The 72,089-nt window shown below is 39.9% G+C and overlaps 1 protein-coding gene and 1 long non-coding RNA gene across 4 annotated transcripts; one reads left to right on the forward strand and one right to left on the reverse strand.

Annotated features, from left to right (window-relative positions):
- Positions 1–25,650: 25,650 nt before the first annotated feature.
- On the forward strand, positions 25,651–28,229 carry LOC110869299. 3 transcript variants are annotated; one of them, XR_002553014.2, is made up of 7 exons: positions 25,651–25,968; positions 26,226–26,291; positions 26,392–26,521; positions 26,622–26,701; positions 26,961–27,181; positions 27,484–27,686; positions 27,821–28,229. It is a non-coding gene; the product is annotated as an uncharacterized LOC110869299 (long non-coding RNA). The 3 variants fall into 3 exon arrangements; XR_002553015.2 differs by having other exon boundaries at positions 26,392–26,510; positions 27,504–27,686; XR_002553013.2 differs by having other exon boundaries at positions 25,654–25,968; positions 27,504–27,686.
- Positions 28,230–29,679: 1,450 nt separating this feature from the next.
- LOC110869298 (beta-fructofuranosidase, insoluble isoenzyme CWINV3) lies at positions 29,680–33,910 on the reverse strand. The gene is made up of 7 exons (XM_022118599.2): positions 33,697–33,910; positions 33,545–33,553; positions 32,589–33,445; positions 32,239–32,397; positions 31,929–32,167; positions 31,754–31,844; positions 29,680–30,003 (listed from the first exon to the last, which is right to left on the reverse strand). The coding sequence occupies exons 1-7, from the start codon at positions 33,863–33,865 to the stop codon at positions 29,824–29,826; spliced, it is 1,704 nt and encodes a 567-aa protein (XP_021974291.1). The 5' UTR covers positions 33,866–33,910; the 3' UTR covers positions 29,680–29,823.
- Positions 33,911–72,089: the final 38,179 nt, after the last annotated feature.

Raw genomic sequence — 72,089 nt, forward strand, 5'->3', positions numbered from 1 at the left:
TCGTTGTGGATCGTTGAGCACTGTACAGGTTATAGTCTGGTTTTACCAAAAAGCTTTTCCCCTTTTTAAAACCAAGTTCACTAAAACCAATGGCTCTGATACCAATCTGTCACACCCCCAAAATCCACATGCGGAGTACCACCGCTAGGAGGCGTGACTGGCCAGGATCAAGCCACCAATCATATTGAACATAGCGTATAAATAAATGTAAAACCCAAACACAATATAATTGGTGTCCAAACAAAACATAGTTTAAGTAATCAGCGGAAGCACAATGTTTAAAACCAAAGTATAAGTTCAAAAGTATGATAATTGTTTAACATGGCATAAGACTATCTATGTCCCACAACGTCCACGCCTCCTCATGCAAGCTCCAAAAGTACCTAACGACCTGCAAGGCATGTAACAACGAGTCAACAACAAAGTTGAGCGAGTTCACAGTTGGTTGTTTAGTTTTACCAGTTTGTTTTGAATTCACAAGTTGTTTCGTAAACTACGAGTTAACCAGTCCTTTTGTTTCCCAAACCATAACCATAATCAGTGGGGGGCTTCCCCTGTGAACCACTAGGCTATACCATATTGACTACTAACGAAATATAAGTTGTGCCCTGCATCAGTGTCTATCATCACTGACAGTTTGCCATAGTCCATTAGTACACGCCTCTTCGAACGACACGGTGTGAGGTTTGTTAAACCTAATAGCGCTATTAACTAATGACCCGCTCGCCATCGGCCTCCGCGATTAAGTCGATATAAAGAGGAGGGACTTCATGATAGAGTTTTGTCTAGTAAGTTTAAGGTTGTTGTCCTACCCAAGGAGGACGAACGTACGTAGTTCTACCCATGGAGAATACGCAGGATTTATAGTGGCATCCTACCCAAGGAGGATGGTCGTACATATCCTACCCAAGGAGGATATGTAGTTTTCGTTTTAGTTTATTAACCCATTCCCAACCCTTGGGAATCCCATACCTTGTAGAAAGTGTGAACTCACCTCGGTTTGCTCGGTTGTTTAATTACTTGATTCCAATTAATCAGTCAAAGCCTACGGTATGCACGTATTCCCAGTTAGTTTATATTCACCAAGTTCGACTAGCAGTCAAGATCATCACGTACATGCAAGTAAACAACTAACACATAACATTTATCACTTATACAAGCTCATGCAACCATGCTTTGCAATTACCAGTTACTTGTACTATTCTTATCACTTAACATAGTTTTCACTAACCTAGTTAATTACTAACAGACTTAACCAAGTTACTGTGCTTGATTTATAGTTGACGAAACATACTTGTTACGTCGTGAACTCCTTCGACGAAACACACTTGTTTCGTCGTGATTACCCTCGGCGAAACTCCCTTGTTTCGTCATAATTATCCTCCGGCGAAACGCACCCGTTTCATCATCATCGGCGTTTCGTCAATTAGGTCAGTTACGTCGTGACAGCTGATACGCGCAAAATGCAACATATAAATTATATCAATTGTGGCATAAAACTAACCTTTTTTTAGTACTAATGTTTGGAAAAGTGTGCTTTTGTCTTCCTTTTGTATTTTCAGGATTAAATGAGCTCAAATTAACAAAAGAAGCAAAAAGACAACAAAATCTAACATAAATACAAGAAAAGGGACAAAAGTGGATTGCCCGACCCCTTGACAGCATCCTCCCAAGCATAACAAAGAAGACAGAAGACTGAACACGCCCCGTGCTCAGCGAGCACGGGCCGTGCCCAAGAAGCAGTAGAAAAGACAAACTAATAGAAGCTTCTATTGCCCACCATGGGGCCGTGCCAAGCGGACACGGAGGCGTGGTCAGAGTACTGCAGGCGCATTTATTGTAATTGCGAAATACAATTAATGAAGAGAGAGAGTGTTAGACGGACACGGGGCTGTGCCCAGCGGGCACGGGGCCGTGCTCAGGCTTCTGTTCAGCCTATAAATAGGAGTGCTTGGAGCCATTTCAACTCATCCCTTGGCACACCACCTCTCTCACACTTCACCCACCGCCCACCACCATCACAATACCATCATCCACAACCATCATCCATTGTCCATCATAGAGTGTGTGAGTCGTCTTGGGATCCAAGATTGATCGTAAGAGTTCTTGACAATCAAAGGCCATGTTTGCCTAAGTCTCTTACATCACTTGGTGAAGACAAGTGTCTAGTGTAATAGTTTTTATTTTTAATCTTTTGCACTTTTTATTTGGTTTTGTATTAATGACTTTAATAACTAGTTTCTTATGTTGAAGGTGATTCTTCCTTATCGTTTGTCCGTGGTGTCTTGACATTATTTTACTATCTATATAAAATAAAAGATTTTCACCATTCATATCTCCACGGTCTATATGGAGGTATGTTGGCTACCTGGTCGGGGATTAAGTGAACGGTTTGGTAAGAGTCTTGCCCTTGTTCAGCGTTTAGAGGTCCTGCAAGGGACCTGGGTCAAATTTAGTAGGATCTCCTTCAATACCCAAAGGTATTGGATGGCGGGGATCCAAAATCTTTGAACCCCTCATAAGTTAAACTACTATTAATACTATAACCCGGCTACTTAGGACTGTATCCCTGCTGACTCAGACTACTTAGTCGAGGGTAACGTCACCTTCAAAATAGGGGCCTACCATAATTTGCATTAATAACTTAATTAATTATCTTTCAATAATCCGACCCTTTAGGATTGTATCCTTGCTGACTCAAACTACTGGGTTGAGGGTAACGTCACCTTCAAAAGAGGGTCCTACTATAATAACGAAGATAGTCTCTTAAACAAGTGCAAAAGTGCAAAAATAATCAAAGGTTACACTATACACGAGTCCGATCCAAGTGATTCATCTTGTCTATCTGTTTTATTTTTATTTTTATTTTTATTTTTCAGCATTTAGTTAGTTTTATTTTCTTAGTTTTAAATCTTTTCTAACATTTTGATTTGATTAGACGTTGAGGATAAACAGGTACTAAAAGCTCTTGTGTCCTTGGACGGCCTCGGTATCTTACCAACACTATACTACGTCCAAGATGGGTGCACTTGCCCATATGTGTGTGTAGTGTTAGTAAATATCGTGTTTTATAAATTTAAAACTTGGCTAAAAAGTGTAAAAAGGGCTTAAAATATATACCTAAAACATATACACACTAACACGCATCAAGTTTTTGGCACCGTTGCCGGGGACACAAGGATTTTAAGAAAGTTAGGAATCAACGGCCTAATCATTCTTTTTATTTTCTTTTTATTTTTTTAGGATTTTTCTAGTTTTTCAGCTTCTGCAGAGCTCAGCACGGGTCGTGCCCGCTGAACACGCCCCGTGCCCAATCATTGGAACTGACAATCTTGTTTTAAGTCAGACAGTAAGCTGAACACGGGGCCGTGCTCACTCAACACGCCCCCGTGCCCAAGATTCAGTTACTGAAAACAGAACCGTTAGATCCTGGCGGTTGGTAATTTCTGACACAAACATGAATGATGGTAATTCTTTTTACTTTCGGCACTCTTATGGTACGTGGTGTCGATTATGTGGTGGCAACCATAAAGAATTAGAATGTTATTTTCTAAATTATAAGCCCCACTATTTAGACCCATCGTCTCCCTATAACCTTAAGTGGGGCGAAAGTAAAAATAATCACTATCTCTCTCTCGAATGCGCCCAACTGGATATTATAGGAGAAATGCTCCTTGACGAGTTAATTCAATTCGAAAATCTAATTCTTAATTGGTTAAAAGAGCTTAGGAAGGATTTCACTGATTCATCCCAAGATGATAACCAAGAAGAAGTGTTGGGATCGCATGAAAACAACCTCGTTGTTTCCAATCTTACCTTCATATCTAGCAAAGACGTGGACGATAGTCGTCCCTGTGCCGATTATGCCCTGAAGGACTCTCCATCGACTTCGTTCGGTGCATACATAGACCTGAGTGATTCGGCATATACCTTCTTTAACGAGAGCCCAGAAAAGGATTGGACTTGTCCACCTAACATAAACATAGGAATTACCCTCACCGACAACCTCTTGCATTCTCGTCTTAATCTAGAACAATTAAGGTATCTTATGCACTTTGGGGTTGTTCCAACCAGTAAGGAACCACCCGATACAAATAAGTTCCTTAAGAAGTAGACAAACTTCATAATCAACCCCTCGACACGGGGCCGTGTCCAGCCAACACACCCCCGTGTCCACCAAAAGATTCCCTTCTGACTCTTATGTCAGAATACGGACAAACTGCGTCAGAATTCTATCTGCACACGGGGCCGTGTTCAGCCGACACGGGGCCGTGTCCAGCACGCTGTCGTTTTCTATTGTTAGTGCACTATTTGTGTGGCCATAGATAGAAATCTAAATGTACATGTAAAGTCTAGTGTCTTGAGTCTGTAAAATACCGGACAGAGGTTTCGCTAGGTGTCGTTAGGTAATGTTAGGTTAGTATACGGTATGACACGATACGAAGGGAGCGGATCTGAACAAGAATGATGTCATCATTCTTGATGATGACATCATTCATCATCAAAAAAGGAAATGGCATGCAAAGTTCAATTCATACGTAACAGCATGCGTGCATGGGACTGATTTCGCCTCAAATGCATGCTCACACGGTTTTGATTCTGCTCGAAATGCATGAGTTTGATTTCGCTTTTATGGCAGGCATTGACCAACTATAAATATATTCAAACGGTCATATAAGCAAAATTAGAAGACAAGCAATCAGAGAACTGTTGCTCACAAGCTCTTTATCATCAACATCAAGAACACCTCCGTTTACGTCACGTTGATCAGATTTTGAGTGTATAGTGTGTAGATCGAGTCAAAACTCTGTCCGGTTGTCATCGTTTCGTAATAAACGTTGTTTAATTACGTCTTCGCGCACGATTACGGTTCGATTTAACGGATTCCGCACGTTAAATCGAATCCACCGCAGATCTAGTGATCGTATACGATCCGATCCTGAACTCACAAGTGGTATCAGAGCTACGGATGCTCTGCGCGTAATCGTTGTTCAAGTCGGACAAGTTTCGGTGAAAACGAATCGAATTTCTGTTGATTTCGCACTAAATCGATTGATTTTCGATGAATTTCGATTCGTCTCTGTGTGTTGTTTGAACTTTCTAAATTGTTTATAGTAAAAACGTAACTGATTTGATCAAAGTTTTGAATGTGATCATACGAGAATATTGAAAGTTTGTAAACAAAATTCATCAGATTCCGATAGCTGATTGCTGATTGTTTCAGATCTGTTGTTATTGCCTGCTTGTTGCTGTCAATCAAAATTTTCAATCTGCCGTAGTTCAGATCTGAATTAGATTAGCGTGTTTCGATTTGGATAAGTTTCGGACTAATTCGATCGATTACGGACTGAGTTTTGATTGCTTTCCGTGAAAATAGTTTTAAATTCAGTTGTTTTTCGATGAATATCGGACCATTACTGTTGATTTTTGATAAAGTTTTAGTGTGATTTTAACAAGTTTACACATACTTCATTGAACGTCAAAGTGTTTCGAACCGTTTCGATGTGTCGATTAAAAGTTTTGGACTAATTCGATTTGTTGAATCATAAACTGTTCAATCATTTCTGTTAAATCTGTTGACAAGTTTGTGGTTGTGATCATTTTCGAACTGATTTTGGTTGTTTTCGATCAAGTTTCGGTGAATTTTGGACTGAATTCATGTGTGATTTAAGTCCGTAGTGTTGTTGGTTTTAGAACAGTATACTGAATTGATTGTGTTGTCTGTCTAATTCGGTAACTTTCGGTTCTTTTCGATCTGAATATAAGTTCAATCGAAGCTGAATTGTTGCAGGTTTTTGCGTTTAGTTATTGTTGATCATTGTTAAAAACCAAATTAGAATTGAAAGGTCGACTGGTATTGATAAACAAAGAAGAAGATGTTGTTTGGGTGATAATTTGAGAAGAAAGATTATTAGTGACACTTTGTTTTGTTGTTAAAAGAAAGAAGTGAATTGTTTTTGGTGAAACTGATTGTTTGTTGGTGTGTTTTTTAAACAAGACTTGATCGAATTATTGTTGGTGGTTGATTTGTGTGTTGTGACTAAATTTGAGTTTGACAATAAAGAAGTTGTTGAGATCTGAATTGGTTTTAGAAATCTGTTGCTAAAGGTCTTTAAAAATTGTCGATTTGTTGTTAGAAAGGAAGACATAAGCAACAATATATGTGTTAAATTGAGAATTGCATGTGAATTGATTTTGAGGTCCAATCACATTCATTGAATCATCGGACCAATCAGTTTTGAGATTTGCTTTTATACTGTTTGTCAATTAAAAGAGGCCCGATACAAAGCAAATTGTGTGTTGAAGATACTCGGCCCAATCACAAAAATCAGATTTAAGTTGTCGAAATTTTTTTAATGTCAGATTGCATGTGTCGTTGTCAGCTTTAGTGGGTTTTCGGTCAAATCGTGTTTCCTGATTCCATTTAGTTCTCGGCCCAATCACTTTGTCCACTATTCGGCCCAATTATATTGAAAAGTTTTAGAAAGTCAAACTAAAAACAGTTGTATGAAGTCCAATCACAAAATTGTGCACGTGAACAATTACAAATGCACTAGATTAAGTGAATCGATTAAGTATGACTATTGTGCACGTGAACATCTTGACCCACTACAATCAATATTACATTTTATAATTCATTGGTCCAATCACAAAAATTGTTGATTTGAATTGTTGACAGCCAGATTTAGTTGTTGATTGAAGGTGATCAAGTCATTTTTGTCGTGTTAGTATTATTAATCAAGTGGTGGTTCCTATTCATTGAAAGTTGACCTTGTTGACTCACCTGATCGGGTCAAAATTCGAGTTATAGAATCTTGTTTTGTTTTGTTCAAGTTTAAAGTGCAACGAATCGAGTGGCAATTCGAACAAGTTACCAGCCGATCCTAATCAGTTCTATTTGTCTGTGTTTCAGGTGTTTGTCAAGCATCGGATACCTGTCCGAGAGAATTCTCACCTGATCCGTTATAGCCCGATTTTTTTCACTAAATCGGATATTCATCTGATTCAGTTGTTTGATCAAGTGATTGAACTGATCTTAGATTGTGTGAAAATTTTGTATTGTTTGAAAATCTGTTGTTGTGAATCTTTTCATTACCATAACATGGGTTCTGAGATTTATATTGCAACGAACAAATTTGATAATTTTACAGGTATCAAGGGAGAGTCTACAAAAGAATTGATTGACAGATATTGCCTTCTAGTTGTGGAGATGGGGAGATTGAAGATAACCAAGACCAATGAGGAATTGAAAGACAAATTGGCAAACGCATTGCCATATGATGAGTGGAGTACTTACTTGATGATGTTGAAGAACAATTCAAACTATGAATTTCTCAACCTTAGTGGATTCATCGAAAAGATTGAAGCTCAAGAACTTGAGTTCCAAAAGATTAGAAAATTGAAGTCTGATTCAAGAGAGAAGAGTAAAGCAGCAACTCATGAAGCAAAATTCAAATCTAAGGAAATTGTTCAAGAAGTAGAAGAGCAGGTTAAAGATATTTCAGCAATCAATGTTGAGAAGAAAGCTGAAGCTGTAAAGATGACTGAGAAGTGCTCAAAATGTGATAAATTTGAATCAGACAATGTCAAACTCTTGAAGGATGTGGAGAGTTTGACATTGGAAAACAAATTTTTAAAAGTAAAAGAAAAAGATTTTCAAAATCAAATAAAGATTTTAGAAGATGAGAAAGATATTTTTGATAAAAATAATCTTGAAAAACAAATTGCAATAAATTCTCATCTTGCTAAAATCATTCAGCTTGAAAAAGAAGCTGAAAGTGATCGGAATAAAATTGCTGAGTTAGAAAATAAGTTGAAAGGTTTTGTGACTTCTGCATCATATGTGTGTCTAGAACCGATCAATGTTGTTCCAATAAGTGACTATGTCACAAATTTTGACAAAGTCAAAATTGAAGATTGCGATGAGAAATCTGATGATGAAAATGAAAAAATTGAAAAACAAAAATTGTTTTTGAAATTAAAAGATAAATTTCAGAAAACTGTTCTACAATCGACTGAAAAGGGAGAATGCTCTAAGCAAAAACCTTTGAAGAAGAAAGTGGAACAGAAACAAAAAGATAAAAATTTGAAAAATGTACAAAAAGAAAATAACAGCTCATCAGATCGATCATCCAATCAAAATCAAAAATTACAAAAAGTAAAAAATGATAATTCAAAAATTGTTAGTAATAAGTGGTGCAGGTCGGACCACAATGCTCAAAAGTCAAATCCAGCAATCAACAGGAAAAAGGATTATCACCAAGCCAAACAGTGCTTTGATTTGAGCATTTGGACTGAAAGTGGTGATTGGTATGATAACAGAGTGTGTTACCGGTGCGGTTATCAAGGACACATTGCTGTTAACTGCCAGAGTTGGAATTTTGAGACGAGAAGATGCTTTAACTGTAACATCATAGGTCACATTGCTAGAGATTGCTCAATGAGATCAATGAGAAGATTGAGAGCTGAATCTCAGAAGCAGATGAAAAAGAAACCAGTCAATGTCAAGCCCAAAGAACAGAAGGTTCAAGAACCTAAAGTTCTAGAAAAGAAAGTGAAGCTTTCTCAGGGGCAGAAAGACAGACTGAGGAAGAAGAGGAAGAAGGCGAGAGAGTATCTCGAGAAGATCTTGTCCTCGGGTTCATCTGTTGGTAAAAATAAGAGTTCTGATGAATCACTTTCCTCGACTGCAAAGTCAAGCAAGATGAATTCAACAGATACAAATCTGAGGACAGAAGAGAGAAAGAAGAAGAAGAAAGTTACTGGCGATGAATCTGTTTCTTTGGAAACAAAGGAGCCACATGTCGGCGATGAATCTGGCTCATCAAAGTCAGACAAGCCACGTTCAGGCAATGATTCTGGTTCATCAAAACCAGAGGAGCCATGTGTTGAGGTAAATGTCGAGAATTCTGGTTTAACAATGGATGATGCAAACTTTCCACCATTGTTGAACAAGAATTCGAAATCACCCAAGGACCGTCAGGCTTGGGTGAATCTGTTTAAATGAAAAACCTGACTTACCAAAGTTCCCAGGTTGGTAAGCGTGGAACATGAATCGGCACATTTCTTGAGAAATTTCACTCTGGTGATTTTTCGCCTTACATGTGGTAAATCAGGGACATTAAGTTGTACTTGATTTTCTACAAGTGATGTTCGAGATTTAAAACTGAAATTGTAAAATCTATCATGTGTATAAAGAAAACAAGGTGATGAAGTGACCCCGAACCTACAAATGATTGGTAAACAAACTAATTTTTCCGGAAAAACCATTTTGATTAAAACAAACTTAAGTGTTTTGAAATCTTAATGGGAAAATAGTTTGTTGTGAGGGGGAGTTCTGATTGTTTTTGCCAGGTGGATGGAGAATTGAAGTGATTCTCATCATGTTGTCAAGTTTGTACAGTTTGTTTCAAATTTTTCCAGAAAATCAAAATTGAAACATATTTTGATTTTAGGGGGAGAAAAATTTTAAAAAAAATTAGAAAATTTGAAAATTCAAAAACATTAAAAATCAAAAAATGAGTTATGTTGAGACAAGAGGAAATGATAGTACATCAGTTAGACTATCACAACACGCTAAAGAATTGGAAAGTAAAATGTGATAAACGGTCTAACTAAAGATGTGACGATAGGCTCAGCTAGACTAGTAGATTTGCGATAACGATACAAACTTAAATGAAAAAGCCTAGTTCTAGTGGGAAACATGGTTGAAAGCATAGTACTTAGTTTTGTCCTTCGTGATTGTATACCTACTCAGTAATCGCTGATTGTCAAAAGACATAAAACTGGTTAAGTTTGTGAACTTTCACTACTTTGCTGAAAAATCGCTGTGATTGTGCATTTTATTTTGCAAAGATTTAAACTTTGTCTTATTTCTTTATTTTGTTTAAGCATTGGACATCCTCTGCGTATACGTGAGTATCGACCTGGATGTTATTGCCTAAACGTTCTGCTTTATTTTCTTTGGTGTTTCGTTTAAGCTTTGGATCACCTCTGCGTATACGGGAGTATCGACCTGGTGGTTAAAGCCTAAACAATTTCAACTTGTTTTTATTTCTTATTTTGTTTAAACATTGGACTTTCTCTGCGTATACGGAAGTATCGACCTGATAGTTAATGTTTAAACATTCTGCTTTGTTTTCGCACATATCACAGTTGATGAAAGTTTAAAGGCATTACTTGAGTTAGTGTATTGCATGATGAGGGGATATGCTGAGATCGTGGGGTCCATAAGAATTTAGTGCAAAATTAATATACCTAAACGTATCAGTAAGCATTTCGAAAGTTTTTAGATTGAGTTTAAGAGGACAACTATATCGTCAATCTATGTGAATCGTTTAGAACTTAATATGTTTAAAGCTTAACGGTGCTAGTGATTTGTCTCAAAAACTGATATGATCCTCTTACACAAACTGATGCGAGCCCAAGTGTGGAAGAGCGGGCCATTCTGTATTTGGAGGCCCAAGATCGGGTCACAAAAGGGGCTTCACTGAAATGGCTCTAACTTGGGCTACGGGGGTCCGTTTGGGGCGTGTGACCAGTCAAAACGAACGGGAGAACGAGCTCTATCTTGCTGCAAACAGCCTACGGCGGTTTGGGTCATCGTCCGGGCCGAAAAAACGCTTATTTCTATTAGTTTTTTTCATTTTTATGTTTTTTCAAGTATTTTGGGCATTTTGTTTTTGGGCTTGTGTTTGGCCCGTTATCTTTTTTAGGCCCATTTCGAATTTCTGTCATTATTTATATGTCCCTTGAGTGAATGAAACAATCAGACTTGAATTTTGAGAAAACTTATTTTTCACTTCAAATTCCGTGGCCTTTGGGTTGCAATTTGGGGGTTGGGGAAGAGACACACACGGGTATTCGTAGAATCAACGTGTTGATCTTCGTTTATCGTATCACGCGCTACATCACAAACTCACAAAAATATGTCTGTATATAGTTTATTTCCTAATATCCAAAAAGATTTAGTGTGTTTTAGCATAAAATTTTGAAAAATTCAAAAAGATTTTCGACAACTGATGTTGGAGAGCTGATATTTAAAATCTCAAGTGCTAAACATGATGAACAACAGGGTTGGGAGAGTGTGTTTGTAATGAAAAGTGAAGATAAAATTTGAGTATGTTTCAATTAATTTCTACCCAAAACGTAAAGATCTCGAATTTAATTTCTTGGTAGAGATGTGCAGGAAGCTAAATGAAAGGGGGAGTAAGATTAAACGTCAAATCTTAGAAGTTCGGGGCATCATTCAAGGAGGAGACTGCGATTTCACTTGAAGATGTTATCCAAGGCAGTTCAAGACTAAACATCACAGATTTCTAGCTATGTCCAAGGGGGAGATTGTTAGTGCACTATTTGTGTGGCCATAGATAGAAATCTAAATGTACATGTAAAGTCTAGTGTCTTGAGTCTGTAAAATACCGGACAGAGGTTTCGCAAGGTGTCGTTAGGTAATGTTAGGTCAGTATACGGTATGACACGATACGAAGGGAGCGGATCTGAACAAGAATGATGTCATCATTCTTGATGATGACATCATTCATATGACATCATCAAAAAAAGGAAATGGCATGCAAAGTTCAATTCATACGTAACAGCATGCGTGCATGGGACTGATTTCGCTTCAAATGCATGCTCACACGGTTTTGATTCCGCTCGAAATGCATGAGTTTGATTTCGCTTTTATGGCAGGAATTGACCAACTATAAATATATTCAAACGGTCATATAAGCGAAATCAGAAAACAAGCAATCAAAGAACTGTTCTTCACAAGCTCTTTATCATCAACATCAAGAACACCTCCGTTTACGTCATGTTGATCAGATTTTGAGTGTATAGTGTGTAGATCGAGTCGAAACTCTGTCCGGTTGTCGTCGTTTCGTAATAAACATTGTTTAATTACGTCTTCGCGCACGATTGCGGTTCGATTTAACAGATTCCGCACATTAAATCGAATCCACCGCAGATCTAGTGATCGTATACGATCCGATCCTGAACTCACATCTATAAATGCGGCCAAGAATTCTGCACATTTGGACCATCTAGGGACAAAGATTTGAAGGAATCTTCTCTCAACTATCCTAGGTATGTTCTAAAAGAAGGTTCCAACAAACCATCTTGTCCTTTCCTCTTTTATCCATTTCCTTCTTCTTCATCTTTATCCAAAAACCTCCATTAAAGTTTGAAATTTCAAGCTTTGTGGCAAGGATTATTGAGTTTTGTTCAAAGAATCTTGTTAAAAATAAGTTGTATAACATTGTTTTAAGTTACTAATGTTCAAAAAGGCCTCACAAGTTCACAAAATAACTTAGAACTTCAAGATTCCTTGTTTCAAAACTCTGCAGAAAGATGAACACGGGGTCATGCTCATTGAGCACGGGGCCGTGTCCAGACCACTGTTTCAGCAAAATAAGCTATTTTCAGTTTGTTTTCGTAGAATGTCGAGTGAAAACAGCGAGACATCTTCCGTGCATTCATCAAACAGTCGAAGAGGGAGAAGGCCTTCCATTGAGGCTACACTTGTACACTATGTCATAGCATTAAGGGAGGCTCTCGATGAAATGACTTCAGTGGAGGAGGTCCTAATTGACCATATCAACTATCTTACGGTAGGGCTGGAGAATAGCTTTCAAGAAATTAACCTCTTGCACCAGAGGTTAAATATTCTTGTAACACCTCCGATGGAACCCGTCCTCCCTCAAGAGGATTGGAACCTAGCGCTTGAAGTTAACAACCCTACCGGGTGGGACGACATTCCGGCGGAACCTCCCCTTGAGCATCTACAAGAAATCCCGGTGGAAGTCGTAACTCCTCAAACTAACGCTAACGAGCCCTCTTTTCTCCTCCCAAGGGAGATAGAGGAGTGGCTCGCCGACATATGAGGAGACCATGCCCGGAAGAAGGAGTTCTATAAAGCCACAACCAACCAAGACTATTAGCTTCTTGGAAATTTTGCTAATTAAAATAACTTGTAGGCTAGAACTCCATGGTTTATGCTTCTTGTGTTTTCTTATCTAACTTAATAGCATCTTAGGACTATGTATCTCTCTATGGTTTTTAATGAAATGATGGTTTTAAGGTTTGGATGGTGTTGTAATAAATAAAACACACTCGGGATGGTCAAGGATAACAAGGGAAACGAGAAACATGGCCCCATGCACGAAAACAGGGCCATCCGACAACAATTTCTTCATTACAGTAAGCTCAGTACGGGCCGTGTCCAGCCAACACGGCCCCGTGCTGAACATCCTGCATAAAATTGCCCAGTTCAGGTAACTGGACACGGGTCGTGTTCACTGAACATGCCCCCGTGTCCAGGCTTCTGTTTCTTTTCTTTAATTTTTGTTACTGGCACCTGAACACAGGGCCGTGCCCGGTCACCATGGGGCCGTGTCCAGACTGCCAGTAACATAAAATTTTGCTTTTAACACCATTTTACACATTCAATCAACCTAAAAACTTATTTTTGGACACATTGAGGACAATGTGTAATTTAAGTGTAGGGGGGATGCTAAAACCTTGAATTTTGCAAATCCTAATAACAAGCCTTACACAAAACTCTATTGGAGCCGCTAATCACCCCAAAAATTTTTCAAAAATTTTCATTTTTTTTACTTGTCTAAGTTTAAGTTGGGAATTCTAATTCTAACAAGGTTATATTTTTACAAATTTACAACCGATAGCGTCGTGATAAAAAGAACCAACATATGAAAATTATGAAACGGCATGACATGCTTAGTTAAAATTTGATTATATATACTTGATCACGTAAAAACCCATTCCCACAAAAGTGAGTTTTGAGCCTTTATAGAGCATACAAATACACATCTTTACACTAAATGCTCATTTTTCGTTTCTTGTGTGAATAGCCGCTTGGTTCTTACGACTCTAGAACTTGCCACGATAATTCATTCCCGGTCCTTACCAACTTAAACCCAAGTAAGTAAATGATGGAGACATTAGGACAAACCCTTTTTCTTTCAACACCATTATTTTCATTTTTCTTTTCACCTACCCAAAAATTCCCCCTAGTTAACCCCTTTGAGCCTAAACCTTTTCATTTCTTAACCCAAAACCCTTTTACCCACCAAAACCCCTTTTTCATTTTTTACCCCTTATTTTAGTAACAAAGCTTGGTTTTCGTGTGACTCTTGAAAAAAAAATGAATGATGATGAAGTTGGAAATAAACAAACAAAGCTCCTCAAACAAAAGTTTTTATGAATAAATACTTTATTAAAAATAAAAAGTCACAAAAACAAAATGTTTTACGAAAACCAATGTTTTTTACGCCTTTCGCCCTTTTCAACTAACCACTAACCCAACCACCCACCTTTAGCCCAAGCCTAACCCTTCACCCAAAAAGTCCTCTTGATATTTACAAAGGTATAAAGTTAAAAAGGAGGAGGATTGATTTCTTGGCAAGCTTATGGTAGAAATAAGTTCCATGCCGCTCTCGAGTGATTCACTAAAAATACACCTTCGGCCGAGTGTGAGTGATTTCCCCCGTGAGTTATGTGAACTTGTATATAAATGAAATTTTAAAAAGGTATGTTATACCTTAATAAATAATTTATCTTATGAAATGTTTTTAATAAATCATGACGAATAGGATTGTAAATAAATAAAAATAAAACCTAAACGATCTTGGAAAATCCCAACACTCTATGACAAGCCCAAAAACCTTCTCTTCTACCCATTCCATTTGGAAGTGAATAAAGCCACATTATAAAGAATTTTGCTTGAGGACAAGTAAAGATTCAAGTGTGGGGGTATTTGATACGCGCAAAATGCAACATATAAATTATATCAATTGTGGCATAAAACTAACCTTTTTTTTAGTACTAGTGTTGGAAAAAGTGTGTTTTTGTCTTCCTTTTGTATTTTCAGGATTAAATGAGCTCAAATTAATAAAAGAAGCAAAAAGACAACAAAATCTAACATAAATACAAGAAAAGGGACAAAAGTGGATTGCCCGACCCCTTGACAGCATCCTCCCAAGCAAAACAAAGAAGACAGAAGACTGAACACGCCCCGTACTCAGCGAGCACGGGGCCGTGCCCAAGAAGCAGCAGAAAAGACAAACTAATAGAAGCTTCTATTGCCCACCATGGGGCCGTGCCCAGCGGACACGGGGGCGTGGTCAGAGTACTGCACGCGCATTTATTGTAATTGCGAATTACAATTAATGAAGAGAGAGAGTGTCAAACCGACATGGGGCCGTGCCCAGGCTTCTGTTCAGCCTATAAATAGGAGTGCTTGGAGCCATTTCAACTCATCCCTTGGCACACCACCTCTCTCACACTTCACCCACCAGCCACCACCATCACAACACCATCATCCACCACCATCATCCATGGTCCATCATAGAGTGTGTGAGTCGTCTCGGGATCCAAGATTGATCGTAAGAGTTCTTGACAATCAAAGGCCATGTTTGCCTAAGTCTCTTACATCACTTGGTGAAGAAGTGTCTAGTGTAATACTTTTTATTTTTAATCTTTTGCACTTTTTATTTGGTTTTGTATTAATGACTTTAATAACTAGTTTCTTATGTTGAAGGTGATTCTTCCTTATCGTTTGTCCGTGGTGTCTTGACATTATTTTACTGTCTATATAAAATAAAAGATTTTCACCATTCATATCTCCACGGTCTATATGGAGGTATGTTGGCTACCTGTTCGGGGGTTAAGGGAACGGTTTGGTAAGAGTCTTGCCCTTGTTCAGCGTTTAGAGGTCCTGCAAGGGACCTGGGTCAAATTTAGTAGGATCTCCTTCAATACCCAAAGGTATTGGATGGCGGGGATCCAAGCTCTTTGACCCCCTCATAAGTTAAATTACTATTAATACTATAACCCGGCTACTTAGGACTATATCCCTGCTGACTCAGACTACTTAGTCAAGGGTAAAGAGGGGCCTACCATAATTTGCATTAATAACTTAATTAATTATCTTTCAGTAATCTAACCCTTTAGGATTGTATCCTTGCTGACTCAAACTACTGGGTTGAGGGTAACGTCACCTTCAAAAGAGGGGCCTACTATAATAACTAAGATAATCTCTTAAACAAGTGCAAAAGTGCAAAAATAATCAAAGTTTACACTATACACGAGTCGGATCCAAGTGATTCATCTTGTCTATCTGTTTTATTTTTATTTTTCAGCATTTAGTTAGTTTTATTTTCTTAGTTTTAAATCTTTTCTAACATTTTGATTTGATTAGACGTTGAGGATAAACCGGTACTAAAAGCTCTTGTGTCCTTGGACGACCTCGGTATCTTACCAACACTATACTACGTCCACGATGGGTGCACTTGCCCATATGTGTGTGTAGTGTTAGTAAATATCGTGTTATATAAATTTAAAACTTGGCTAAAAAGTGTAAAAACGGCTTAAAATATATACCTAAAACATATACACACTAACACGCATCACAGTAGTTACACACAGAAACCCTAATCATCTTGAACAGCCGTTTTACACTAATCATCAACTTTAGAACTTATCCATGAATCGCATATTACCAGATTATTAACATAACGTAACTGTAATGCCTATTCCTTTAACCACCCTAAACAAATGACATCATGATACAACATCAACAGAATATGAATTGTGGGCATAACGAATGCAATCTCAACATCAGATTTAGTCTTGTGGATTAGCAGCAGGATATCCAACCCTAACTATTTACCATACCATCATCTAATCATCTCATAACGGTAATCAGATCCACCATTACAAATATCATTAACAATTAAATCTCTATCTATATAATCATCGTAACAATCATCATTAATCAGTCAGTGAAATCGAATTATGAGAACAAGCATTCACACAAAACAACCTAACACTTGGACCGAGTCGGGTTATCACGAAACTAACCGGATATAAGACGGGTTAAGCAAGAACTTCTAGGAAGGGAGGAGATGGTTGCCGTCTGTTAACAAAGATGAAGAGATAGCTAGGGTTTCCCAATACCAATTCACGAAACCTATACCCTTATATACGTAAGTTATAAAGTCTTGGGCCCTTATTGGGCTTCGGATAATTTGGGCCGGCGAAACACCTGTTTCGTCGAAGTGTGGATGGCAAAACACTCCTGTTTCGTCGATCCCTGTTTCGTCGAAGTGGGTTATGGCGAAACACCCTGTTTCGTCGAACTCATTCAGGTTTAAACAGTTTAAGTTTTTCAAACCGGTTACATGTTATATCAACAAACATGTAGATGCAACAATCACAAAACGTCTCAACATATATCAAACACGTGTACAATTACAAGGCAAACAAGTCGTGTAAGCAAACAACTAAACAATTAACGTGCAATTAATGCGAAGATAGGATCTTGGAAACTCGAGTTGTCACAGGGGCCTACTACAATAACTAAGATAATCTCTTAAACAAGTGCAAAAGTGCGAAAATAATCAAAGGTTACACTGCACACGAGTCGGATCCAAGTGATTCATCTTGTCTATCTGTTTTTACTTTTATTTTTATTTTCAGCATTTTAGTTAGTTTTATTTTTCTAGTTTAAAACATTTTGATTTGATTAGACGTTGACGATAAACCGATACTAAAAGCTCTTGTGTCCTTGAACGACCTCGGTATCTTACCAACACTATACTACGTCCACGATGAGTGCACTTGCCCACATGTGTGTTTAGTGTTAGTGAATATCGTGTTTATAAATTTAAAACTTAGCTAAAAAGTGTAAAAAGGGCTTAAAATATATACCTAAAATATATACACACTGACACGCATCAAGTTTTTGGCACCGTTGCCGGGGACACAAGGATTTTAAGAAAGTTAGGAATCAGCGGCCTAATCATTTTTTTATTTTATTTTTATTTTTTTAGGATTTTCTTAATTTTTCAGCTTCTACAGAACTCAGCACGGGCCGTGCCCGCTGAACACGCCCTGTGCCCAATCATTGGAACTGGCAATCCTATTTTAAGTCAGACAGTAAGCTGAACACGGGGCCGTGCCCACTCAACACGCCCCCGTGCCCAAGATTCAGTTACTGAAAACAGAACCGTAAGATCCCGACGGTTGGTAATTTCTGACACCAAAATGAGTGATAATGATATTTTTTACTTTCGGCACTCTTATGGTACGTGGTGTCAATTATGTGGTGGCCGTCATAAAGAATTAGAAAGCTATTTTCTAAACTATAAGCCCCACTATATAGACCCATCGTTTTCCTATAGCCTTAAGAGGGGCGAAAGTAAAAATAATCCCTATCTCTCCCTCGAATGCGCCCAACTGGACATTTTAGGAGAAATGCTTCTTGATGAACTATTTCAACTAGAAGATCTAGTTCATAATTGGTTAAAAGAACTTAAGATGGATTTCCTTAATTCATCTCAAGACGATGACCAAGAAGAATTGTTGGGGTCGCATTCAGATAAAAACAACTTCGTTGTTCATGACATTACCTTCAACTCTAGCGAAGACTTGGACGATAGTCGTCCCTGTGCCGATTGTGTCGTGAAGGACTCTCCATCGACTTCGTTCGATGCATACATAGACCTGAGCGATTCGGCATACACCTTCTTTAACGAGAGCCCGGGAAAGGGTTGGACTTGTCCACCTACATTTAGCATAGGAATCACCCTCACCGACAACCTCTTGCGTTCTCGTCTTAATCTAGAGCAATTAAGGTATCTTAGGCACTTTGGGGTTGTTCCATCCAGTAAGGAACCGCCCGATCCGGATAAGTTCACTGAAAATAGGCAAACTCCATAAGACAGCTTCCAGACACGGGCCATGCCCAGGTCAACACGCCCCCGTGTCCGCCGAAAGATTCTCTTCTAATTTCATCAGAATACGGACAAAATGTGTCAGGATTCTGTCTGCACACGGGGCCGTGTCCAGCCAACACGGGGCCGTGTCCAGCCAACACGGGGCCGTGTCTAGCGTGCTGTCATTTTCTATAAATGCAGCAAGATTCCTGCTCATTTGGACCACTCCAAAAGACAGAGATTTCTGGGATCTTCACTCATACCATCCTAGGTATGTTCTAAAAGAAGGTTCTCAAGAGCCATCTTGTCTTTTCCACTTTTGTTCATTGCCTTCTTCTTCAATTTCCAATCACTACCTCCATTAAAGCTTGGAGCTTCATGATTCCAACCTTTGTTGTGATGTTTATAAGGTCATTATTCAAGGAATCTTGTTTAAAATAAGTTATACAACTTTGTTTGAATTATTTATGCTTAAAATTAACCTAAAAAAATAATTTAAAACTCCAAGATTCCTTGCTTTAAAAACCTGCAGACAATTGGACACGGGGCCGTGTTCATTGAACACGGGGCCGTGTCCGAGGTACTGTTTCATATAAATTGAGCTCTTTTCGGTCTGTTTTCCCAGAATGGCGAGCAGAACAAGCGGAACGTCTTCATCGCACTCAAGGAACAACCGACAGGGGAGGAGGTCATCAACGGCGGAAGACTCTCTTGTAAACTATGTTTACGCCTTAAGAGAGGCTATTGATGAAATGACGGGGGTGGAAGAAGCATTGATCGACCGTATCAAACACCTAACGGTGGGACTGGAAGGGTGTCTCCGGGAGGTCAGCCTCTTGCACCAGAGGTTGAACATTCTCGCCTCTCCTCCTTTGGTACCAATAGTAACCCAAAGGGCATGGAACGTGGTGCCTGAAGTCATCATACCAGCCGAGTGGTACACCATACACCCGGGACCTCCTCGCGACATATTACAAGGGGTCTCGGTTGGTGTTTCTCCTCCTCCACAAGATGTTGAGGAAAATGAAGCCGCCTTCTTCCTCCCAAGAGAGATAGAAGAATGGCTTTAACAACATCTAGAAAATAACCCTCAGCCGAGAGTCCTACTACACGTCTCAATACCGGAAAACTATTTCCGGGAATTTCGTTTCTAATGAAAAAGTAGAACTCCTTATGATAATTTTATGTATCACTTGACCTATCTAGTTTAAGACTTTTAGACTTGTATTTTTCTTACTTGTTTTTTTTAATTTTCTAAGATGTTATGTAATTCTTTCTATGACTTTAATGAAATGATGGTTTTAGTGTTTGGATGATGTTGTAATGGAATAAAACACACCCGGGATGGTGAAGGATAACAAGGGAAACTTGCACCAGCACCCCATGCACGAAAACGGGACCATCCGACAAAATTTCTTCGTTACAGCAAGTTTGACACGGGCCGTGTCCACCCGACACGACCCCGTGCTGCACGATCTGCAGAAAACGCCCAGTTCAGGTAACTGAACACGCCCCCATGTCCAGGCTTCTGTTGCTTTTTACAAACTTCTATTACTGGCACTTGAACACAGGGTCGTGCCTGGTCACCACGGGGCCGTGTCCAGAGTACCAGTAACATAAAATTTTGCTTTTAACACCCTTTTACGCATTCAATCAACCTAAAAACTTATTTTTGGGACACATTGAGGACAATGTGTAATTTAGGTGTGGGGGGATGCTAAAACCTTGAATCTTGCAAGTCCTAATTAACAAGCCTTACACAAAACTCTATTGGAACCGCTAATCACCCCAAATTTTTTCCAAAATTTTTCATTTTCTTTTTACTTGTCTAGGTTTAAGTTAGGAATTTCAAGTTCTAACAAGGTTATATTTTACAAATTTACAACCGATAGCGTCGTGATAAAAAGAACCAACATAAGAAAATTATGAAACGGCATGACAAGCTTAGTTAAAATTTGATTATATATACTTGATCACATAAAAACTCATTCCCACAAAAGTGAGTTTTGAGCCTTTATTGAGCATACAAATACATATCTTTACACTAAATGCTCATTTTTCGTTTCTTGTGTGAATAGCCGCTTGGTTCTTACGACTCTAGAACTTGCACAACAATGCATTCCCGGTCCTTACCAACTTAAACCCGAGTAAATAAATGATGGAGGCATTAGGACTAACCCTTTTTCTTGCTACACCATTATTTTTCTTTTTTTTTACCACCTACCCAAAATCCCCCTAGTTAACCCCTTTGAGCCTAAACCTTTTCATTTCTTAACCCAAAAACAAACACCCTTTTTACCCACCAAAACCCTTTTTCATTTTAACCCTTTCTTTTAGTAACAAAGCTCGGTTTTTCTTATGACTAAAAAAAATGATGAAACCAAATAAACAAGCAAGTTCATCAAAAAATAACTTTGCTTGAAAGAAATGGTTTATCAAAATAAAATAAATTGTCAAAAATAAAAAGTCTTTCAAAAACCGACGCTTTTTACGCTTTTCGCCCTTTCACTAACCACTAACCCAACCACCCACCTTTAGCCCAAGCCTAACCCTTCACCCAAAAAGTCCTCTTGATATTTACAAAGGTATATAGTTAAAAAGGAGGAGGATTGATTGCTTGGCAAGCTTATGGTAGGAGTAAGGTCCACGCCGCTCTCGAGTGATTCACTAAAAATACACCTTCGGCCGAGTGTTGAGTGATCCCCCGTAAGGTATGTGAACTTGTATATAAATAGAATTTTAAAAAGGCATGTTATGCCCTAATAAGTAATTTATCTTATGAAATGTTTTTAATAAATCATGACGAATAGGATTGTAAATAAATAAAATAAAACTTAATAAAGAATCTTGGAAATCCTGGCACTCTATGACAAGCCCAAAAACCTTCTCTTCTACCCATTCCATTTGGGAGTGAAAAAGCCACATTATAAAGAGTTTTGCTTGAGGACAAGCAAAGATTCAAGTGTGGGGGTATTTGATGTGCACAAAATACAACATATAAATTACATCAATTGTGGCATAAAACTAACCCTTTTTAGTACTAATGTTGGAAAAAGTGTGCTTTTGTCTTCCTTTTGTATTTTCAGGATTAAACGAGCTCAAATAAACAAAAGAAGCAAAAAGGCAGCTAAATCTAATATAAATACAAGAAAAGGAGCAAACGTGGCATGCCCGACCTCCCGACAGCATCTTCCCAAGCAAAACAAGAAGACAGAAGACTGAACACGCCCCGTGCTCAGTGAGCACGGGGGCGTGCCCAAGTGTCAGCAGAAAAGACAAAGTTGTAGAAGCTTCCATCGCCCACCACGGGGCCGTGCTCAGCGGACACGGGGCCGTGGTCAACTATAAAATTCGCGGAATCCAGGCAAATCTTGATAGTACAGATATGCTTCTGCACACGGGGTTGTGCTCAGCGGACACGGGGGCGTGGTCAACTAATGCAGACAAACTGCATTTAATGAAGAAAGAGAGGAGGATGGACACGGGGCCGTGCTCAATGGACACGGGGCCGTGGCCGAGCTTCTGTTCAGACTATAAATAGGAGTGCTTGGAGCTCTTGCAACTCATCCCTTGGCACACCACCTCTCTCACACTTCACCCACCACCCACCACCATCACAACACCATCATCTACCACCATCATCCATTGTCCATCATAGAGTGTGTGAGTCGTCTCGGGATCCAAGATTGATCGTAAGAGTTCTTGACAATCAAAGGCCATGTTTGCCTAAGTCTCTTACATCACTTGGTGAAGACAAGTGTTTAGTGTAATACTTTTTATTTTTAATCTTTTGCACTTTTTAATTGGTTTTGTTTTAATGACTTTAATTACTAGTTTCTTATGTGGAAGGTGATTCTTCCTTATCGTTTGTCCGTGGTGTCTTGGCATTATTTTACTGTCTATATAAAATAAAAGATTTTCACCATTCATATCTCCACGGTCTATATGGAGGTATGTTGGCTACCTGGTCGGGGGTTAAGGGAACGGTTTGGTAAGAGTCTTGCCATTGTTCAGTGTATAGATCCTGCAAAGGACCTGGGTCAAATTTAGTAGGACCTCCTTCAATGCCCAACGGTATTGGATGGCGGGGCTCCAAACTCTTTGACCCCCTCATAAGTTAAACTACTATTAAAACTTTAACCCGGCTACTTAGGACTGTATCCTTGCTGACTCAGACTACTTAGCTGAGGGTAACGTCGCCTTCAAAAGAGGGGCCTACCACATTATGCATTAATAACTTAATTAATTATCTTTCAACAATCCAACCTTTTAGGATTGTATCCTTGCTGACTCAAACTACTGGGTTGAGGGTAACGTCGCCTTCAAAAGAGGGGCCTACTACAATAACTAAGATAATCTCTTAAACAAGTGCAAAAGTGCGAAAATAATCAAAGGTTACACTGCACACGAGTCAGATCCAAGTGATTCATCTTGTCTATCTGTTTTTACTTTTATTTTTATTTTCAGCATTTTAGTTAGTTATATTTTTCTAGTTTAAAAACCTTTTTTCTAACATTTTGATTTGATTAGACGTTGAGGATAAACCGGTACTAAAAGCTCTTGTGTCCTTGGACGACCTCGGTATCTTACCAACACTATACTACGTCCACGATGGGTGCACTTGCCCACATGTGTGTTTAGTGTTAGTGAATATCATGTTTATAAATTTAAAACTTGGCTAAAAAGTGTAAAAGGGGCTTAAAATATATACCTAAAATATATACACGCTGACACGGATCAATCTGCCACCCACGGGGTTGACACCGGTGCTGCCCATGCAGCTGCGAAAGAAGAATACAATAACCTGCGCCTTCCAGTGATGGATCTAGTGACTACTGCGCTGAAGTCTGAGAACTTTGTGGACCAGCTGAAGGAGATATTCCCTGATGAAGCGGATGCTTTAGATGAAGAAGACCTAGAGTAGGTTGTTTGTGACTTGTGGTAGTCGTTTGAACATGTTTGGGATGTGGAATCCCGTTTTGTAATGTTGTTAATGCGATGATACGCAAGTAACTTTTTGTTAATATAAGATATGTTTTAGTTACAATATCTGCATGAGTACAATTACTTTGTTTAGGTAAGACAAATAAAGATGCTATAAAGCTCATGTGTGAACATAGGACTGGACCTTGCGCAGTACCAGTGACTGCGGACTGTTCATGAGACTTGTATTAGATTACCATAGTGTTTTTGTGCTTACCAAAAGAAATTGCATGCATTTGTAATAAAACATAAAGGCGTAATGTAAGTAACAGACTTTGCATTGATTTTGATAAGGCGCAGAGGCCACTTAGTACAAAGCTGCTAAGATTACATTTTTAGGATAAATAAGATACTTAAGTTAATGCGCATGTAAGTAGCTATCCTTGTATCATATGTTGACAAGTTGAGGAACCTGCCAAATATAAAGGAAAATAAGATTACATGCGCGGTGCACCTTCTTGGACCATTAAGTTTGCTTCGCTTTCTTGTTGCGTGGCCCTTCGTCTCCGCGGGTGATCTGGCGGATCTGTTTCCGCATGGTTTGCACCAAATGTGTAAGCTCCCCACTTTTGAGTGCTTTTTCTATTTCGGTGCGCAGGCTGATACAGTTATCAGTGGTGTGACCTGTATCCTTGTGATACTCACAAAAAAGATTTGGATCTTGTCCCCGCTTGTTCTTCATCCGCTGTGGCGGTTTAAATTGGTAGTGTTCAGTGCTGAGTACCTCCGCGGGCGTTTTGGTGAGAGGTTTGACTTTTAGTTATGCATGCTAGTTCAACCGTGTATACCATGTTACCATGTTGGATTTGAGAAATACTTTTTATACTTATGCCATGTGTCTAAAACTAGTGTACTCGCCAATACGTTTGTATTGAACTATGCTTTCAAAACATGTTGCAGGTTTATGATGATTTTTGATGATCCACGGAACTTAGTAGGATGCCTAGAAACGCACCAAACTCGAATTCATGCTTAGTAGTTTAGACGTTCTATACTTGTTGTAATTTAATGTATTTTGTAACAAACAATGTTGTATTTCCTTTCCTTGTACTTGAATTGTTATGAAATGAAATGAAATCAATTTTATTTAAATGTTGTCGCAAATAGTGTTATGAAGTCTCGAACAATCTCGTTTTCGTCTCATTTCAATGTTTCCGCCATCAGTTGGGGTGTGACAGGTAGGTTTTGGACGTGCGAGTTGTCCGCTACCGTACCCAATTGAGAGCGTGCACTAAACGGTGGGAAAGGAATTCGTTGATCAGCCATCGATCAAGAATAACAGCTAAGAAAGAAGATGAAAAGTGATTGTAAAAAACGTGGGCGCCAATGAAGAAACACCAAACTAAACAAGTGTTTAGTTTGTGGTTTGTGCCTCGACAAATAAAGGTTAATCATTGAATATGGTCCCGCACGCGACCTGAGGTTAACTCGAATAGTCGGCACAGGATTTAGGACCATACCCTTTCACTCATTGAAGCGGTCACCGATGGTGCCCCTAGTAGGGATGAGCAATTGGTATAAAATACCGTCTCGATCCCATCCCGATCCCGATCCTGAAATCCCGATCCCAAATTTTTTTTCGGTACCAAAAACGGTATCCACTTTTTGGTATTTTCGGTATTGGTATGGTACGGTATCGGTTAAATACCGAATTTTACCCTTAAAATACCGATACCGTACCGACATATTTCGGTATTGGTATCGATATCAAGTTTACACAAAATTGGGGATCGGTATTTTTCAGGATCGGGACGGTATCGGTAGTTGCTCATCCCTAGCCCCTAGTAGTGGCTTTTCTAGAGATAGACTTATGTTCCCGAGTCATTTAAGATGGGGAGGTGAGGGGAGGGGAAGGAAAATTTTCTCTCCTAATTTCTTCAATTTGGGAGGATGAATATATGGTCATATTTGGCCATATTTTCTTCCCTTTTCCCTCCCTCTGCTAAATGAAACTCGGAAACATAATTTTTCATATTTTCATCTCTTTTCCCTCCCCTCCCCTCCCCTGTTAAATGAGTCTCGAATGAGTCTCGGGAAGAGAGCGTAAGAGAAAGAAAGAGAATACCATAGCGAGGGGTGGAGATATTGCGGCAGCGTTTAGCAAGAGAAGAAGATTTGTTGTTTTTTCAGCTGAATCCGGTAGCTGTGATGATGTTTTGTCGTCTCCATGAGAGAGGGGCGGAGGACGACCGATCATTTCTCCGCACAGAGTTTCTCCCGCCATGGCAACCATACCGATTCTACAAATCAGGTTTAATTTTCACCTACTCTACTTATCTTCATTCACGTTAAGAACAAGCAAGGTTAAGGTTACAAAAAATCGGCTTACAATTTTTGAATAAAAATTTGATGTTGTGTCTCATGAGGTGGGCTATGCGATGAGTTTTGTGTTTCCAGTAGCTGATTACTTTTTTTTTTTTTTTTTGCATAGTTGATTTGGCTTGAACCTTTTGAGAAATTAGTGATTTAATTAGGGTTTCGTATATATGTTTACATGATTACTTGCAGGGAGGAAAAGGGAGTTTGGTGCAACATTGTTCAACTTTAGTGCAACTTTTGGTCATGGATGCCAAGGTTATTGTTAGCTTCGAAAATGAGAACTAGAACAGTTATGTTTCGTATTTCATGTTATATAGTCATCTATTGATTTTTTTGTTTCTCTGTCTGTATATAGAAAGTGGCAACACGATGAAGATCGGCGACCTAGAGTTCTGTCGAGTGCACCTGATAAGTGATAACCATACGAACCTACATGTTCCAAAATCAAGTTGGTCGGTGCCATTTAAGCCAAGGGTACTATTAAGGTTACCGTTTTCAAATCATTTTTTCTAATTAGCCAATAGTCTGATTATGTATTTTCTTAAAAAAATTGAAGCAGATTTTATTTTTATTTTTTATTGACAGGCTTAAACTCTTGACCTCTAGGGAAGCAACACCATAACTCTAATGGCTTTGCCAAGGATCTATGTTTCATACTTTCAGAGGTTTGTATTACAATTTTGTTAATTAGTTTATTACTATAATAAACAATGGAATACTCTCTTCTGTTGATAATTTACGTTCGATTTTCTTTATTTTGTATTTTAACTCTCTTATGAGTTACATAACTTGCAACATATATTAAAAAAATTACTGGGAGCAATTCCTTATCGATTTAGAATGACTTTCGTTGAAGAAGGTATGTGTTTTTATCCCCAATTGCAGATTTTGGATTTCTAATTGGCATTATATGCCGTTCTGCAGATTAGGGACATAAATTGTCTAATATTATGATCTGAAGGTGATATCAAAGTACTCGGCATATGCAGTGGTTGGAGGAACGACATTGTGGTTGCCGGTCAACATGTTGAAACAAGATTTGAGTGAAATTCGGCGGAAGCTGATTTTGACGAATTTGAGTATGACAGTACACGAAAACGGATCCCACGGCATGAGATTATGGCGAGAAAGTCGGCGAGCACGAGGTAGTTTTCTGTTCATGAAGGTGTGGTCAATCCTTTTGATATTATATGACTTATATGATGATAAATATGTAGAATTATGTTGGTTTTTTTTAATATATCGATGACCCCTTATAATATTAATACAAATATGATGATCATCCGCCTTCTTATTCTTAAAATAAAAGGATTCTATGTCACATTCAACCATCCTAAAGCATGATATTAGTGCCTCTTTATAGTTTGTAGTACATTTTTTGAAAGAATATGTTAGCATAGTAGTTTTATATGCTCCTTTCGTTTTTGCCATTTCCTATCGACATCAGACGCCTTTTGTCCTTAATAGAGGTGCCATGAAATTCATCGTCAACCCGGGTCTTCAACAACACTGCCAAAACAACAAATACCATCGGCACACCACCTGTCAAATCCACCTCAGCTACAACTCAAGCAACTCCAATTCCCAACACACCAGCTGCAACTGAAGATGAACACGCATCCGCGAAACAACAACTTTTCCAAACACCAGGTATGTACTTATTTAGTTCACTAAGAAGTTTAGTTCATTTGACAGCACATGGGTTATGGCAGTGTAATCATAGTTTATAGTGTATCGAAACACATACCCAACGCTTAAGACTGCTGCTATTGGCATTGGTTTAGGCGTTTGACAGAAAAAATGAGGTGTTCCTACTAGCATGTTGGAGGCTATGACGGCGCAGAAACTATTTTGGTACATCACTACTTAGTGACTTGCTAAGTTTGCGGTGTTGCTTTATAGATAATCAAAATGGTATGATACTCCTTTCCGAAGGCTGGTCGAGTTATTGGTGGGTTGTTTCAAGATCCAAGTGGAAGAATATATCATGGGATAGCAGGTCGAAAGGAGTTGAAGACAAGATTTCTATGTGGGTTCTCATAGTGGTTAGGTTATGCTCTACTTTGATGTATTGTAGTTTAATTGGTTTTTTGGTGTTGTTGCTGACCTGCTGCGACTATCTTGGTACATCACTACTTAGTGACTTGCTAAGTTTGCGGTGTTGCTTTTAGGATAATAAGATATCCTAAAAAATAGTTGTCTGCTGACTTTAAACAACACAAAAGGACAAGGCTAAAAGTCGAGCACTCAAGTTTTGGAAATAGTCTTATGCATAGTTATTTAATGCGCCAGACGTGCTCAAGGCACATAGGCATCAACTGGGGCCTAGGCACAAGGCACAAAAAAACGAGGGCCTGAGAAAAGAAAAGCGCACGATGAAAAAAAATGAGAAATATATTATGTATTAGAAAAATAATAATATTCTTCAAATGAAATAAACAAACCCTATTATATAACATTTAATATCATATATTTTGTACCAAAAGTTCTAAAATATTTAGTGTACTGGTATAGAAAAGTAGTTTGCCTTAGATAAAAGTAGAAACCTAGCTAGAATTTTGCCGATATTTAGAGAATTTGGCCGGAAAAATATCAGAAATCTAGGAATCTCGTTGAAATATGTGCCCAAACCATCACCTGAAGAATTAAAGTGCAACTGCCTCGACTTGAAGTGCAATTGTCTCGCCTCGCCTGGAAAATGGGCATAGGCGCAAGAGGCGATGACTTTTAACAACTATGGTCTTATGTTTTGTTCACTACATCATAAGCAAATGAGTAACCTTTGGGTTTTGTTTTTGGTTGAATGTCAGTTTCAAGTGTACGATATGTTTTGTTATGATATGTTTTGATATTCGCGTCAAGTCTATTTATTTGATAAATAGAAAAATATAAGATTGTCGAGTTAAAGAGATTAGCGCGAAAACCAAACATGAGAGTTAAACTATTAGGCGATCGTGGTGGAATCTGCAGTGCACAGGGGTTAAATCTAGTTAAGACAATTTATAATAACTCTGTGGTCTACAAGTGACCAGGTTGGCCGCCCAAGAGGGTATGAGTATGTCACAAGTAGGGCTGGCAATGGGTAACCTGTAGGTAACCTGCTAAGACAGGATAACAGAAAAGTACACCATGTGACTTTTTACGTTTTTAAAAATAATCAAAATTTGAAAGTTAGGATCTATTATTTCTCCTTCTAGGTGCATAAAATATAGATCTGTCTTATAGACATTGGATATAAAGTAGTTAAATGAGTCGTATTCATGTTTAAAATTTTTGTTGTTCGCGTTTTCAGATACCTGTTAAACCTGCTAAGACACGATTTGCCAGCCCTAGTCACAAGTGATGGTTACATCGGAATTGTTTAAACTTCATACTATAAAGGTTGTTTCGATATGCATATTTCTTTGAATTTAATTATTTTGAAGTAATCTATATTTGTTTATGAAATTATAATCAATTATTTATTAATTATTTAACCAAAGTGATAAACCATTTTTATTTGCTTATTACAAAAACTAATTGACGTAATATAAGATTTTGCTATTATTATTACAAAAGCTAAATTTGATACATTTGGGTAGGTGTTTGCCAGTTTGGGTGTTATATTATGGAAACATAACAAGATACGCCAAAGAGATTTTCAAGGATATAAGTCGATCTACTTTGTATACAATACCATGAGCATGTTGATTATATAGCTAAACAAGTTCGATCCGTGTACCTTATTTAAACCTACACACCACATTTATAACCACTACAAGAAACTCTTAATTCTGGTTTCTTCTTATTAGTTACCTTTGGTCTTCTTCATATTCCAAGCATCTAATGTTTTGATAACTACGTCATTACTTCCATTATTGAACACATATAAATGAGCTTCTTTCTTAACATGAAAGTGCGGGTACACTCTAGCCGTAATGCATGCTCTTCCATCAGCTCCAAAACTCTCAACCACCGAATGATCTACCTGCAAAGAGTGAAGTCAAAGTGGAATTAGAAACTTACGAAAGAACTTTTCATTAAACACTAAGACCATCCATAGTGGAAGTCAAATTGGGCGTTTTTGCCCCATTCACGCCCAAAAACGCCCTCACACCGCCCCCTTGGGAGTTTTTTTGCATTTTTTTTGGTTGGACCTGTAGATTAAAAGGCGGATGAAAAATTGATGGACCAATAAGAAATTTCCAACTCATTTATGATAATATTATATGTTTTATTTCTCTAAAAAGCTAATAATTAGGTAATCATTGTTGGGTTGGGGCATTATACCACTACACTCATTTTAGAAAAACGCCTCATAATACTCCATTACTGACTGGACCACCACATGGTGAAAAATGCCCAAGGGTCTTCCTTTTCCACTACACATGGTCTAACCTAGTTTCTCCGGTGTTCCACTAAATCACTCAAAATTTCCTTATTGTTCTATTGTTACTACTAGGGGTGTTCAAAACATAATATCCGAATCCGAATTTCGGATATCCGAAATTTTCGCATACCAGATTTCACTATCCGTATCCAAAATTTCGGATATCCGATCGGATTGTGAATCATATATCCGAATATCCAGTTTTTTATTTAATTTTTAATTTTTTATTATTTTTTTATATTCGGAACTAGATATTTCGGATTTCCGAATATAAGCTTTCGGATACTTTTCAGATATTTCGGATAATTTTCGGATATTTTCGGATATTCGGATATCCGAAAAAATAAAAATTAAATTTTCGGATATTTCGGATATCCGGAATATCCGAAAATTTTTAAAATCACTATCCGAATCTGAAAATTCGGATATTCGAAATTTCGGATTCAGATATCGGATATTTCGAATCAAATTTTCGGATACGGATAATTTTGAACACCCCTAGTTACTGCAACATATTTATTTTTTTTTGTTACTGACCTAGTTAAACGAATGTTGGTTACTATTCTGTAATTTTTTTTTAAATTCAAATTGAAGTAGGAGGCAATTGTGAAGAAAAAATTCATTAAATGATAACCATGTTTTATAATTATTCATGTTAAGTCGACTTAAAAAAATCATGTCCCCCGTTAAAAAAACTTAACGGTGTTAAGCTTTTTTCTAAATTACAAACAGATTTTTTAGGGCTTTTGATTAGAACGACGATACGAGTCCATTGATGTAAAACTTGCCTCGAAACGGTGCTCCAAACGATGAAAACGGTGCTTCAATTCGGGTGTTTAAATTATCAATTAACCAAAATCAAGTCACTTGGAGCACCATTTCGAAGTAAGTTTTACATCAATGGACTCATATCATCGTTCTGATCAAAAGTCCTAAAAAATCTGTTTGTAATTTGGAAAAAAAGCTTAACCCTGTTAAGTTTTTTTAACGGGGGACCATTGTAGGAAAAATAGGTGAAAGGTGGGACTGGTGGGGGGAATATTCTGAGGTGGGATTATTAATGGTCAATAAGGTTTAGGTGAAATTATTACAGGCCAATTCCCCCTAAATAAATATTAACCAAGTTTCATATATACTTGAATTAAGTCATTTAACTTCAAAAAAAAAAATTACATTATAAAAAGTTTCACAACAATAGAACATTAATGAAACTTTAAATGATTTTTGTAGTTACAAAAATAGAATTATGATTCACTTTATTAGAACATTATTAAAACTGAGTTATTAATCTATGATTTTAACCCAATATTGAGCTTTAACAAGGATAAGAAAAAACAAATTTTCATACCAAGCTCCTAAGTGAGATCATGTCATCTTCATGATCCATGTGTATAAAAGCTCCATATGTGGTTTTATCAATCCCTTCTCTCAGCGAAGACCTGCAAAAGTTTAAAGTGCATAAAATGCGAAGATGTGAATCACCTAAAGTAAGTGAACACTGATATCAATATATGAGTATGAACCTGCTTTGATCACTACACATTAAAACAATAAACTTGTGGTTGTCTTTAAATACACGGAAGAAGACTGCAGTTTGTTCGGTTAAATCTTGAGAAGCCATAACTAATAAGCCGAATGGCCCTGCTCGACCACTGGCGCTTGCTGTCTTTGTACTACATAGAGTTTGAGGATCATCCCACTTCGGGTCGAAAACCTCGGCCTCTTCTATTTTGGGCAGGTTAAAGGACAGTTGTATGTCAACCTAGGCATAGAAAATTAATCAATGGCTAAGAAACGTGATAATTATAAGAGGAAATTGGTAAAAGAAGTAACCTGTGAGGCTGTGATGCCTGTAACTTCAAATAATGATTTTCCTTTGAGCTTCTTGTTAGAGTAAGTAACATGCTTCTCGCGCAATTTTTCAGTTTCCTCAATGGGCCACTGTACTAGCTGCCTTCCAGCGTCACTAAGATACACTTGGCGAGGGATGGACTGCAAAATCCCATCGAAACGATTCAGTAGGAAATATTAGATGGTATATATTTTTCATTGTCTATTGTATTTATTTTTACAAGGATATGATTTGATCATAACTTGCGGTTCGCTGACTGTAAAAATAACTTTTCTTAAGAAACTAACGCTAAAATGAGTCGCATTTTAACTAGTTTGGAAAATATTGTTACCTGGATTCCAGCCCATCCTTTCTTAATATCATCAGATGAGCTATCCGACTCGTTAATCCAACCCCACAGTATTCTCCTCTTCTTCACACTGTCGTAAAATGTCTTTGATGCATAAAACTTTCCATAGTCATATCTCCAGTCTGAGGTACTTCCAGTAAGACCTTTACTTTCTGGCACAAACTTGTCCTTGTTAGAATCATAGCTTCCGATTGCATAGTAGTCGTGTGATTGAAAGCTCGCTTTCAGCACATACTTTATGTTCTTCCCATTCACTGAATTATCTAGCCCATGTCTGCTGTTGACAGACACAGGATAAAAGTCTGGACACTCCCAAATCCCAGTATTCATCCCAAAATAAAGTGGATCGTCATGCAAAATCCAGTGAACAAAATCTTTACTGCGATATAGAATCGCGACTCCTAGATTACCTCTCAGACCACCTACAGCCACCCTCCAATTCCCATCTTTGCCCTTCCAAGCTGTAGTGGGATCGCGAAAGTTATCTGGTGTAACCCCCTTCGGCGGAGTCATTAAAGGATTACCAGAATACTTTATCCATTCTTTAAGAAAAGGATCTGATAAGTTTTTAGGCTTTGCTAGGTTCTGAACTTGTTGATTATTAGCGTCGAGTCCAGTGTACAAAACAACCGGTTTGTTTCCTGGAAGGATTGTTGTAGAACCTGAATAGCAACTGTTGATGTCGAATGGATCAGTTGGGACGAGGGCGTTGTTGAGATGAATCCAGTTGGTTAAATCACGGGAGACAGAATGCCCCCATACGATTGGTTTCTTAAAAACGGCACCTTTCGGATTGTACTGGTAGAATAAATGATAGAATCCTTTGTAATACACCGGACCTACAGTTTGAAATGAATAATTTGTGAAAACATAACCATTCAATCAGTCAAATATTGAAATCTTGCAAAGTTATAAATTGTAGGAACTTTAGACATTACCATTAGGATCTGTAAGGGCAAATCCATGCAAAGATACAAATGCATGCAAAGAAAGAATGAAACCAGATGTGAGTTCTAAGGTTTTTAAATACTAAAATATACAAACAGCAACGTATATAATTGTTGTTATGTTGCAATGATATATTAATTACCGTTTATCCAGTTATGTGGAGGCCGGAGGTGGAAAGATGGTTTCCCTTGTTGGTTCTTCACAATTTGATCGTGAGATAGAGATGCGACGTAAAATGTATCATGAATATCCGTGCCATTGCTATGCAGAACGCAACACAAGTATATGATACAAAACACAAAAGTTTTCATGTTAAGATTTCAATTCACTTGCTAGAATGTGAAGTTTAGTGAGAAGTTCTCTCCAATTTAAAGGAATTCTAAGTATGTCTTGTTAGTAAAAGGTATCCCACACAAGTAACATGTGTACAAAAATCCACCTACCACTAGGTGTGTAAAACAACCCGAATCCGATTTACCTAAAATTCCGAATCCGAATTATCCAAAACTTCGGATATCCGAATCACCAATATCCGAATTTTCGGATTTGGATATTGAAAACGGAAATTTTCGGATATTTATCCGAAATGTTAAATAATAACATTTTTTTAATTCTTAAATTATAATTATAAATACCAATAAGTGAAAACCCCTCCCCTTTCCATCTTGAATTTTCTGCCTCTTGGTGTAGGTTCTTGCTAATATCTTTTGCTTATATAAATCCTCTTGATGATATTTTACAATACTTAGTTTATTTCATAGGTATTTTTTGTTTTTTTTTATTTTGTTAGTTATACAACCTTCTTGTTCGATGATGAATCTGATGTTCTTTTAATTTATTTTATTTTGAAAATGGAATAAATTTTATCTTTTAATATTTTTCGGATATCCGTTCCGTTATCCGTATTCAAAAATTCGGATATCCGAATTCCAGATATCCAAAATTCCGAATACGGATTCAGTTAGCAAATATATACTATCTGAAATTTCGGATATCCGGAATTCGGATATCCGAATTTTCGGATATCCGGTTTTGAACACCCCTACCTACCACGACCATACGATAGGTGAATAAAACTATTTTTATAAATTAATTAAAAGTTCAAAAATTATTACCTTTCCATCTACTAATACTGGACCCATAATTCCACTCGTAGCCCAACTTATGATCTTTTCAAGTTCGGGCATTTTTGCATGTCTTTCTCTATCAAACTGGTTTAGGTAAGAGTTTGCTAACTCTTGAATTAAATCAACTGATCATCAACGTGTGACAGCCCTCACTAAACCAGGTATCCGTACAACTTAATTAATAATTAATTACTGCTTAATTACTGTGCTTGATTGAATTTGTGGATAAACTGCTACTTGAATTACTGATACATGCACCTACCAGCATCATACTTTATTTAATGTCACTACATTATTTACATGCTGAACCTTAGTGACAAACATGATGCACCAAAGCACACTAGCACAATGAACGGATAACCTACTGAACATGCTGATATAGCCAGCATCAGGCAGACACCGCCTCTAAGGCCTGTATGAGCCCGAGATAGTTTACTACACTAACAGTGAGTGTAGAGATACAAGGGTTGTAGAACTGCGTCTCTAGGAATAAGTTACAGTGACAGGATGTGCCTAAAACGTACTCTAAGTACAAAATTCAGCACTTTAACTAAAAATTCAGCTTCTAGCTAACTAATAAAGTGCCAAAACATAAGAAAAATATTACTAGACACTTTCCAAAGTGTCGGGGAATAAGTTGTGTCACTAAAATTAATATAAACGACACTTTAAAGCTTTGTTAAGCGCTTTAACGGATTACTATCCAACCGAACAACCGGACTTTACCCGGAACAGGAAAATATTGCCATATACATTGTTTATCTTTTTCTGAGCCAGTTAGGGTCCCTGAATACCCTAACACCCACTGTAATGCACTACACACTAGTAACCGGGTTAATCCCTAAACTAACTTAACTAACCTAACTATATACTAACTAAATAGTTGAAAACTAACTAGATTACCCCCCCCCCAACCGAATCGGTCACTAGGTGACCCCACTCTTGTCCTAATCTTGATTATTATATTCACTTATGTCTAATATCAAAGAGACATTACATCCAATGGTTAATGAACTTGTGAATGGTCTATAAGTTCAAGACTTGGCACAACATAACATTCCCACACTTAAGCTCTCAACAAAACTCTCCCTCTCCTCTCTATAAACTCACGGCCGAACACCCCTCTTTCAACCATCCATCATTCGATCTTGATCTTGCTATTCCAAGTGTCTACAAGTGCTAAGGATCACATACGAGGAGGCTTGGTGCATTCGGAAGGCGAAGGACCTCATCTCATTGCTTTTATCCACTCATTTTGCGTCTAGAATCTTCCCTAGCCTCGAGCTAGTAGTAAGTTGCTATAAACGAACTCTCGAACTATTTTAAAGTGGTTAAAACGATATGTGACGGTTAAAACTTATGAACATACAAAGTGATATGAAAAAGTCTACTAAAAATGCTAAAAATAATGGTTAAAAGCTAGATTGTGTTGTAAATCTTGTAGGATTTGTTTTGTGTAATTATTTGGGCCCGATCTATGTTGTGGTAGCTCGGATCATCGTTTAACCCGGATTGGTCATGATCAAGGATCATGACATAGAGTTTGTTTTAGTGTAGCAAGGGTTAAATGATGAAACTCTACCACACGCGAAACTTGAACTTGTGTAAAATCGACTTTATTTACGAAATAGTGTTTAAAACTAGTAGATCTACGGATCTACAAGCGGTATTTTCAAAGGACCAAATGTCAAAGAAATCTTATTTTCTAAAAACGGATCTTACACTAACAAGAATGATTTTTAAAACACACAAGTGTGTAAACACTTGTGTAACACTAAGTTTCGACAAAGAACTAGTTTTGTCAATTTTTACAAGAAGTTGTAAAGACGGAATTTCTTTAAAAACGAGGCTTTTACGAAACCGGAATGATTTATATAAAGATCCACTCAAAGTAATGGGATTTACTTCATATTTTTGGATAAACTACAAGTTCATGTAATTTATGCGATTTATATGTATTTTGACTGGTTTGATGCATTGAACATTGTTTTGGTTGAATGAGAAAATTGTTGAATTGAATTTTTAAAAGAAAATGATACGCTTGAAAGCGTGGCCACCTCCAGTTACAGGGGAAACTCTGGCGAAATTTTTCCAAAAACCTAACACTTAGAAATATTTTCACTACAAGCGTTAGAAATACATTTTTGACTTGTTTTCAAATTATAGATTTCGCCACGACTTTATTTACAAAATATCGGAGGTGGGATTTCACAAAATAAAACTCGATAAATATATATTTAGTATATATATATTTTCATAAAAACACTAGTGATTTTTATGATTATTCTGTGAAATATACAAATATTATTTTTAGGGTAAAAATAATATTACCATGTTAACGACTCCAAAATAATACGAACGCCTTCGCAATAATTATTTAAGTTACACCGGTAATTATTATTACCACTCGATCTTTAAAACGTAACTTACGCATTTAAGGAAATATTTATGAACGCGTACTTTTGTCAAGGTATTATTTTGGGAAAATCACATGTATTAAAATATAATATTTTTGGGAAGAATATTTATATTTTGGAATAAGAAGTAAAATATATATTAAGTGAGACTTAATAATATATTCCGAAGTTATACGAACGCACATGTATTAAATCCCCCATCCTTGGGAAGGAAAATAATTACCAAGTATATACAGAATGTAAACACGAAATAGTTGTCTAACTATTTCCCAAAAACTTAAACCATAAAGCTAAGGCACGGCCGTCCGTCTAATAGAGTTAGTACGTGTAGGTCGTCGCACAGCTGCTTGATCAGGAGATATACTTGGTAGAGACGCACCACTGTGAGTTCATGTCCCCCTTTTCTCTTAAGTGTTTTCAGTTTTCTAAAGTGCGGGGGTGAAATACATGTTACAATGTTTACGAATACTTTATACATGGTATGGTTAGCGTAAGGAGGTTTACTACTTAGATCATGTGAGTGGGTAGGCGGAAACTTGAGACCATTAATCCTTAGGGTAGGACCGAGGGGCAGGAGCGGTAGATCTATCTGGGTGTAGCGAGCCCAGCCCCAGGCCCAACATAACGGACCTCGGGGTGACTTTGTACCCAACGCATAAATCTGCTAGGTTTGAGTCTTCCTACTTGCACTTCACACATATCAATGGCCTTGCAAACCATTGGTGATCTCTTTTTCCTTATTTGCTACATACCAGGGTTTTATACATACAACGGTTTTATTACTCATTTACACATGAACTCGCTCAACATTATTGTTGATTTTTCAACTTGCATGTATTTCAGGGAATTAAAGGATCTGGCGTGATATGTTGTGTTTTTCCCGCTGCATATGGGTTCCGAGGTCATCCCGGTTTAGGAAATGTGACTTTTTCCTGGACGAGTCACAAATCTTAAACTGCGTTTTATTCATGTTGATGTTTACGTCTTCCAAACAATATTTTATGTTATGTTGTTGTAGTTTCCAAGACAATGTTGTGTTACGTTTGTCTTAAAACTTAATCTACGGATGATCTTGCATGTTTTATTATCATATAGCTTTGTTATGGTTAAGCTATGGTATTAAGAAGTCACACCAAAATTAACCACGCTTCCGCAAAGCCAGGGTGTGACAGCTTGGTATCAGAGCTCTGATCATAGCGAACTAGGATTCCTTCTCGAGTCTAGACTATGATCACTAGGGCTCTCACTAAACAAATGTTGAGCACATTTTATTTATTATTTATAGGCTCAGTCTGAGAGGCTGGGAGAATTTGGCTAGTGGGACTAGGAAGAGCAGTCTGAGAGGCTGGGAGAATTTGGCTAGTGGGACTAGGAAGAGCAGTCTGAGAGGCTGGGAGAATTTGGCTAGTGGGACTAGGAAGAGCAGTCTGAGAGGCTGGGAGAATTTGGCTAGTGGGACTAAGAAAGTCAGTCTGGGAGGCTGGGAGGCTAGTGGGACTAGGAGAATTATTTGATTGCTTAATTGGTGACTAATGTGTTTACCTGATTATATGACTGATTATTTGTGCGTATTTGTGTTTATGTTACAGACACATGGACTCGTCCGGCACTGGTGATTCAGCCACCACAGGCCCTAGACCCATAGTATCAGACAACCTAGAGTCTTCAGAGCGCGAGGTTCACACATCCGACGTTACCAGCACAAACGAGGATGACTTTCAGCCCTTTGCATTACCTGATGGTGCTGATGAGCTCGCTGATGGCCCTTTGGCTGGGGACATACCGCTAGTGGAGATCCCTGCTCCCATACCTTTGGCCGTTTATCCCGCTTACGATTTACTTCTCGACGCCGACGCTGATGGCGACGTCGATCTGTTTGACGATGAGCTCCTAGAGGATGATGATGAGGGCGAGGCCCTTATAGCCGACGGAGGACTTTTATTGCTCGCAGATGCTCCAGCTGAGGAGTCACCTGCTCACTCACCGGTCCCAGACTCTTTCGAGTCTGTGGCCTCCGCACCGTCACACACTCAAAGTGCGCAGCACTTCTCTCACAGTTCAGACCCTGACAGGGCATCCTCTGTTGCCCCTGCTCCGAGCTTTGCTTTCGATCACGATGTTGAGGAGGATTCCGATCCTGTCTTTCCCCCAGGATTCGACCTAGACCAGGAGATAGAGTTCATCCACTTGGATCAGCCTATGGTTGACCCAGTAGACCCAGTAGACCCTGCATTCGCTGACGATGCAGATTTTGATATAGAGTTCGTTGACCCCGAGCCTGCCGTGGCCCTTGAGCCGGTAGTCGCTCTTGACCCAGTGCTTGAGCATGACCCTGTTCATGCTGGCATACTATCGATCCAGTGATTGCTGACCCACCCATTGATGACCATCCTGTTGATGCTCCGTTGTTGGAGGGCGATCATGTCATTGCTGCTGATCATGTTGATCCCCCACTTATCGCTGATGCACCCGTTGACCCTGTTGTTGCTCCCCTACCTGATCCTGTTCCCCTGAAGCCCGAGCATGCACTATTCGCGACCCACATTGATCCCAGGTATGCGCACACCCAGAATGGGTGGATTCCTGCTGATGATGAGATTCCACCTATTCCCCCTCCTGCCACCGATACACGCCACATTGATACCTCTTTTACATTCCCTCAGTTTACACCTCCAACTCGACCTGGAGAGGGTTCTTCGGCTCATCCTTTTGGACATGTACCGGTATCTATCCTAGTTATACCACCGTTTTCTACTACTATACCCCCTGTTCCACCATTCTCTGTGCCACCTTTCGATCCAGCCAGTGAGCCATTCCTTTGGTCGTCACCACCTGTTATGCCACCGACCGACCTCTACCATCCTTTCCATATGGGGTATTCCATTGAGGACGTTTTGATGTCATTTGTTGTCCAGCACGAGGCACACACACGGCGCATTCAGGAGCTTGAGAGAGCTCAGCCACCGCCGTGCCAGTGCCAGGGTCAGACCCACCCTACTTTTTCGCAGCACCCTCGACCTCTGTTACCTGACTATGCTGCACGCCTTTCGGCACTTGAGCAGCAAGTTGCTTCTTGGTTGCGTACCCAGAGAGCCATGGAGGACGACTGGCTCCATTTGCGTCGTTTGTTCTACACCCATTTTCCCCCTCCTCCACCGCCATCAGTGTAGAGCTCTTCAGTATCGTACGGGTGGACGTTGGTGAGAAGACGGCGATTTCTTTGACAGCACAACATTTTTGGAGACTACATTCTGATTCTGACTTTTTTTGACATGTATATGGATGTATTGACACAGATTTGATATTCTTTTGGACTGGGGTGATGTAGCCCTTAGTCACTGATGATGTATGACACTATTATGTACCTGTACACCTTACTATGTGGTCTCGATATATGGCAATCGCAGTATTCTCATCATATTTGATGTTTGATTGGTTATTTATATTTTTATGACATGGGATGTTGAGCGATTGATATGATTGTAACATGGGATGTTATGTGATTAGTCTATTTATAACATGAGATGTTATGTACTATTACTATCATTATATACGTACGCTTTATTATGGCCTGGCCAACGTAAACACATCTTTTAGAAGATGCCGAGACGTCAAACGCCGATGCCTACCAATGAGGCAGAACTCCAGCAAATCATCGCTGCTGCCATCGCACAATACGCCGCCTCTCAAGGAGGGACTAGTGGAAGTAACTCTGGCAATACTGGCAACAACGATCCACCTCATGGTAATACTAAGTCATTAAGACATACCATGACCTAATTGGATATCTTTAGCAAAGATGCTAATGCCATTCATATGTTGTAACGTATGTGCAGGGTGCACCTACAAGCAGTTTCTAGACTGCAAGCCTGTCAACTTTGATGGCACTGGAGGTGCTGTCGCCTTTGTTCGTTGGGCTGAGAAAACTGAATCTGTTCTTCGCATGAGCAAATGTGCACCAGACCAGCAAGTCACCTACATTTCTGGGCTATTCTTGGATGGAACCCTATCTTGGTGGAATTTGCAAGTGCAGACTCTTGGAGAAGCTGCTGCCTACGCACTAACCTGGACCGAACTGAAGGAACTTATGCGCAAAAAGTACTGCTCTCGCGCGGAAATCCAAAGATTGGAAACTGAGTTCTGGCATCTGAAAATGGAAGGTCCAAAGATCGCGGAATATGTTCAGAGGTTTCATGACTTATCGTATGTGGTACCTTATATGGTCACTCCAGAGTTCAAGCGGATTGAACGCTTCATTTGGGGATTAGCTCCTCAAATCATAAGCATGGTGACCTCATCCAAGCCTGCGACCATTACTAAGGCAATTGATCTGAGCGTGGCTCTCACTGAGGAGGCTATCCGCCTTCGATGAGATCGAGCCACAGAAGAAAGAGACTCACGTCGGGTCATCCGGAGGTAACAAGCGGAAGTTCTCAAACTTCAAGCAAGGCACCAGTGGAGTTGTTAAGAAAGGAGAGTCAAGCGCGCCAGCTCAGGTTACAGCTGGTAGTGGAAAGAAAGGAAAGGGATATATGGGCACCCAGCCCAAGTGCAACACCTGCCAGCGACACCATTCTGGCCGGTGTGGTTTGAAAGTGTGTGAAGCATGTGGGAAACCTGGCCACTTGAAGGATTCTTGTTGGGCCACTGTTGGCCAGGGAGGCCAAGGAGGATTTGGAAACAGAAACAATAACCGGGGTGGAATTGGAAATCGCCCACAAGGAAACATTGGAGGTAATGGGAATCGAGGCAACAATGTGAATCAAGCGGGCGCTGTGAATCGTAACCATAGGGATAATCAAGCTGGAAATGGTGGTGGAAACGGGCAAAGACCTGGATGCTTTAACTGTGGTGATGTTGGGCACTACAAGAGGAACTGCCCAGAGTTGAACCAAGCCCGGGGAAGAGTGTTCAATATCGAAGCGAGGGAAGTGCGCCAGGACCCCAATGTCGCTACTGGTACATTCCCTGTAAACCAACGCTATGCATCCGTTTTATTTGATACTGGTGCCGATTATAGCTTCGTATCATTAGAGTTTAAAAATATGCTTGGGTTAGCCGCTAGTAAGTTAGATATTCCCTACTCAATCGAATTGGCCAATGGAAAGTTAGTAGAAGCCAATGAAGTTGTCAGAGGCTGTGTAATCGAATTGGGAGAGCGTGAGTTTGCTCTGGATCTACTACCAGTCCAACTGGGGAGTTTCGACGTGGTGGTAGGAATGGATTGGTTATCAGGCAACAAGGCTGAGATAGTTTGTCACGAAAAGGTTGTTCGTATTCCAACCGTAGATGGTGAAACAATTGTGGTTCACGGAGAAAAGCGTGATACGCCGTTAAGAATTATCAGCTGCCTCAAAGCGCGAAAGTGTTTGCAGAAGGGATGTGCTGCCTTTCTGGCACACATTGTAGATAAGAAAGCTGCAGAACCAAGAATCGAAGACATCCCTGTCGTGAGGGAATATCCAGAAGTCTTCCCAGAGGACTTGCCTGGATTGCCGCCTCAGAGGCAAGTAGAGTTTCGCATCGATTTAGTCCCAGGCGCTGCACCTGTGGCTAAGGCACCTTATAGACTTGCCCCGTCTGAGATGCAAGAACTGTCGACGCAACTTCAAGAGTTGTTAGACAAGGGATTTATCCGACCAAGCTTCTCACCTTGGGGAGCTCCGGTCCTGTTAGTCAAGAAGAAGGACGGTAGTTTCCGAATGTGTATTGACTACCGGGAGTTGAACAAGCTGACGATCAAGAATAGGTATCCTCTGCCAAGGATAGATGATCTATTCGACCAACTGCAGGGTTCAAGCTTTTATTCAAAGATCGATTTGCGATCTGGTTACCATCAGCTAAGGATACAAGAGGAAAGTATCCCAAAGACAGCCTTCAGAACTCGCTATGGACACTACCAGTTCCTAGTTATGCCGTTTGGTTTGACAAACGCACCTGCAGTCTTTATGGATTTGACGAATAGAGTTTGCAAGCCGTACTTGGATAAGTTCGTGATTGTGTTTATCGACGACATTCTGATTTATTCAAAAACAAAGGCTGAGCACGAACAGCATTTAAGAGCTATTCTGGAGCTGCTGAAGAAGGAACAGCTGTATGCCAAATTCTCTAAGTGCGAGTTTTGGCTACGCGAAGTCCAATTCCTTGGACATGTGGTAAATGGAGATGGAATCCATGTGGATCCAACCAAGATCGAAGCGATCAAGAATTGGGAAACGCCAAAGACGCCAACCGAGATTCGACAATTCTTGGGTTTGGCTGGCTATTATCGAAGGTTCATTGAGGACTTTTCGAAGATCGCTCAACCATTGTCGCTCCTCACGCAGAAGGATAAGAAGTTTGATTGGGGAATCAAACAGGAAGAAGCGTTCCAGATATTGAAAGATAAGCTCTGCAATGCGCCAATCTTAGCACTACCGGAAGGTACAGATGATTTTGTGGTATACTGCGACGCCTCACGTCAAGGATTGGGTTGCGTGTTGATGCAACGCTAAAAGGTTATTGCTTACGCGTCACGCCAATTGAAAGTGCACGAAAGGAACTATACCACACATGATTTGGAACTTGGCGCAGTGGTTTTTGCATTAAAGATCTGGAGACACTACCTTTATGGTACGAAATGTACAATTTTTACAGATCATAAGAGCCTACAACACATATTCAATCAGAAGGAGTTGAATATGAGATAAAGACGATGGGTTGAGTTGTTGAATGATTACGACTGCGAAATAAAGTATCATCCAGGGAAGGCGAATGTGGTCGCCGGTGCCCTAAGTCGAAAAGAAAGGATCAAGCCCATAAGGGTTAGGGCTTTAGAAATGATTATTCAAACCGATCTTTCCTTGCGCATTCGTGCCGCGTAGAAAGAAGCTCTCAAGGAAGGGAACCTTAAAGAAGAATATCTCTGTGGGATGGAGAAGCAATTGGTGCCAAACAAGGAAGGAACGTTATGTTTTGAGAAAAGGATTTGGGTTCCTCTATTTGGAGGTTTAAGGAAAGTTATTTTTGATGAAGCTCACAAATCACGGTACTCTATCCATCCAGGAGCGGATAAGATGTACCAAGATCTCAAGGATTACTATTGGTGGCCTAAGATGAAAGGCGATGTTGCTGTTTATGTGAGCAAATGTTTAACGTGTGCTAAGGTTAAAGCCGAATACCAGAAGCCTTCAGGACTTCTGCAACAACCAGAGATTCCCAAGTGGAAATGGGAACAAATCTCCATGGATTTTATTACAAAGTTGCCAAGAACGCCAAGAGGTCATGACACTATTTGGGTGATAGTGGATCGATTAACGAAGTCAGCGCACTTCTTACCTATCAGAGAGAAGGATAATACGAGCAAGTTGGCTGAAATTTACATGAGAGAAATCGTTACGCGCCATGGAGTACCTCTCTCAATCATCTCTGATAGAGACGGAAGGTTCGTATCAAGGATTTGGCAATCCTTCCAAGAAGCTTTTGGCTCGCAATTGAATATGAGCACCGCATTTCACCCGCAGACCGACGGGCAAAGCGAACAGACGATACAGACTTTGGAAGATATGCTGAGAGCATGTGTTATGGATTTGGGCGGTAGCTGGGATAAGCATTTGCCTTTGGTCGAATTTTCATACAACAACAGCTACCACACCAGTATTGGTGCCACGCCATTTGAAGCTCTTTATGGCCGCAAGTGCAGATCACCGCTTTGTTGGTCTGACGCAGGTGATAGACAATTGATTGGTCCTGATATGGTCCAGGAAACCACAGATAAGATCGCACAGATCCGAGATCGCATCAAGGCGACTCGTGATCGTCAAAAGTGTTATGCGGATAGAAGAAGAAAACCTATAGAGTTTGAGGTAGGTGATATGGTTTTGTTGAAGGTATCACCCTGGAAGGGTGTGGCACGCTTCAGGAAGCGTGGAAAGTTGAATCCGCGGTACATTGGTCCGTTCAGAATTTTGGAAAGAATTGGGCTAGTAGCATAAAAGCTGGACTTACCTACTGAACTGAATGGAGTTCACGATACATTTCATGTATCAAATCTGAAGAAAAGTCCAACTCAAGATACCGTTGTCATTCCCACCGACGAAATTCATGTTGACGACACGCTCCACTTCGTTGAAGAACCTGTTGAGGTTACAGATTGGAAAGTGAACAAGACCCGCCGGAGCAGTGTCAAGCTTGTCAAAGTTCGTTGGAATGCCAGACATGGTCCTGAATACACCTGGGAGCGTGAGGACCGGATGAAAGAGAAATACCCCCACTTATTTCCCAAGAACCCTGCTTCTAGAAGCAGAACTTAAAATTTCGGGACGAAATTTTTCTAACGGGGGGAGAATGTGACAACCCTCACTAAACCAGGTATCCGTACGACTTAATTAATAATTAATTACTGCTTAATTACTGTGCTTGATTGAATTTGTGGAAAAACTGCTACTTGAATTACTGATACATGCACCTACCAGCATCATACTTTATTTACTGTCACTACATTATTTACATGCTGAACCTTAGTGACAAACATGATGCACAAAAGCACAGTAGCACAATGAACGGATAACCTACTGAACATGCTGATATAGCCAGCATCAGGCAGACACCGCCTCTAAGGCCTGTATGAGCCCGAGATAGTTTACTACACTAACAGTGAGTGTAGAGATACAAGGGTTGTAGAACTGCGTCTCTAGGAATAAGTTACAGTGACAGGATGTGCCTAAAACGTACTCTAAGTACAAAATTCAGCACTTTAACTAAAAATTCAGCTTCTAGCTAACTAATAAAGTGCCAAAACATGAGAAAAATATTACTAGACACTTTCCAAAGTGTCGGGGAATAAGTTGTGTCACTAAAATTAATATAAACGACACTTTAAAGCTTTGTTAAGCGCTTTAACGGATTACTATCCAACCGAACAACCGGACTTTACCCGGAACAGGAAAATATTGCCATATACGTTGTTTATCTTTTTCTGAGCCAGTTAGGGTCCCTGAATACCCTAACACCCACTGTAATGCACTACACACTAGTAACCGGGTTAATCCCTAAACTAACTTAACTAACCTAACTATATACTAACTAAATAGTTGAAAACTAACTAGATTACCCCCCCCCCCCCACCAACCGAATCGGTCACTAGGTGACCCCACTCTTGTCCACATCTTGATTATATATTCACTTATGTCTAATATCTAAGAGACATTACATCCAATGGTTAATGAACTTGTGAATGGTCTATAAGTTCAAGACTTGGCACAACATAACATTCCCACACTTAAGCTCTCAACAAAACTCTCCCTCTCCTCTCTATAAACTCACGGCCGAACACCCCTCTTTCAACCATCCATCATTCGATCTTGATCTTGCTATTCCAAGTGACTACAAGTGCTAAGGATCACATACGAGGAGGCTTGGTGCATTCGGAAGGCGAAGGACCTCATCTCATTGTTTTTATCCACTCATTTTGCGTCTAGAATCTTCCCTAGCCTCGAGCTAGTAGTAAGTTGCTATAAACGCACTCTCGAACTATTTTAAAGTGGTTAAAACGATATGTGACGATTAAAACTCATGAACATACAAAGTGATATGAAAAAGTCTACTAAAAATGCTAAAAATAATGGTTAAAAGCTAGATTGTTGTGTAAATCTTGTAGGATTTGTTTTGTGTAATTATTTGGGCCCGATCTATGTTGTGGTAGCTCGGATCAAGGATCATGACATAGAGTTTGTTTTAGTGTAGCAAGGGTTAAATGATGAAACTCTACCACACGCGAAACTTGAACTTGTGTAAAATCGACTTTATTTACGAAATAGTGTTTAAAACTAGTAGATCTACGGATCTACAAGTGGTATTTTCAAAGGACCAAATGTCAAAGAAATCTTATTTTCTTAAAACGGATCTTACACTAACAAGAATGATTTTTAAAACACACAAGTGTGTAAACACTTGTGTAACACTAAGTTTCGACAAAGAACTAGTTTTGTCAATTTTTACAAGAAGTTGTAAAGACGGAATTTCTTTAAAAGCGAGGCTTTTACGAAACCGGAATGATTTATATAAAGATCCACTCAAAGTAATGGGATTTACTTCATATTTTTGGATAAACTACAAGTTCATGTAATTTATGCGATTTATATGTATTTTGACTGGTTTGATGCATTGAACATTGTTTTGGTTGAATGAGAAAATTGTTGAATTGAATTTTTAAAAGAAAATGATACGCTTGAAAGGGTGGCCGCATCCAGTTACAGGGGAAACTCTGGCGAAATTTTTCCAAAAACCTAACACTTAGAAATATTTTCACTACAAGTGTTAGAAATACATTTTTGACTTGTTTTCAAATTATAGATTTCGCCACGACTTTATTTACAAAATATCGGAGGTGGGATTTCACAAAATAAAACTCGATAAATATATATTTAGTATATATATATATATTTTCATAACAACACTTGTGATTTTTATGATTATTCTGTGAAATATACAAATATTATTTTTAGGGTAAAAATAATATTACCATGTTAACGACTCCAAAATAATACGAACGCATTCGCAATAATTATTTAAGTTACACCGGTAATTATTATTACCACTCGATCTTTAAAACGTAACTTACGCATTTAAGGAAATATTTATGAACGCGTACTTTTGTCAAGGTATTATTTTGGGAAAATCACATGTATTAAAATATAATATTTTTGGGAAGAATATTTATATTTTGGAATAAGAAGTAAAATATATATTAAGTGAGACTTAATAATATATTCCGAAGTTATACGAACGCACATGTATTAAATCCCCCATCCTTGGGAAGTAAATTAATTACCAAGTATATACAGAATGTAAACACGAAATAGTTGTCTAACTATTTCCCAAAAACTTAAACCATAAAGCTAAGGCACGGCCGTCCGTCTAATAGAGTTAGTACGTGTAGGTCATCGCACAGCTGCTTGATCAGGAGATATACTTGGTAGAGACGCACCACTGTGAGTTCATGTCCCCCTTTTCTCTTAACTGTTTTCAGTTTTCTAAACTGCGGGGGTGAAATGCATGTTACAATGCTTACGAATACTTTATACATGGTATGGTTAGCGTAAGGAGGTTTACTACTTAGATCATGTGAGTGGGTAGGCGGAAACTTGAGACCATTAATCCTCAGGGTAGGACCGAGGGGCGGGAGGGGTAGATCTATCTGGGTGTAGCAAGCCCAGGCCAGGCCCAGCATAACGTACCTCGGGGTGACTTTGTACCCAACGCATAAATCTGCTAGGTTTGAGTCTTCCTACTTGCACTTCACACATATCAATGGACTTGCAAACCATTGGTGATCTCTTTTTCCTTATTTTCTACATACCAGGGTTTTATACATACAACGGTTTTATTACTCATTTACACATGAACTCGCTCAACATTATTGTTGATTTTTCAACTTGCATGTATTTCAGGGAATTAAAGGATCTGGCGCGGTATGTTGTGTTTTTCCCGCTGCATATGGGTTCCGAGGTCATCCCGGTTTAGGAAATGTGACTTTTTCCTGGACGAGTCACAAATCTTAAACTGCGTTTTATTCATGTTGATGTTTACGTATTCCAAACAATATTTTATGTTATGTTGTTGTATTTTCCAAGACAATGTTGTGTTACGTTTGTTTTAAAACTTAATCTACGGATGATCTTGCATGTTTTATTATCATATAGCTTTGTTATGGTTAAGCTATGGTATTAAGAAGTCACACCAAAATTAACCACGCTTCCGCAAAGCCAGGGTGTGACAGCTTGGTATCAGAGCTCTGATCATAGCCAACTAGGATTCCTTCTCGAGTCTAGACTATGATCACTAGGGCTCTCACGAAAACATTTTTACACTGCATACCACTTAAGTCCAGATCCAAAACGTTTTTCTAAACAAATGTTGAGCACATTTTATTTATTATTTATAGGCTCAGTCTGAGAGGCTGGGAGAATTTGGCTAGGGGGACTAGGAAGAGCAGTCTGAGAGGCTGGGAGAATTTGACTAGTGGGACTAGGAAGAGCAGTCTGAGAGGCTGGGAGAATTTGGCTAGTGGGACTAGGAAGAGCAGTCTGAGAGGCTAGGAGAATTTGGCTAGTGGGACTAAGAAAGTCAGTCTGGGAGGCTGGGAGGCTAGTGGGACTAGGAGAATTATTTGATTGCTTAATTGGTGACTAATGTGTTTACCTGATTGTATGACTGATTATTTGTGCGTATTTGTGTTTATGTTACAGACACATGGACTCGTCCGGCACTGGTGATTCAGCCACCACAGGCCCTAGACCCATAGTATCAGACGACCTAGAGTCTTCAGAGCGCGAGGTTCACACATCCGACGTTACTAGCACAAACGAGGATGACTTTCAGCCCTTTGCATTACCTGATGGTGCTGATGAGCTCGCTGATGGCCCTTTGGCCGGGGACCTACCGCTAGTGGAGATCCCTGCTCCCATACCTTTGGCCGTTTATCCCGCTTACGATTTACTTCTCAACGCCGACGCTGATGGCGACGTCGATCTGTTTGACGATGAGCTCCTAGAGGATGATGATGAGGGCGAGGCCCTTATAGCCGACGGAGGACTTTTATTGCTCGCAGATGCTCCAGCTGAGGAGTCACCTGCTCACTCACCGGTCCCAGACTCTTTCGAGTCTGTGGCATCTGCACCGTCACACACTCAGAGTGCGCATCACTTCTCTCACAGTTCAGACCCTGACAGGGCATCCTCTGTTACCCCTGCTCCGAGCTTTGCTTTCGATCACGATGTTGAGGAGGATTCTGATCCTGTCTTTCCCCCAGGATTCGACCCAGACCAGGAGATAGAGTTCATCCACTTGGATCAGCCTATGGTTGACCCAGTAGACCCAGTTGACCCTGCATTCGCTGATGATGCAGATTTTGATATAGAGTTCGTTGACCCCGAGCCTGCCGTGGCCCTTGAGCCGGTAGTCGCTCTTGACCCAGTGCTTGAGCATGACCCTGTTCATGCTGGCATACCTATCGATCCAGTGATTGCTGACCCACCCATTGATGACCATCCTGTTGATGCTCCGTTGTTGGAGGGCGATCATGTCATTGCTGCTGATCATGTTGATTCCCCACCTATCGCTGATGCACCCGTTGACCCTGTTGTTGCTCCCCTACCTGATCCTGTTCCCCTGAAGCCCGAGCATGCACTATTCGCGACCCACATTGATCCCAGGTATGCGCACACCAAGAATGGGTGGATTCCTGCTGATGATGAGATTCCACCTATTCCCCCTCCTGCCACCGATACACGCCACATTGATACCTCTTTTACATTCCCTCAGTTTACACCTCCAGCTCGACCTGGAGAGGGTTCTTCGGCTCATCCTTTTGGACATGTACCGGTATCTATCCCAGTTATACCACCGTTTTCTACTACTATACCCCCTGTTCCACCATTCTCTGTGCCACCTTTCGATCCAGCCAGTGAGCCATTCCTTTGGTCGTCACCACCTGTTATGCCACCGACCGACCTCTACCATCCTTTCCATATGGGGTATTCCATTGAGGACGTTTTGATGTCATTTGTTGTCCAGCACGAGGCACACACACGGCGCATTCAGGAGCTTGAGAGAGCTCAGCCACCGCCGTGCCAGTGCCAGGGTCAGACCCACCCTACTTTTTCACAGCACCCTCGACCTCTGTTACCTGACTATGCTGCATGCCTTTCGGCACTTGAGCAGCAGGTTGCTTCTTGGTTGCGTACCCAGAGAGCCATAGAGGAGGACTGGCTCCATTTGCGTCGTTTGTTCTACACCCATTTCCCCTCCTCCACCTCCATCAGTGTAGAGCTCTTCAGTATCGTACGGGTGGACATTGGTGAGAAGACGGCGATTGCTTTGACCGCACAGCATTTTTGGAGACTACATTATGATTCTGACTTTTGTTGACATGTATATGGATGTATTGACACAGATTTGATATTCTTTTGGACTGGGGTGATGTAGCCCTTAGTCACTGATGATGTATGACACTATTATGTACCTGTACACCTTACTATGTGGTCTATAAGTTCAAGACTTGGCACAACATAACATTCCCACACTTAAGCTCTCAACAAAACTCTCCCTCTCCTCTCTATAAACTCACGGCCGAACACCCCTCTTTCAACCATCCATCATTCGATCTTGATCTTGCTATTCCAAGTGACTACAAGTGCTAAGGATCGCATACGAGGAGGCTTGGTGCATTCGGAAGGCGAAGGACCTCATCTCATTGCTTTTATCCACTCATTTTGCGTCTAGAATCTTCCCTAGCCTCGAGCTAGTAGTAAGTTGCTATAAACGCACTCTCGAACTATTTTAAAGTGGTTAAAACGATATGTGACGGTTAAAACTCATGAACATACAAAGTGATATGAAAAAGTCTACTAAAAATGCTAAAAATAATGGTTAAAAGCTAGATTGTTGTGTAAATCTTGTAGGATTTGTTTTGTATAATTATTTGGGCCCGATCTATGTTGTGGTAGCTCGGATCATCGTTTAACCCGGATTGGTCATGATCAAGGATCATGACATAGAGTTTGTTTTAGTGTAGCAAGGGTTAAATGATGAAACTCTACCACACACGAAACTTGAACTTGTGTAAACTCGACTTTATTTACGAAATAGTGTTTAAAACTAGTAGATCTATGGATCTACAAGCAGTATTTTCAAAGGACCAAATGTCAAAGAAATCTTATTTTCTAAAAACGGATCTTACACTAACAAGAATGATTTTTAAAACACACAAGTGTGTAAACACTTGTGTAACACTAAGTTTCGACAAAGAACTAGTTTTGTCAATTTTGACAAGAAGTTGTAAAGACGGAATTTCTTTAAAAGCGAGGCTTTTACGAAACCGGAATGATTTATATAAAGATCCACTCAAAGTAATGGGATTTACTTCATATTTTTGGATAAACTACAAGTTCATGTAATTTATGCGATTTATATGTATTTTGACTGGTTTGATGCATTGAACATTGTTTTGGTTGAATGAGAAAATTGTTGAATTGAATTTTTAAAAGAAAATGATACGCTTGAAAGCGTGGCCACCTCCAGTTACAGGGGAAACTCTGGCGAAATTTTTCCAAAAACCTAACACTTAGAAATATTTTCACTACAAGTGTTAGAAATACATTTTTGACTTGTTTTCAAATTATAGATTTCGCCACGACTCTATTTACAAAATATCGGAGGTGGGATTTCACAAAATAAAACTCGATAAATATATATTTAGTATATATATATATTTTCATAACAACACTTGTGATTTTTATTCTGTGAAATATACAAATATTATTTTTAGGGTAAAAATAATATTACCATGTTAATGACTCCAAAATAATACGAACGCCTTCGCAATAATTATTTAAGTTACACCGGTAATTATTATTACCACTCGATCTTTAAAACGTAACTTACGCATTTAAGGAAATATATATGAACGCGTACTTTTGTCAAGGTATTATTTTGGGAAAATCACATGTATTAAAATATAATATTTTTGGGAAGAATGTTTATATTTTGGAATAAGAAGTAAAATATATATTAAGTGAGACTTAATAATATATTCCGAAGTTATACGAACGCACATGTATTAAATCCCCCATCCTTGGGAAGGAAAATAATTACCAAGTATATACAGAATGTAAACACGAAATAGTTGTCTAACTATTTCCCAAACTTAAACCATAAAGCTAAGGCACGGCCGTCCGTCTAATAGAGTTAGTACGTGTAGGTCATCGTACAGCTGCTTGATCAGGAGATATACTTGGTAGAGACGCACCACTGTGAGTTCATGTCCCCCTTTTCTCTTAACTGTTTTCAGTTTTCTAAACTGCGGGGGTGAAATACATGTTACAATGTTTACGAATACTTTATACATGGTATGGTTAGCGTAAGGAGGTTTACTACTTAGATCATGTGAGTGGGTAGGCGGAAACTTGAGACCATTAATCCTCAGGGTAGGACCGAGGGGCAGGAGCGGTAGATCTATCTGGGTGTAGCGAGCCCAGGCCTACAACTAATTTTGGAACTTCTTCGAAAGGAGCACCTGATTTACTCCCAGAGTCAGGAGGAGCACGAGCAGCACCTACGACTAATTTTGGAACTTCTTCGAAAGGAGCAATTGTACGCCAAGTTTTCTAAATGCGACTTCTGGCTTCGTGAAGTCCACTTCTTATGCCATGTGGTGAACAGGGATGGGATTCATGTCGATCCATCCAAGGTAGATTCGATCAGGAACTGGCCTGCACCGCGTACACCAACGGAAATACGCCAATTCTTGGGTTTGGTGGGTTACTACAGACGGTTTATCAAAGACTTCTCCAAGATCGCACAGCCGCTTACAATGCTGACACAGAAGGGTGTTACCTACCGTTGGGGAGATACCCAGGAAACCGCTTTTCAGTACCTAAAGGATAGGCTTCGCAGCGCACCTATTCTCTCATTGCCAGAGGGCACGGACGACTTTGTGGTTTATTGTGACGCGTCGATACAGGGTCTTGGGTGTGTATTGATGCAACGGGATAAAGTTATTGCCTACGCTTCTCGTCAACTCAAGGTTCATGAACGGAACTACACGATGCACGATTTAGAGCTGGGAGCTGTTGTTTTCGCGCTTAAGATATGGCGACACTATCTGTACGGTACCAAGTGCACAATTTACACCGATCACAGGAGTCTCGAGCATATCCTTAAGCAAAAGGATTTGAACATGCGTCAACGAAGATGGGTTGAACTTCTGAACGATTACGAATGCGCCATCAAGTACCATCCAAGCAAGGCCAATGTTGTGGCTGATGCCCTCAGTCGGAAAGATACTACACCTAGACGTGTACGAGCTTTGCAACTCACCATTCAGTCCAGTCTTCCTGCACAGATACGAACTGCTCAGATAGAAGCATTGAAACCTGAAAATGTCAAGGCTGAAGCCTTACGCGGCTCAAGGCAACGAATGGAACAAAAGGAAGACGGCGCCTACTATGTAACAGGGCGTATTTGGGTCCCACTTTATGGCGGCTTACGAGAACTTGTGATGGATGAAGCACACAAGTCTCGCTACTCGGTACATCCAGGTTCAGATAAAATGTACCATGACATCAGAACTACTTATTGGTGGCCTAGCATGAAAGCCCACATCGCTACTTACGTCGGCAAGTGTTTGACATGTGCAAAAGTCAAAGTGGAGTATCAGAAACCAGCGGGCCTACTTCAGCAACCCAAGATACCGCAATGGAAATGGGAAGAAATTTCCATGGATTTTGTTACAGGCCTACCCAGATCCCAGCGTGGGAATGACACCATATGGGTGATCGTGGATCGACTCACCAAGTCTGCACACTTCCTGGCTATAAAGGAAATGGATAAGTTCTCCACTCTCGCAGACATCTATCTTAAAGAAGTTGTTTCGAGGCACGGGGTGCCCATCTCCATCATTTCGGATCGGGATGCACGATTCACGTCAGAGCTATGGCACGCGATGCACAAATCTTTTGGCTCACGATTAGACATGAGCACAGCATATCATCCTCAGACGGATGGACAGTCTGAGCAAACGATCCAAACTCTTGAAGACATGCTTCGGGCATGTGTTATTGATTTCGGCAACGGCTGGGAAAAGCACCTCCCTTTGGTGGAGTTCTCATACAATAACAGCTATCACACCAGCATACAAGCCGCTCCATTCGAGGCATTGTACGGGCGTAAATGCCGGTCACCTCTCTGTTGGGCAGAGGTGGGGGATAGTCAGATCACGGGTCCAGAAATTGTGGTGGACGCCACAGAAAAGATTGCACAAATACAACAACGCATGGCGGCAGCACGCGACCGTCAGAAAGCCTACGCGGATAAGCGTAGGAAGCCATTGGAATTTCAGGTCGGGGACTGGGTTTTACTAAAAGTCTCACCCTGGAAGGGTGTGGTTCGTTTTGGCAAACGGGGCAAACTAAATCCGCGGTATGTCGGACCGTTCGAGATCATTGAGAAAATAGGCAAAGTGGCCTACAAGCTAAACCTACCAGCTGAACTCGGTGCAGTTCACAATGTATTTCACGTGTCGAATCTGAAGAAGTGCCTGTCAGATGAGACCCTCATAGTTCCTTTTAAGGAACTCACTATCGACGAGCGGTTGCAGTTCGTCGAGGAGCCAGTTGAAATCACAGACCGGGATGTTAAGGTCCTCAAAAACAAGAGAATCCCTCTTGTTCGAGTTCGTTGGAACTCCCGTCGTGGCCCAGAGTACACCTGGGAACGCGAAGACCAGATGACAGAAAAGTATCCCCAGTTATTCGAATCCAATACAACCACTGCTGAGGCTGAAGCTACTACCACGGAATTTCGGGACGAAATTCCAGACCAACGGGGGGAGGATGTGACACCCCAAGAAAACCAGTGAACGATGCAACCTATCTAGCTTCCTCAGTGGGTACGTACTAAATTTTGGGACGAAATTTCTTTTAAGTTGGGGATAATGTGACAACTCGAACTTTCGACTTTCACTTTTGCATTTAATGCACGTTGACTTTGACCGTGTAGTTGTTTGACTTGTTTGACTTGTACTGTGCATGTTATGTTATAATGAAACGTGTTGTGAGTATTGCATGTTATGTGTTAATGATATAATGTGAACCTGTTAGTACACACTCAAACTAGCTAAGCCTTGTATAACTTTCACGAATCAACCCGACGAAACAGAAGTTGATTCGCCAACAGCCACTCGACGAAACAAAAGCTTGTTTCGCCAACCCAAGCTCGACGAAACAGAAACTGTTCCGCCGGCCCAGTTTCGCCGAAAGCCCACTTAGGGCCCAATACGCTGTTTTGCGTATAATAACGTGAAACGGTTTCAGTTTCACACTTCTTAGCAATCAGTAAACCTTAGAGACTCTCTCCAACCTTGTGTGCGACGGCAACCTTGGATCTTTGAAGCTCTAGAGTTATTTTCCTCCATCTTTTACGGTTAGGGTTTAATCCGTGCATGATTGTTAATATGTATCCTTGTTATACGTTAATTGAAAAAAAACATGGTTCATTATGTTATGCAATACTCGACCCTATGTTTCGAATTCTTTAATTAATTGTTTAGGATGATTGTTGTGAACGGTAATGAAACCGGTATTCATGGTCCGAATGTTATTGATAAAGAGGAATAATCTGTTTAGCACATAGAGTCCTCGTTGTTAAATTGAATGGGGTTATGATCTAATGGCATAGGCTGATTAATAGAGTGGATTTGTGTTATCGTATGCTCGTTATATGATTAAACCGTTGAGATAAATGTTTGGTTTCATTATGATAGATCGAGTATACATGAGTTGTTGGTTATGATGATGATTCTGTGTGATGAGGATGATCGATAATGCTCATGACGGCTGTTAGCGGGATTAGGGTTTTCTGTAAATCGTAACTGCCTTGTTTGACGTAACTGGCATCATCTCGAAATAGAATTTTGGCGAAACAGAGAGGGTGATTCGCCAAGGGGTAATTGACGAAACAGGTGGGGTGTTTCGCCAAGGGTAGTTGACGAAACAGAACTGTGTTTCGCCAACGGGTTGAACGACGAAACAGAATGTGTTTCGCCAAATCTATGTTTTGTCAATTCTATGTTTCGCCGATTTGATATTTTTGCACAGTAACTACTTCCGTTGAAACTTAACTGAGTTAACTAACTGCCGTTAAATGCCATGCATGACTTGTATGATTCTGAATACGTGCAATGTACTATTTGGTGATATGTCTATGCGTGAACAATATGAATACAAACTGATTGTGTATACGTGCATACCCTAGGACGTGATTGATTTACTTCGAGCACACACTTAGCATACCGAGCAAACCCAAGGTGAGTTCACACAGCCAAGGCATGGGGTTCCCGGGTGGGAATGGGATTGGATGACTTATTGTATATACTTAGATGATAGAACCTAACGATAAGATACGGCTAGACTAGTAACACTTATTGAACTGATCTTCGCACACCTGCCAAGGGATGGCCGCGATATTATGACTGACTTCGCACACCTGCCTTAGGAAGGCTGCGAACTAAATTTACTAACCTTCGCACACCTGCCTGGGAGGCCGCGATACAAATAAACCTAGTCTAGAATACTTGGGAAAAACATCCCCTAATATCTTCGCATACCTGCCTGGGAGGCCGCGATGGAAACTAATACGATACATGACATAACGAATGAACATACTACTACTCCTACTATTACCATTACTGAACTATACACTGTGAACTCGCTCAACTAGTTGTTGACTCTCTGCTGCATGCCTTGCAGGTCGTTAGATTCATGGAGCTTGCACGGGGAGGAGCAGGACGTTATGGGCATGGATCATAACGCTTAATTAAACACTTATGACATTTCATACATTATTATTTATGTTGGGTTTATTTACATGCTTCCGCTACTTAAACCAAGTTTGGTTTTGAACATCAATCATGTCGTGATGAGTTACATTATCTACTTTTATTATTAAATGTTGTGTTCGATATGATTGGTGGCTTGATCCTGGTCAGTCACGCTCCCAAGCGGTGATATTCCGCAGGTGGATTTTGGGGGTGTGACAGATTGGTATCAGAGCCATTGGTTATAGAGAACTTGGTTTTAATATGGGAAAAACGTTTTTATTAAAACCAGACTATTACCAGAACAGTGCTCTCAACGATCCACAACGACGCTTCGCTCCACGTGCAAGACTCAACATCCTAGGTAATAAGGTTTATGTTTATTACCTGCTTGCTAGAACTATATAGAACTTTGCTCGTAGTATGCTTAGATTACATTGCCTACTATACGTCACTACATGAGAATACCTGTGTGCTTACACTCTTCTGTCATCGCACAACTCGCGAACCTTTCTCACTTACTCTACTTTTACTATGAAGATGATGTCTGGACGTGTGAACATGACTCAAGCCCAGTTGACGGCTCTTATCAATGAACGAGTAGCTGCGGCACTTGCAGCTGCACCAGCAGGTAGTATACCCTGCGGATGGGATACACACTAGGATCTTTGAATCCTACATTCCTAAATCAACCCTTGTATTTAACATTGTCCTATTCTATGCACAATAGGTCAAAACGCTCCACAACATGTCTGCACATTCAAGAACTTCATGGACTGTCGTCCAAGCACTTTCAGTGGCACCGAGGGGGCAGTGGGACTCCTCCATTGGTTTGAAAAGCTCGAGTTGGTATTTGAGATGTGTGAATGCCTTGAGGCTCGCAGGGTCAAGTACGCCACTGGCACGTTGGAAGGGATTGCGCTAACCTGGTGGAACGCGCAAGTTCAGATCCTAGGGTTGGCAGCTGCTAACGCCACACCTTGGGAAGATTTCAAGGAACTGATCAAACGAGAATACTGCACGCGTGATGACATCCACAAGTTGGAGGTGGAACTGTATCATCTGAAAATGACGGGGTCAGAAATCGAAGCTTATACGAAACGATCAAACGAACTGGCCATCTTGTGTCCAACGATGGTGGACCCTCCAGTTAAGCGCATTGAGTTGTATCTCAAGGGGCTTGCGCCAGAGATTCAGAGCCACATGACGTCGGCTAACCTCAACAACATCCAAGACATTCAGCGCCTTGCTCATCGACTCACCGACCAGGCAGTGGAACAGAACAAGCTGCCAAAACGCATCAGTGCTACCACTACTGCTGTCACTACTTCTGCTACTCCCAGTGACAACAAGAGAAAATGGGAGGGGGATTCCAGCAAGGGATCAGTTTCTGTTCAGTCTCAAGCACAGCAGCGCAAGACAAATGACTACCAGAGTCCGAATCAGCAATCATCAGGCAGTCAGGGACAGGGTGGATATCGGGGAATTCACCCATGGTGTAGTAGGTGCAACAAACACCACAGTGGAAGATGTCGCAGGGAACGTTGTCAAAGATGCTTCAAGATGGGTCATGAGGCTAAGGATTGTAGAAGCTCACGGCCAGCAAATCAGAACCAGCAACTCCTACCGCCAGCTCCACAGAACCAGCAGCAGCAGCCACAACGTGGAAATCGGGGATGTTTCCAGTGTGGGGCTGAAGGCCACTACAAACGTGATTGCCATCAATTGAACCAGAACCAGAATCGCAACAACAACAATAACCAGGGCAACGGGAACAACAACAACGGGGGAAACAACAACAACAATGGCAACGAAGCTCGGGGTCGTGCTTTTGTGCTGGGTCGGGGCGACGCAATGAATGATCCCAATGTGGTTATGGGTAAGTTTCTTCTCGACGATATTTATGTTACTGTCTTATTTGATTCGGGTGCTGATACAAGTTATATGTCCTTGAAAATGAGTAAATTGTTAAAACGTACACCAACACCCCTAAACACCAAACATGTCGTAGAATTAGCGAATGGTAAAAGTGTAGAAGCCGCACATGTAATCAAGGGTTGTAGCATCGTTTTAGCTGGTCAGACCTTCACGATTGATCTTATACCCATAGTTTTGGGTAGTTTCGACGTCGTCATCGGTATGGATTGGTTATCCCAACATCACGCAGAGATTTTATGCAAGGAAAAGATCATTCGTATTCCTCGCTCTAGTCAAGAACCTCTCGAAGTTCAAGGCGACAAGAGTGGTGCTGTGGTTGGCATCATCTCTTTCTTAAAGGCGCAGAAATGTTTACGAAAGGGGCACACTGCAATCCTGGCACTTGTCACTGATGCATCAACAAAGGAAAAGAAGCTGGAGGATATTCCAGTTGTACATGACTTTCCTCAGGTGTTTCCTGAAGATTTACCCGGTTTACCGCCTCACCGCCAAGTCGAATTCCAGATTGAGTTAGCTCCTAGAGCAGCACCAATAGCCCGCGTACCGTATCGTTTAGCTCCAACCGAACTGGAAGAACTGTCGAAGCAGTTACAAGAGCTCTTGGAAAAGGGCTTTATCCGTCCAAGCTCATCGGCTTGGGGAGCTCCAGTACTTTTCGTGAAAAAGAAGGATGGCACTTTCAGGATGTGCATCGACTACCGTGAACTGAACAAGGTGACGGTGAAGAACCGTTATCCTCTTCCGCGTATAGACGACTTATTCGACCAGTTGCAGGGGTCGAGTTACTACTCCAAGATAGACTTGAGGTCAGGGTATCATCAGCTGAGAGTCCGGGATGAGGACGTCTCCAAAACCGCATTCAGAACTCGCTACGGTCACTACGAGTTTCTTGTCATGCCATTTGGGTTAACGAATGCGCCTGCCGTATTTATGGATCTGATGAACAGGGTGTGCAAGCCGTACTTAGACAAGTTTGTGATTGTCTTCATCGACGACATTCTGATTTACTCCAAGAGTCAGGAGGAGCACGAGCAGCACCTACGACTAATTTTGGAACTTCTTCGAAAGGAGCAATTGTACGCCAAGTTTTCTAAATGCGACTTCTGGCTTCGTGAAGTCCACTTCTTAGGCCATGTGGTGAACAGGGATGGGATTTATGTCGATCCATCCAAGGTAGATTCGATCAGGAACTGGCCTGCACCGCGTACACCAACGGAAATACGCCAATTCTTGGGTTTGGCGGGTTACTACAGACGGTTTATCAAAGACTTCTCCAAGATCGCACAGCCGCTTACAATGCTGACACAGAAGGGTGTTACCTACCGTTGGGGAGATCCCCAGGAAACCGCTTTTCAGTACCTAAAGGATAGGCTTCACAGCGCACCTATTCTCTCATTGCCAGAGGGCACGGACGACTTTGTGGTTTATTGTGACGCGTCGATACAGGGTCTTGGGTGTGTATTGATGCAACGGGATAAAGTTATTGCCTACGCTTCTCGTCAACTCAAGGTTCATAAACGGAACTACACGACGCACGATTTAGAGCTGGGAGCTGTTGTTTTCGCGCTTAAGATATGGCGACACTATCTGTACGGTACCAGGTGCACAATTTACACCGATCACAGGTGTCTCGAGCATATCCTTAAGCAAAAGGATTTGAACATGCGTCAACGAAGATGGGTTGAACTTCTGAACGATTACGAATGCGCCATCAAGTACCATCCAGGCAAGGCCAATGTTGTGGCTGATGCCCTCAGTCGGAAAGATACTACACCTAGACGTGTACGAGCTTTGCAACTCACTATTCAGTCCAGTATTCCTGCACAGATACGAACTGCTCAGATAGAAGCATTGAAACCCGAAAATGTCAAGGCTGAAGCCTTACGCGGCTCAAGGCAACGAATGGAACAAAAGGAAGACGGCGCCTACTATGTAACAGGGCGTATTTGGGTCCCACTTTATGGCGGCTTACGAGAACTTGTGATGGATGAAGCACACAAGTCTCGCTCCTCGGTACATCCAGGTTCGGATAAAATGTACCATGACATCAGAACTACTTATTGGTGGCCTAGCATGAAAGCCCACATCGCTACTTACGTCGGCAAGTGTTTGACATGTGCAAAAGTCAAAGTGGAGTATCAGAAACCAGCGGGCCTACTTCAGCAACCCAAGATACCGTAATGGAAATGGGAAGAAATTTCCATGGATTTTGTTACAGGCCTACCCAGATCCCAGCGTGGGAATGACACCATATGGGTGATCGTGGATCGACTCACCAAGTCTGCTCACTTCCTGGCTATAAAGGAAACGGATAAGTTCTCCACTCTCGCAGACATCTATCATAAAGAAGTTGTTTCGAGGCACGGGGTGCCCATCTCCATCATTTCAGATCGGGATGCACGATTCACGTCAGAGCTATGGCAAGCGATGCACAAATCTTTTGGCTCACGATTAGACATGAGCACAGCATATCATCCTCAGACGGATGGACAGTCTGAGCAAACGATCCAAACTCTTGAAGACATGCTTCGGGCATGTGTTATTGATTTCGGCAACGGCTGGGAAAAGCACCTCCCTTTGGTGGAGTTCTCATACAATAACAGCTATCACACCAGCATACAAGCCGCTCCATTCGAGGCATTGTACGGGCGTAAATGCCGGTCACCTCTCTGTTGGGCAGAGGTGGGGGATAGTCAGATCACGGGTCCAGAAATTGTGGTGGACGCCACAGAAAAGATTGCACAAATACGACAACGCATGGCGGCAGCACGCGACCGTCAGAAAGCCTACGCGGATAAGCGTAGGAAGCCATTGGAATTTCAGGTCGGGGACCGGGTTTTACTAAAAGTCTCACCCTGGAAGGGTGTGGTTCGTTTTGGCAAACGGGGCAAACTAAATCCGCGGTATGTCGGACCGTTCGAGATCATTGAGAAAATAGGCAAAGTGGCCTACAAGCTAAACCTACCAGCTGAACTCAGTGCAGTTCACAATGTATTTCACGTGTCAAATCTGAAGAAGTGCCTGTCAGATGAGACCCTCATAGTTCCTTTTAAGGAACTCACTATCGACGAGCGGTTGCAGTTCGTCGAGGAGCCAGTTGAAATCACGGACCGGGATGTTAAGGTCCTCAAAAACAAGAGAATCCCTCTTGTTCGAGTTCGTTGGAACTCCCGTCGTGGCCCAGAGTACACCTGGGAACGCGAAGACCAGATGACAGAAAAGTATCCCCAGTTATTCGAATCCAATACAACCACTGCTGAGGCTGAAGCTACTACCACGGAATTTCGGGACGAAATTCCAGACCAACGGGGGGAGGATGTGACACCCCAAGAAAACCAGTGAACGATGCAACCTATCTAGCTTCCTCAGTGGGTACGTACTAAATTTTGGGACGAAATTTCTTTTAAGTTGGGGATAATGTGACAACTCGAACTTTCGACTTTCACTTTTGCATTTAATGCACGTTGACTTTGACCGTGTAGTTGTTTGACTTGTTTGACTTGTAACTGTGCATGTTATGTTATATGAAACGTGTTGTGAGTATTGCATGTTATGTGTTAATGATATAATGTGAACCTGTTAGTACACACTCAAACTAGCTAAGCCTTGTATAACTTTCACGAATCAACCCGACGAAACAGAAGTTGATTCGCCAACAGCCACTCGACGAAACAAAAGCTTGTTTCGCCAACCCAAGCTCGACGAAACAGAAACTTTTCCGCCGGCCCAGTTTCGCCGAAAGCCCACTTAGGGCCCAATACGCTGTTTTGCGTATAATAACGTGAAACGGTTTCAGTTTCACACTTCTTAGCAATCAGTAAACCCTAGAGACTCTCTCCAACCTTGTGTGTGACGGCAACCTTGGATCTTTGAAGCTCTAGAGTTATTTTCCTCCATCTTTTACGGTTAGGGTTTAATCCGTGCATGATTGTTAATATGTATCCTTGTTATACGTTAATTGAAAAAAAACATGGTTCATTATGTTATGCAATACTCGACCCTATGTTTCGAATTCTTTAATTAATTGTTTAGGATGATTGTTGTGAACGGTAATGAAACCGGTATTCATGGTCCGAATGTTATTGATAAAGAGGAATAATCTGTTTAGCACATAGAGTCCTCGTTGTTAAATTGAATGGGGTTATGATCTAATGGCATAGGCTGATTAATAGAGTGGATTTGTGTTATCGTATGCTCGTTATATGATTAAACCGTTGAGATAAATGTTTGGTTTCATTATGATAGATCGAGTATACATGAGTTGTTGGTTATGATGATGATTCTGTGTGATGAGGATGATCGATAATGCTCATGACGGCTGTTAGCGGGATTAGGGTTTTCTGTAAATCGTAACTGCCTTGTTTAACGTAACTGGCATCATCTCGAAATAGAATTTTGGCGAAACAGAGAGGGTGATTCGCCAAGGGGTAATTGACGAAACAGGTGGGGTGTTTCGCCAAGGGTAGTTGACGAAACAGAACTGTGTTTCGTCAACGGGTTGAACGACGAAACAGAATGTGTTTCGCCAAATCTATGTTTTGCCAATTCTATGTTTCGCCGATTTGATATTTTTGCACAGTAACTACTTCCGTTGAAACTTAACTGAGTTAACTAACTGCCGTTAAATGCCATGCATGACTTGTATGATTCTGAATACGTGCAATGTACTATTTGGTTATATGTCTATGCATGAACAATATGAATACAAACTGATTGTGTATACGTGCATACCCTAGGACGTGATTGATTTACTTCGAGCACATACTTAGCATACCGAGCAAACCCAAGGTGAGTTCACACAGCCAAGGCATGGGGTTCCCGGGTGGGAATGGGATTGGATGAGTTATTGTATATACTCAGATGATAGAACCTAACGATAAGATACGGCTAGACTAGTAACACTTATTGAACTGATCTTCGCACACCTGCCAAGGGATGGCCGCGATATTATGACTGACTTCGCACACCTGCCTTAGGAAGGCTGCGAACTAAATTTACTAACCTTCGCACACCTGCCTGGGAGGCCGCGATACAAATAAACCTAGTATAGAATACTTGGGAAAAACATCCCCTAATATCTTCGCATACCTGCCTGGGAGGCCGCGATGGAAACTAATACGATACATGACATAACGAACGAACATACTACTACTCCTACTATTACCATTACTGAACTATACACTGTGAACTCGCTCAACTAATTGTTGACTCTCTGCTGCATGCCTTGCAGGTCGTTAGATTCATGGAGCTTGCACGGGGAGGAGCAGGACGTTGTGGGCATGGATCATGAACGCTTAATTAAACACTTATGACATTTCATACATTATTATTTATGTTGGGTTTATTTACATGCTTCCGCTACTTAAACCAAGTTTGGTTTTGAACATCAATCATGTCGTGATGAGTTACATTATCTACTTTTATTATTAAATGCTGTGTTCGATATGATTGGTGGCTTGATCCTGGTCAGTCACGCTCCCAAGCGGTGATATTCCGCAGGTGGATTTTGGGGGTGTGACAGGTTTGAGTCTTCCTACTTGCACTTCACACATATCAATGGCCTTGCAAACCATCGGTGATCTCTTTTTCCTTATTTGCTACATACCAGGGTTTTATACATACAACGGTTTTATTACTCATTTACACATGAACTCGCTCAACATTATTGTTGATTTTTCAACTTACATGTATTTCAGGGAATTAAAGGATCTGGCGCGGTATGTTGTGTTTTTCCCGCTGCATATGGGTTCCGAGGTCATCCCGGTTTAGGAAATGTGACTTTTTCCTGGACGAGTCACAAATCTTAAACTACGTTTTATTCTTGTTGATGTTTACGTCTTCCAAACAATATTTTATGTTATGTTGTTGTAGTTTCCAAGACAATGTTGTGTTACGTTTGTTTTAAAACTTAATCTACGGATGATCTTGCATGTTTTATTATCATATAGTTTTGTTATGGTTAAGCTATGGTATTAAGAAGTCACACCAAAATTAACCACGCTTCCGCAAAGCCAGGGTGTGACACAACGCACAAAGAAACTCTTCCAAATATGGGTGTCCTATAAATCTGAATCTGAATCTGAAACCGAATTCGAATTATCCGAAATTTCCAAATCCGAAATATCCTCCAAAATTCAGATATCCAAATTTCGAATTTTAGGCTTTAAGAAAAGGATCTGATAAGTTTTCAGGCTTTGCTAGATTCTGAACTTGTTGATTGTCAGCGTCGAGTTCAGTGTACAAAACAACCGGCTTGTTTCCCGGAAGGATTGTAATCGAACCTAACCAGCAATTGTTGATGTCGAATGGATCTGTTGGGACAAGGGTGTTGTTGAGAAGAATCCGATTGGTTAAACCGCGAGAGACAGAATGCTCCCATGCGATCTGAATTTCAGATGTCCGAAATGTTCGGATTCGGATTCAGATAACGTGTTTTAAAAATTTTGGACATTTCGGATATCGGAAATATTTTTTAAATTATTAAATAACAAACATTAAATATAAATTATTGATTTTACGGTTATTATTTTTAAATCGAATATTTCGGATATTCAAAATATTTTTGAACATGTTTTACAAAAATTATTAAATAATACATATTTTAATTTCAGATATCCTTTTTGATATCTGAATCTGAATCCGAAACCAAAAGTTTGGATTCGGTTCGGATATTGAAATCCAATAACGAAAATTTTCGTATATCCAAAATTCCAAGTATCTGATCTTCAACACCCCTACTTCCAACGGTGTATTCACTCAAAGAGAGAATATGTCAACCCCCTAGTATGTCCACTTCGAGTGCGAATCCACATGATGACACCATGTGCAGTGAGTTTCCATTCTAATTAAGACCATGTGGTGAGTTGTGGCAAGCGGCAAGGTGGGTTGTCATTTTTCTGTTGACGTCGCAAGGTGTGAGAGAGAGGGGTACCCTTCCAACAATAACTAATCACATGATAGTTAGGCTTTTTTTTTTTATTTATTTATAAATTGATTGTGGCATGAGAGCGATGAGAAGCATATGCATTTCCTGTGATTTTTCAAGTTGTGGCAAGTAACAGGCAAGTAGTGATGATTCCTGATGTGCATCAGCCGATGTGGAGGAGAGATGTGTTGTGGCAAGTGCGACATGGGAGGCAAACACTCCCTCCACCCTTATATCCACACATCAAAGTATAACACATGAACTAATAACTTTTCATATGTTCATCTTTGGGGTTTTCACTATTTTTAATCCTGTAAGTGATTTGAAAAGTGAAAGTTTAGTTTGAAAAAAAAAAAAAAAAAACTTCTCATATGTTCTTTGGTGTTTGGTTTTATTATTTTTAATCCTGTAAACTTTTTTTCTAGCATATTAATGTGTATACTCTAAGCTCCCAAGTAGGGCAATGTTTTTCTTTCTATTTTCTCTACTTCTTGATTCGCGCTAGCCGGTCTTCCTTCTTTGATAAAAGTTTGTGACAAATACACATCATGAGAAAAATGAGTTCTCTAAGGATCTTTTTCATCGGATTTGGTAAATTGTGTTCTAGATAGAACAAACACTAATCAGCAATGACTCATTTGGCTCTAAATTACCTTATTATAGTGGCAATATGATGTGTCACTTTCACATGATCAAAACAATGCCTACGCCAAACTTCCACTTATATAAGCTTGCATCTTTGTCATCATTTAAAAACACATGTTTTGAGAAAGTAGTGAATAGCAAGTACCAGGTTGGCTAGACCACTTTGTTGCCTGATTGATGATCTTAAATAGAAAAAGTTATGATGACATAAATGGTCACTTTAACTGATGTGGTGCCTAACCTTTGTGGTGGTAGGTCGGATTCCGATAACTGCACTTCCTAGAAGAATGGAGAAACATAAGGATCGATGGTCCAAACGTTTAAGGTGGTGGACCTGTGTAAGGGATCTTCGCATGCGTAACTTAGTGCAGTTACAAAAGTCAAACCGAAGACATGTAACTTCACTCAAGATTGTTTGCCATCACCACTTTGGTGGGGTGGTAGAGGCTTTGTGGCTCTTGAGGAGTAATGGGGTAAAGTTTGGTGTAATTTAAGAGTAGTGTTATGTAACCTTTGTCGTTAAAAAAAAAAAAACTCAAAGACTTTTACAGATTTATGTACTCATATGACGGAACTTCTTTTGTCACGATTGACCATTAGAGAGTGAGTTTTTTCATTTTTCTTTGAATTGATAAGTATGAATAAAAAATGTTACAAAAACATATGTCTTGTAATAGATGTGCGGGGTCAGATGAACTAGTTCAAAAGCTATTGAAATCACAGTGGAACATTAGTTACTAGATTATCGACAGCGACGGAAACAAAACCTGTCGCAAATTAAGCAACGGAAGCTAAAAAGATCAATATTATTGACCGGAAACATATCAGTTGCAAAAAAGTCGCTAATTGTGTTCATTCATGCAGTCGGAAAATAAAGAGTAAACTTCCGTTTTGCCCCAGGTATCCCCTTCACTAGAAAAAGAACCATTTGCGATGGTCAAAGAGTCGCAATGCCTTTTGCGACCGGTTTCAGTGATTTCTTAAACCTTGGTGGCATGACTTCAGAGGTGTCTCTGAGAATTCACGTACCCTGTTCGAGCTTGAAAAGATGTGCCCTTCCGTAATATTTTACTAATATTTAAAAAAAATCAAATTAGTATTGGGCTCAATAAACCTAAAGCCAAGTGGGCTAAATTCTAAACCATAAAAAATGATTTATAAATGGGCATATATTGGAATTGGTATGTGTTTACTATTTAAAAAAGTAACATATATATATATATATAGAGAGAGAGAGAGGCCGGTTATCATACAAATACACTAATCGTACATTATGTATGCTATAAGCACAACCGTCAAATCATCTCATTTAAATCGCGTGTTTAACTATTAAATTAATCAAATTAAAATAAATAAATGAAACCGCCAAAGGTTAAAATCGTCCATTGCGAAATCAAAACCCCTGATAATCAGCAAACAATAACTCACAATCATACCGTAAACCCAAAATCAACATTGCATTCTCCTTCCCCCAAGTTCCCTACTACTTACCGTTGCGATTCAAAGAAGATTCATGAGTTTTGAGAAAAGGAGCAAAGCCAATAACGACAGACCACAGGCGAAGAAGATGGATCCAGGTATCGATTGACATTTGCGATTTTATAATGGGATATACACCGACTTAATGACATATGCGATTTTGTTTGTTTATTAAGGTTTTTGACTGAAACCTATAGTTTTATAAGATTACTTGTCACACCCCGATATTTCCACGTATTACCGGTGGGCCTGGGGAGTATCGTGACGTAGTTGATATCATCATAGTCAAACAACACAAATTTAAATGCACAGCGGAAGCAAAAAAGATAGATTTATTTCAACCGAATAAAATTGTAATATTAAGTATCACAAACAGTTGAAACAGATCCACAGGCTGATCGAGTAAAAAGGAAACTTGTTCACAGACTTCAGGCATCTAAGCTTGCGAGACTTCTATTCGATGCTAGGAGAGACCAGCCTATTACGAGTAGTACCTGCACTTAGCCATTTTGGGAAAATACGCCAGTTTACACTGGTAAATACAATTTAACTGACTCATTTTGAAAATGTTTAAAATTGATTTGAATGCACATGGCACAAAAGATTTTATAACTTGGGATAATTATGTGTATATAATCTTGTAAAAGAATTACATGTTTGTTATGCGTTCAGTTGCCCAGTTCATGTCGGGTTAAAGATTAATAGACACACCACATAGTATAGTCTCGCGGCGAGTTATTCTTGTAACCGGCGGTTATACCTTATTAATTATAAATGCACTGACGGGTGTACGCCTACACCTGTGTGCTAAGGTCGTGGCCATTCTATGAATGATGCCAGGGATATCCGGGACATGGTCATTAAACCCCCAAAGGCGTTAAGAAAACTAAACCAAATTTTTAAACGGGTCATCTTGATAATATTTAACCATCAAACGATTAAAGTCAAATGCCCGACCAAGCGGTATTTTATATACCGTACCCCAATCTCGTATAAGGGAAAATAAGTTAAAAGTATTTACCTTTGCAAGTAATAATCTCAATAGCAAGTACACGTAGCTTTTACCGGGTCTTCTATTCGGGAAAGAGGTTTATAATAACCTATTAGATTCCTAACGGGTCTTTAATTTAGCCTAAGCTTAGACCGGTTAGTTTTAAAGAAAGATACGGTTCACGCGCATGAATAAGCGAAAACCGGAATAGAATGTGATTTAGACCCGACAAGTTTGGGGACTTGTATAATATGGGTAAACTAAACACATTCTGGATTTTGAGACAAAAACGATAAGGTTTGACCCGTTTTGGTCAATTTATGCAAACTAGTCACATAAACCGAACCGAACGCGAATAATGTGTAACGGGTAACCATATGAGTTATATACAGGTTTCCTAAGTTAATATGCCTTAAATATGTTGTGACATCAGTAAGATATCTTCTATTATGCCCATAATGATTTTAAACTCAAACTATGCCCCGTAAGGGCATTTTGGTCATTTTAAAGATTATAAAAGAGTTTAAATAGTAATCTGAGTTACATGTCTGATTTAATCAGTAAATATACTTAATTTAATAAGTTATAACAGTAGGGTATCATATATATGTGAAATTTATTAATTATAACCATACTATGCACCGTAGGGGCATTTTGGTAATTTCACATAAGCCTAAAAGGTCAAAACTGGAAATCTGAGTTTAAAACTTTTGCTTATTGTTAAATTATAAAAATTTACTGAATATATCAGTAGGCACCAAACCTTATATGTTTAAAATAGTTTTAATACATACTATGCGTGAAAAACGCTTAAAAAGGTGATTTGGAGCCATTTCCGGGTTTTCAAAGGAAAGCTGATATTTTTATTATTCCAAAGGCTCAAAATAATTTATTTATCATATTAGATCAGTAGAAAAATGTTTTGTATCAAAAGGATTTGTAAAACTCATTTTATAGCCAAAAAGGGGAAAACCGACAATAACCAAAATAAGCTTAGAACTATAAGTTATGCTCAGCCTAAAAATAAATAAAAATCTCCAAAAATCCCAAAATATTATATTACATTAGTGGGTAAAAAGTTTGATATCAAAAATTGGGGTTAGATAGCTATATGCTAATTATGCCATTTAATTACTAAAAGGCTTTTTATTTACGCTAATGAGCATAACTCCTAATCTAGACCTCAAACTGATGTCAAATTTTAGGGACAAGTTTATAAATCAGTAATGAAGGTTTCTACTCTTTTACTTTTTCAAAAATCTCATTTTGAGGTAAAAAGGGCATAATAGTCAACATTTAAGCAATCAACGGAAACATGCATATGAATTGGATATCTAATGAACCAAGTTGTATAATCACAGAGGGTTATACTTATATGAAACCTGGTCCTATTAAGGCTCTAAGGCATTTCTAAATCATGCTTAAATGGGTCAGAACTGAAAGTCAAAGCAGAAGTCAAACTATGCGACTTTCGGTCCCGAACCGAGCCTAGACTGAAAATTGTCGGGGTGAACATGTTTAGACATGTTCTTACATTAATTACCAAGTTATATTAATGATAAAACAGGTTGTATGGCTTCTACATTGCTAATTATGCCTTAATTTGAAAATAAGCTTTCTGTTGACTTTTTAAAGTTAACTTTGACCCGACAATTGACATAGTTAGAGTGGGAATCAGAGAGTACCCTTTTAGGGGTTTATTATCCACATAATTACCCACTCATAGGTATTTTTAATTCGAGATTTTACTGGACAAATTATGAGTAATCTCGAAGTCAAACCTTAATTACCACGGTTTGACTTTAAGCTAATTAACTAAGCTAAACTGAATTAAGGAGGGTTAAGGACACTTACAAGAGTCCTAAGAATGATTAGAAAGCCTAAGGAATCTTTGTTGCTGTCCAGAGAGCTCCAGAAAGTGGCTTGAAGTGATTTGCAATGAACCAAGAAATGTTGCAATAAGAGGCCACCTTATATAGTAACTTTGATGCAACAAGATCACTCCACCATAGTCTATAAATGTTGTAAGATGTTCCCAGGTGTCCCTATGATGCCAAAAACCAGTTATAAGGTCCCTGAATTCGAATACCACCTTTCTATGGCGGTGTAACTTGTTATAACAGGCATCTGTCCAAAATTCTGCCCAGTTACAGGTCTTACGGACCGTAAGCCTTAGGCCTTGCGGTCCGTAACCGCTTTTCAGAAACCATCGCCTAGGTCTGCTACCTTACGGACCGTAAGGGTTCACCTTTGCGGTCCGCAAGCCTTCATCAGAAGACAAAAACTTGTAAACTTTCAAGCTTTGACCATGCAATCTTTTAGAGTTCGAATCTTCAGTCTTCTTTTCAGTAAAGGGGCCATATAGTCAGGCCTTGCATGTCCTTGCATGTTGCCATGCACTTGAGAGTTCTTGGATTTATGTAAGAAGGTTTTTAAATGAAGTTTTGTCGTAAATGCATATAACTCCCTTTTCTTGCAACTTGTATTATGTATTATTAGAATTTAACCGGATCAAATATATATATATATCAGATGTTTACAATATAGATTAAGGTCTTGAGATTTATAATTTGGTCGCTCAGAGGTATTTATTAACATGTCGACATTTGTAAATCCTACCATACATTTTTTTAATTGATCCGGGTTTATGACACGTTTAT

Source organism: Helianthus annuus, chromosome 7 (genome assembly GCF_002127325.2).
Source record: "Helianthus annuus cultivar XRQ/B chromosome 7, HanXRQr2.0-SUNRISE, whole genome shotgun sequence".
NCBI lineage: Eukaryota > Viridiplantae > Streptophyta > Magnoliopsida > Asterales > Asteraceae > Helianthus > Helianthus annuus.

Bases quoted from the DNA above. Each gene is read 5' to 3' on its own strand.
- LOC110869298 (XM_022118599.2), bottom strand. From the start codon at position 33,865: ATGAAAACTTTTGTGTTTTGTATCATATACTTGTGTTGCGTTCTGCAT. The intron at 32,398-32,588 runs GTAACAATATTT...GGGATTTTGCAG, and splicing joins AAGGATGGGCTGGAATCCAG to TCCATCCCTCGCCAAGTGTA. The intron at 30,004-31,753 runs GTATGAAAATTT...CACTCTTTGCAG, and splicing joins TGATCTCACTTAGGAGCTTG to GTAGATCATTCGGTGGTTGA.